The sequence below is a fragment of the Pongo pygmaeus genome, chromosome 1 (genome assembly GCF_028885625.2).
Source record: "Pongo pygmaeus isolate AG05252 chromosome 1, NHGRI_mPonPyg2-v2.0_pri, whole genome shotgun sequence".
NCBI classification, from domain to species: Eukaryota; Metazoa; Chordata; class Mammalia; order Primates; family Hominidae; genus Pongo; species Pongo pygmaeus.
This window is the reverse complement of record NC_072373.2, coordinates 147121625-147193713: the sequence shown is the minus strand read 5'-3', so window position 1 is coordinate 147193713 and position 72089 is coordinate 147121625. Positions and strand designations below refer to the sequence as shown.

The window sequence follows — 72089 nt, the reverse complement described above, 5'->3', positions numbered from 1 at the left end:
CTCTGTCACTATAAAAGCTTTAGACTCTTTTATTTATATGCGGTGTTCTGAAAGTTCAAAATGCCTAAGTGGATCATGTGTCATTAATTCAGTAGGACATTTTTCAACATAAATTTTTGGAACACTCATCAGTGTTCAGAAATTCACTTCTATTTGCTTCTTGCTCTTTAGAAATCATATTTGTCAGTGTTGATTTTTCTGAATCAATCCTCTATGTCTATTATATTTTTCAGCAGTAATATTATTTCTAAAATTTAAAAACTTGGTTTTTTCACAGATAATATCCCTTACTATTCTATGATTTTCCTTTTTTAAAAAAAATTAGACTGTTTATTTGTTTAGGTTTTTTGAGAAAGAGATGCCAGAGTAGATATGGACATGCAAGAGATTTGTTGGGGAAGCACTTATGAAGGAGAAAGTAGAGGGAGGCACATGAGGTGGGGGGGTGTTTAGACAGTGAGGCAGGTCTGTGTCTGTGATGGAGAACGGGAAGGAAGTTGAACAGGGGAGACAGCCTTAAATTCTGTAGAGTTATAAGAAAGTTTTGACCAGACCAATGAGGAATCTCTGAGACAAAAGTACACCTTAAAGGAGAACTGCATCTCATGGGATTGGGCCTGCATTGGAACCCCCATATGCTCCTTCACTAGGTGGGAGTAGCCTATGGATAGTGTGACATTGCTGCAAATCCAATAGTGGATCCACAAGGGCAGGAGCTGATGTGCCCAAACCTTTAGGCTTCCTGCAGCAGGAAATCTGAGCAGTGCTTTTTCATTGCCACCAGAGTCAGTCCCCTGTGCCTCACAGATTCACAGGTGAGGAAGAAGCTGTTCCTGTGGGTCTCTTTTGTGGTTCCCGTGGGTCTTTCTTCCTGAGTGGGAATGGAAGATGGAGGTTGGCAGGATGAACAGTAGCCTCCATTGTGCAGGTAGTCTCAGGGCCACAACCTGTATTCACCTTTTTTCCTTTCCACTGTCCATCTGAAATTGTCCTCACTTTCATCTGTCATCTCAAGACATCTTGCAGGCTTACCTTGTGGGTCAGTCCAAGCCTAAAACCGTGAAAGGTATGAACCCGAGATTGGCAATCACACTCTTTGGGCTGGGGTGGCTGTGTGTGTCCATTATAGTTACAATGGTGCAAGGGAGTACAAGGAAGCATTCTCCCTGCACTTATTGTGTATATGGAGCCCTACCTTTGCCTGCTGTTCACAGTTGATTCTTCCTGTAAGGGTGATGACTCTTATTTTCAGCTGTTGGTTTCCAGATACAGAGAAGTCCATAGTCTTCTGGCAGCAGCCATAGCTTTTAGTTCAGTTGGGACCTCGACTCTGTCCCTTTGCAAGTGTGCAGAGCCCAGCATTGTGAGGAGGAGAAGCTCAAAATTACCCAGTGGGTCAATTGGAGTGATGATTAATGGCGCTATTACTGCTTCCACTCCTGGCTCCCAGGCACATTTATTCTTCCTGCTGAGAAGACTGTGTCATATAGAGGTCTCTGATTTAATGTATATACTGTATCCTGAAGGATGGCACCCCATTATTTCAGAGTGATGCCTCTAAGCTGGTGCTAGCTATCTTTTTTCCTAGTTATAGATATTAAGTGGCACCTTATTTTTTCAGTATGGTGATCATGCTCTATGGACCATCTCCATAACTTTCTGTGAGCCAAGCCCTTTCCTCTTTCCTTCCAAACTTATGAATTATTATGGTAGCACCCATTAGCTTCTGTTGGTTAAGCCACCATCTGCCTTTTTTATTTCTGGGCCTCACCAATCCATGGATGTTAACAAGCCCTAGTCTGTGACCCCCTTTCACTGTCAGACATGGCCTGGAGGGGATAGCCACCACTGAATGTATTAATTCTAGGGCTCCTCTCTGTAGTGTGGTCCTGGTGTCCTGGTGGTTGTGGACAGTGGTATGTCTTTTGCACTATCTCATTAATCCTTGAAAGGGTTTTCTGGCATCACCTAATGTGTTTATTCTAGCATGCCCACTTCTTTCAGCCTTTTTATTTGTTTTACCATCTTCCAGGGAAACTCAGGCATTTCCACTTTATCAAGGACTGCTCATCACTTTTTCAGGTGTCTAAAAGGCACCCTGACAAACTGGTTCCAGCTTCTGAGTCCTTTAATTTTCATCTATCTGGTTATATTTTAGCCCTTTTGATTTAGCACTATCAAAATTCAATTCCAAGGGATGAATATATACTTCCATGGTATATTAGTCTATTTGGGCTGCCATAATGGAATACCATATATTGGGTGATTTAAACAACAGAAATTTATTTCTCACTGTTCAACAGGTTGGGAATTTTAAGATCAGAATACCAGCATGGTTGGGTTCTGTTGAGGAGCCTCTTCCTGCCTTATAATAGCCGCCTTCTTGCTGTATGTATTTACATGGTCTGCATAAGCATGGAGAGGCATCTCTCTCTGTTCGTCTTCTTATAAGCAATTTATCTCTCTTCCTCTTCTTATAAGGCCATCAATCCTATTACATTAGGACTTCACTCTTATGATCTCACTGAACCTTTATTGCTTCCTAAAAGCTCTATCCCCAAATACAATCAAACTGTGGGTTAGGGCTTCAACATATTAATTTGGGGGTGGGAAGGGAACAGTTTAGTCCATAGTACCTTTCTCTTCTGAAACATGCAAATTCTTGCAGCTCTATTGGTGTATAATCTCCTTTCTCACTTTTCAGGCCCAGCACATCCTCAACCTAGATTTAACTCTAGCTATTGACCTAGTGGCCGGGAGAGAAGGCGAGGGCAGCTCTTGAGGGTGCTTCTGCTGCCTTGCAGGGAAGCATCCTCTACATCTCTCAATACAGGAGAAGTACTAGTTCTTACTCAGGAAAAGACGGACCACCTCTAAAAACTAAGAGTTAAGGGGATCTTCATAGCCAACATCCTCATAGGCATCCATATTCCTGTTCCCATTTCACATTTCAGGGCCCCAGATTTTACTCACCGGAGTCCTAGAATTATCGTAACACACCTGCCTTGCCAGCTCATTTAAATACTTCTGGAGCTATATTAATCAAACTATCAAAGCTTCATTCTGCTGCTCAGCTCTATGTATCTATAAAGGAGGCCCTCTGGCTCTTCCACTTGGCCTTTAACTGCCTGTTTACAGTCCTCAATTTCTAATTATACCTCTGCAGGACATAAATAAAACTTAGCAATAAGTATCCCTCTCCAGTGTCTTTGTAGGCAATGCCTCTACATCCCTTATATTTTTCAAATTGCAGAATCATGGAACTTGCAAGGATGTTTCCTTCGAATAGAAAGTTTTCCCTGGTCATCCTGGTAAAATCTTTAGCCACGAATATATTCCAGGGACTATTCTTGCTCTGTATACCACTCAGAATGCAGACTTTGCCTCCAGGAAGGAGAGGGAGCCTGTCCTAATACCTGCCTCCTGTGTTCTCAGAACATTCCCAGAACCATGTGAGGGCTTCTTCAAGAAGCAAACAGCAAGATTATATGTGCAAATGATTTACTGTGGGACATGCTTATAAAGGGTAAAAGGAATGGGACCACAGAAAGCAGGAAGAGACTTCAGACCATGATGCAGCTTTGATGCCTGTGAAAGGAGAGCAAAGAAAGAAGGATCAGATAGAGTTTTAGACTGCAGTGTACTTCTCAGAAAATTTTAGGCAGCGTGATGGGAATTCTTAAGCCAAAGACTTGTGTTAAGGAAGCCCCATGTCTTGCATCAATTGGTCTGCGTTAATATACCTACTACACTCAATCACTGGTAGCAGTCCCTGGGACGTGTGACTACAGTGTGTGCTCGATGGTGAATCCAGAAGTTACCTGGGGCCATCACTCAGTTATGCTTCTTGCAGCAGGTTATCTGAATGGCACATTTTCATGGACACCATAGGGCAAGTTTGTAAAATTATCTTTCTAAGTTCAGTTTTTTTTCCATCATTATCTCATTTTTTCCCTTTAATATAATTTTCCCCATTTCTTTATCTCAGTCTCTTTATTTTTATATCAAGTTTTCCAATATGTAGTGACCGTTGGTTTCCCTCACAATGTGTTGAATTCATTGATGGCTGGAACAGTTGAATAGGTATTGATCAACCTGGTAACTAACCTGAGATTATTTGAAACTCTATTTTCCAGAAGAGGAAATCTTTGCTTTGGAGCATCAGTGCCCACAGATTGCTTTAGTTCTTCTTGTACACATAGTTCAATGTTTAAGAAAACTATAAATTTTTACCTGGCATGAGTCACCAGCTCTTCTACATGTAAGGCTATAGTGGAACATTAGCCTACTGTCTTAAATGATCAATTTTCAGTTAATCCCTGGGTTTTTAGTCCTATGGCTCTTTTCCAACTCTCCTTTGAATCTGTTATTTCCAATTTTTAAGCCTATAAGCTTATTTATACTTTAGAAAACTATTTTATTACATCATTGTTTCATAGATGTGACCTGAGAATCTCCTGTTTTTAAAAAAATTGTTACTTGATTAATTTTAGTGGCCCAGTATAGAGAATTTCAATTTTGGAGCAAAGTAATATGAAAAACTTTTCTAATTAAGAAATTTATACTAATTAAAATTCCTAACAGTTTGTGAGAATGCTTGTTTCAACATATGTCAGCCCACACTGATTAATACAACTAAAACAAAACTAAAGCAAACGAAAATATTAAAGAACAAAAACCAAATTTTACCATATTTACATGTGAAAAATAACATCCTGTTTATAGGTAAATCAATATCATCTTGTCATTTAAACTGGTTTCTGGCCATTCAGATTTCTCTGTGTATGTGTGTGTTGTTTATATTCCTTATCTATTTCTAAATTTAGTTCTAAGTGTTTGGCTTTTATCCCTTAAGGAAATAACCTTTACTTGAATTATTGTTACAATTTATTTTTCAGTTTGATAGTCTGCTGCTTTTAATTTATATTTCAGTGTTTTTGACAATGAAACAACTTAATATATGCCATCAAATATCTTTTCAATCTGAATTTATAATCTCAAATACTTGTTTTTGCTGTCTTTTTTCTCCTTAATGGTTTCTTTCTTTTTAAAGCTACTTGGGATTAATCAGTAAAGTAATTATACTTCAAAGATGTCAAAGGTCACTACCCTCTAAAGGACAATATATGAGTTTTGGTATAATGTATCAGGGAAAGGTAAAGCATGTTAAAAATGCTACACTATCTCAAGAAGTTTTGACTTGATTGTATAGTCTAAGAGGAGTCATTGAAGACTGTTTTACAGATGCTTAATGTTATTAGTTGCATACATGTTGAAGCAGAGGTTCAACATAACAAATGGTGTTTTAGGAAGCCTATATGCTAGTAACAAAAAGATCTGCCTAAAAATCATAGGCATCTTTTGATTCCCTATGCTAATATAAATGATGGAACATACTGCATCACTGAAGACAACAAAAATATTCTAAAGCTAGCCTGAAATCTATCATTCACTCATTCAATAAATATTTATTATGCCTTTACAAAATGGTCAATATATCTATAACATGTTCTTGTTATAAAAATGAAAAAAATTATGGTTCTTGCTTTTAAGGAGTTTAAATTCTGGCAGAACAGCCACTCTGTACACAAATAAATTATAATACATCAGGATAATTCTAATAAGAGAGTTATGAACAATTTGCAATGAGAACATAAAGGAGGAAGAAGTTAAATAAACCACAGGAATTAGACTCTGTTTTGAAGGAAAAAGTGATGTTTCAAATGGATCTCAAAAAATGGGCCATTAATGCAGATCTTTTCCTGGCCACGGACACCTTCCAGGTGGATTTTGGAATGAACAATTTCCATGTGTGAGTTTTTGGGAGCAAAAGAATAAGCCACTCTGAGAGTAAATGATTTAATGCTTTGAAGAGTAAGTAGGAGATAACGAGGCAGAGAAAGTGACAGCTGATCACCTTTTTAATGATTTTGTTTGGGCTGGACGGGGTGGCTCATACTTGTAATCCCAGCACTTGGGAGGCTGAGGTGGGTGGATGGCTTGAGCTCAGGAGTTTGAGACCAGTCTGGGCAACATGGCCAAACCCTGCCTCTATAAAAATACAAAAAATTAGCTGGACATGGTGGCACGTGCCAGTAGTCCCAGGTACTTGAGAGGCTGAGGTGGGAAGATCACTTGAGCCTAGGAGGCAGAGGTTGCAGTGAGCCTAAATCTCACCACTCACCTCACTGCAACCTGGGTGACAGAGTGAGACTCAGTTTCAGAAAAAAACAAACAAAAACAGTTTTGTTTGTCCTGTACAAGGAGAAGGGTGATAGCCACGTGCCTCTTAGCCCTTCTCACATTCAGGAGCAAAGCCTGCTGTTCTGCTGCTCTTCTCATGGTCACATACCCTGTAGGGTTGGTACCAGAGTGTAAATCCTGTTAGGCTAACTTCTGTGGTTTGGACAAGAATGCAACTCCTTTCCCCTACACGAGCAGAAATATAGGTCGCTATTTTTTTCAAAAACATGAAATACCTTGAGACCTTTTAATATTCAATTTCAGATATGACATGTTAGTTGAACACTACTACGTGTCAAAAACTTTCCTGGAATCTTCCTCATGTAGTTTATATTGATCAAAATAGTATCATGCATTTTTACATACTTTTCAGCCAAAAAAAAAATCTCTCAAACATGCGATTTTCCTTTAGTATATATACTACTACATAGTATCTATGTAGTAATAGCACCAACTACATAGAAATATATAATATACTAAGATGTATGACGCACTAAGGCAATTTGACCTCCACATGTTTTGTTCTAAAGCTGATGTGGCAGAAGGCTGAACGTTGCAGATCTTGTCGAACAGTTGGTTTGCAAAGCAAAGACTATGGGGAATCTCCCTTTCTCTCTCTCTCTCTCTCTCTCACACACACACACACACACACACACATGCACACACACACTCCAAACCGAAAACCATTTACTTCAAAATAAATAATAGGAACATCAATTACTGACTCTCAGAGGAAATACTAGGTCTTCTTTCAATACCTGAGAAGATTTTCTCAGAAACTGTGTACGGTTGGATTGCCAGCCAACTAAATGCAACTGAAAAACTGGAGAAGAAATGGGGAAACAGCTAGCAGAAAACATTCACTGGCTCCTCAAAGCTGGAACCACTTTATATCAATTTTAAATTAAATGTGAAAAAAAAAAAGAAAATGGTGCAATATATTTTCTTCTGCTTCATTTCTTTTGCATTGCATTCTCCTGGGCATTTTGCTATGTAGAAGGGTAATGTGTTTATATGTTTTGGAACTAAGCAGTCATAAAACTGTATAGGCACAGCTTGGAACCACCATCCACAAATTAAAAAGTTCCCCTAGCCTTGCCCATTTTATAAACACTATATGAAGAGAGAGAAAGAAAAACAAACAAAACTGGAGGAAGGTGGTTTAGGTTTAGTTTTTTTTCTCCCACTCTTCCCCTATATAATTCCTAAATAGTTTATTTGATAATTATGCACATAGAAATATGATGCAAAATAATATAAATATGATTTTCATCATAAAGTGGAAAACTTAAAAAAATTGCCTTTAGCAGTGTCAGCTGGAATTCAATAGACTTCATGCATTTTTGGAATAAAAAACAAATTGTACTCTATTCTTCATTCTAAAAAGCAAAGACTAATTGAAAGAAGCATCAGTAAACATATTTTTGTTTTGTTTTAAAATACATTTTCTTTTCAGTCAACTAAAGATTTCAGAAGTTATTAGTGGTCAGAAGTAAAATGATTTTTTTCAAACTTTCTTTGATGATATTCTGTATTTTCTAAACAATCTTCTTGCTTTTTGACCCATATAATTCAATAAAATATGCTGAGCATTGGTTGTTTGGACAAAGATTCTAATGCTCTGCTTCTGATGTACTCCCAGATTAAGATAGCACGTAATTTGCATCCAAAAATGTAAAATAAACAAAGCATAAGGCACTGCATGTTGGAAGTGTAACTCCTTCAATAAAACTATGAATAACTTATTTACTTGCATCAGCAGTAATTTCCTCTAGATTGCTGCCTCACCACTGTAGGCACTGAAATTATGTTAAATACAACTGTATTAACTGCTGCTTTTGTTTTACATCAGATGAAAACTAAAAAGCACAAAAACTTGAAATAAATATACAAGTAAAAAAATAAGTACATATTCACTTGCTGTTCTTGCAGGCTATGTTGAATAGGTTTAAAGGCCTAATAGTCTACTAGTACATGTGCTTCGAGTAGAGATATTCCATATATTGTATTTAGCCAAATTTTGTCATCTAGCCCATCTATCAACAAATGACAAATTAAATTATGGTAAAAAAGAGGAAATGATTGTGAATACTGGTAAAAGAATAGATGTTAGTAACTAAGATTGATTTTAATACAATCTATTGAAGATTTAAACATGTTCCAGAATCAGACTATGGCTGATGCTTGGCACATTGCAGCTACTTAAGAAATATCTGTTGAATGAATAGATAAATTTTATTCATTGCAGAAAATGTCAAAATGCTCCCCAAGGAAAAGAAAGTACTGCTGAGTATGTTTCTGACCTCAAGCTTCATTTCATAGGGTACTGAGCATGCTTTTAACAGAAAGTAAATGTTCTATAGAAGTTTGGGGTGTAGGTAGATTGATAACCACCTTTGATGCTCAGCAGGGAACTCATAAATAGTTAAGCATATGCAAATTACTTGAGAGATGTTGGTCTTCATTTGTGCTTTTAGGTCAGACTAATGATTTTCTTTTTTAAACAGAACCAAATGGATGTGTCAAAGAGGTAAAATTCTTAATGGGAGTGGACATAAATAGTTTCTAACCTGCTGCTAAGGTTACAAATGTCACTGGTAGTTGTCATTATAGTAGAGCAGAGGGTCCTTCATCATTTCAAACACATTTCCATATCCACAGGTAGTCAAATAAGTCACCATTACCACATGTAGCAAAAGGACAAACAGATGGTGTTTAGATCATTCATTTTTTCTGTGTCTTACAGGATTCCAGCATTTTAGAAGTCATTAGGAGTCATGTGTTTTATATCAACTTATGTAGAAACATTTATGTGTATTGAACCCATGCCCTCTCACTCATGCCTTTGTTTCCTCCATCTCCCCTTTCCTATGTCCCAAGTGTGCAAGTGTGAAAGGGAAGTATAGATCTCTCTCACTATAGAGTGATTGAGAAATCTTCCATTAGGATTCCAAATGAGCATGTACTATTAATCTTCTGGTCTCCCAGCAACCTCCACACATAATAAATAGCACAATCTGTATCACTTGCCAAGGGCCTCTCCCCCCCTACTTGAGTGTTCCACATTTAACAGTTTTGCCACAGAATTTGAAGGAGGGTGGTGGCCATATTGACAGAACACAACCAGATTACCCTGGCATCGCCGATTCAGAACTTCCCTATAGTTTTCCCCCAGCAGAGTTTCAAATAGATTGTAGCCACAATCTAAACAGGCTGTGGATATGGCCAAGAAAATAAGCCGGCTGTGCTAGAGTCGATTTTAGGGCTGTTTTGTTGTTGCCTGGTCATATAGACAAAGCCAGTGAGTGTCATTATACACTGTCCCTTCCCAGTCTGTTGTAATTACCTCACTGCAGCTCACCATAGAAGCAAGTGGTAAGCTGTTCAGCCCAATCAAACCCCACTAATACAACCTGTGATTTTGAATCATTCCAGATATTGCTTGAGAATTGTAGGTTTAACAGCTGTGCATGGTAACTCTAGTGAAGGGGGCCATAGGTTTTTAGAATTAATATAACATTTTTATTTGCAACTTTCTCCCACTCAGCCCTCCAGCACACACCGAAATGACGTTGCTTACAACGCCCTGAATTGACCTCTTAAGCAGAGTGACACTAAACCACAAGATTTTCTGGCCCAAATAAAATGTCTCATCTTTTTTCCTAACCATATTCCTGTCTCAACCTATGTCTTACTCTATTCTTCTCTTTAATTTGGGCTTTCTGGTTAGATTGCTTCACTAAGAATTTAATGAATTTAGCACCTGTGAGTGAAATTACCCACAACTAAGTTCAATTTTTCAGCATTCAACTACATCAAAGCCCACTCCCATTTGGCCTTACCTAGCTAAGAAAGGTCTGCTAGGATCAGCCATAGAGATAAACAGCTCACTTCACATTTAGGTCCCAGAGAAATTAAGCTACACGAATAACATGTTCACAGGCACTGAGCTAACCATAGCTAAGTGTAGAACTTATTTTTCTCATTTCCATGTTTTTCCAATATACAACAAAATTCAGCAAAAAAAAAAAAAGGCTATATGGAAGTTTACTCACATCAATAATATGCATTTCAGTAATCTGGGATGTTTGAACTAATGCACCATCTGAAAAGCATGACAGAAGCCCACAGCTGTGAGCAAATCAGAGCATGTGAAATCTCCTTACACAGTTTGTTGCCACAGGATTTTGTTTTAGTTTGTCAGAAGTTTTGTAGTAATTACTATTTTTTGATGTTCTATCTCTGCTTTATGTGGAAGTACAATACTGTTACATTGGAAATGAGTACCCTAAAGCTTGGTTGAATCATCAGTGCATTTATTGTTCCAAACCTCCTTGGTCAAAAGTCTGTATTTAGGCATTATCAATTTACTGAGGCTTCGAAATGTGTTCTTCAATGCAAAGATCTTAGACACTTAAATTTCTTTCAGTCATGACTAAAAGGCTGTGGTGTGATATAGACAGTAGCTTTCCTTACACAAATTTGTCATGTGAACAAATTCTGTAGTCTTGCCTCAAAGAAAGTATTCTGAGATTTACATGATGCATGCATTTTTTAATTAACAGCATTTGTTTCTTATAAGTTACAAGCAACTTTAAGCCAATAGTAGTTTGAAATCCCCCTAATCATCAACTAGCATATTTCTCTTACCTCGTATTTTGTTTGAAAGGACTCAATAGGGGAATAACAGGTAGAAACATCAACGACCTCATCAGTTTAACTGAATAATGATTTTTTTGTCTTGTTCAAGATGTGTCCTCTCCCACCAGATGCAGCTCTAAATTATGAGTTACTTGTCTTAGTTGGAGAAGTAACCGCTAATTCATATTCACTGAGATTCATAGTGAAGATCTTAACATTAGACCTTAATGCATCTGTGTGAATTATTAGGAGGTAAACACACTTGCCCTGTGGGTTAAATATAGATACTGAGTCCATTTATTTCATTTATTTGCACTAATTCCTCATTCATTCATTTAACAATATTTATTAGTACTCTCTATGTGCTAGTCCTTCTACTGGTTATTAAAGATGAATACCAAAACAAGAAGTGATCTCTTCCTTCAAGTTACACGTTTTCCATTTTTATTATTTGATAACAACTCATAGATCAATTCAGGCTGTATCTGTGTCTTCTTCATTAGTTTCAGTTCTCACTTTGCCTACGCTTCCATTTTTTTCTATTTTCTTTTAAAACTTTTCTTTTTATCCAAGAAAGACAAACACAAAATAATAAAAATCAAAACAAAAAATCATAATCTCCAATTGTCAGTTTGGAATCATTTATTTTGCCAAAGAAGTTAATGCATTTTTTTCTCAATCTTATGATTTCCTGAAACATTGCCAATTGCACATTGGATGTACAAGTTTTACTTAGGAAATGACCAACTCTTCCTAGTTTTCATTCCACACAATATTAATTATTACAGTACCTGGTATCATGTTTAAATTCACAGACGGCAATGAAATTTAACTCTTTTAAAAAATATATATTCTCATAAGTATTAAATTGGTTAAAATTTATTTTATATTACTCAAGAGGATCTAGCCAATGTACTAAGACTAAAATAAGAAGTAAATAAATAATACTCATGATTTAAAGGCAGAACCTAAATGATTATTATTTGAACATAATATCAATGGTTACCTAGAAAATTTGTTAATCATCTGACAAGCCAAAAGAACAATTAGATAAGTCATTAAAGTGGTTCAATATTTGATCAATGCATAAGTTTGGTACTGTAAGGTATTTTTGATAGTGTAAAAAAGTGCCAGCTTTCTTACATAACAGCAATAGCAACAGAGGAAATGCAATAAGAAACTATAATGAGATAAACTTTTATTGCAGAATAAAACAATGTATAAAATACTCTATAAAAACAGTATTATAAAAGAACATTTATATAAATGTAAAATAAAAATTATAATTTTTTTGCCAGGAAAGTTAAATATTATAAAAATTTATATTTTCCCCAAATTAATCTATAAAATTATCTCAATAAGAAGCTATAACTCTGTATGACACATTTATAAACATGTGTTTTCTAAGTGTCATTTACAGGAATGGATCTGCAGGAATACCCAGAATTGACAATAACACAGAAACATTTGCCCAGATATTAAAACATACTCTAAAGCTAGAAAAGTTAAAGAACTTGGTATTTGTGATGGAAGAGACAAGTCAGCTGTGGTCCAGTACAAAGTATGGTAAATTTGATTTTCCATGTTTGTTGAGAAAGGATGCACTGTTAAACAGATGAGAGTGGATCAGCTGGCTATCTACCCAAGAAAAATAAAATCTCCATTATAGCATTCAAAAAGATAAATTCCAGGTACATTGAATATTTACATAAAACATGAAGCAGCAAAATACTAAAAAAAAGGCAAATATTTGAGAATATTAAGGAGTATAAAATAAAACCCAGAAGTCACAAAAGAAAAATATCAGATTTTACTTCAAACATTTTAATCACTTTTGTATGGGAAAAATACATTATAAAAAAATTGAAAGGGAATTTATTTATGAATATTATTAACTATAGTTGTCAAACACTTTATATCTTTATTATATCCTACTGCCTACATATATAACAGAAAACAAAAAATAAAATATTCCAATACAAATTAAAACATGATATGAAGAGACAATTCAAAGAAGAAACTACAAATGATCATTAAACATATAAAATATGCTCAAGCTCACTAATATTCAAAGAAAGACAAATTAAAATAATAGTGATAAATTTCACTATAAGAATGGAAATGGAAAGAAGATAGTAATAGAAAAGTGTTAATCTTCTAAGTTGGTCCTGACATTTGTTGGTTTATCCATTTGTACTAATATTTATATGAACTTATATTTTAATTAGCAATTCCCCTCATACAGTTCATCCAACAGAGACTCAAATAAGTCTGCAAAGGATGTTAATTACAGCAATGTTGGCAAAAGTAAAATAAATCAGAAACAATCTAAATACCCATCAGTGGGGGACTAGTTAAGTAGAGGGATGCATTCATAAAAAAATAGGCAATAAAGATATCATAAAGAAAGTACTCTTTATGTTCTAATATTGAAAGATCACTATTAAATGAGTGACCCCAATGAAGCCATGTGAAGCTGAAAAACATCCCAATTGAATCCTGCCTGAATTCTTAATTCACAGTCTTGAGGAAAAAAATAAAAGCATTACTTGACACCCCAAATTAATCTGTAAAATTATCTCAATAAAAAGCTATGACCATGTTTCGGGGTGGTTTTTTATATAGCAACAGAAACCCAAATTAGAGACTAAAATAGAAATAGAACAATCTGCTGTTGGACATACAGATGGAGTAAGGAGATTAGCCTGACTACATTGCAGAGAAGAATAAAGTTGGGATATATAATGTCGGGCAAAACATTAGGATCTTGAAAACTAGGCAAAAGATACTCTGTGTTCTGAAGAACAGAGAGATACTTGTTATATAGCTAACTCTAAACATCATCATAGTTTTAGAGACAGAAAGAGATAATTATATTCCCCATCTAGCTGCCTCAACTACAGATCCTTTGTTCCTGGAGAGAGAAGGAACAAAGGATCTCATGAGAAGGGCTCATTTCAGCAGACAGTGAAAACTTCCATGTTGTTGCATCTCCCAGAGAATGTGAAAGCTCCCCAAATCAAGCAGATGATCAAGAGTCCTTCCGATTCTTTGATTTTTTTTTTAGGAGAACAGCTTCCTTTTCCTAAATTATTTCTCAAATGGCATGACTAGAGCCCTCAGTATTCTGTTAATTCTTTGTAGTTGCTTTTAGCTTGTCAATGGCCCTTTTAAGTGGGACATCTGGAACTGGACACCATACTCCTACTGTAATGTGGCCTGCATAGGGTGGAGGGTACTGTTACTCCCACAATCCTAGTTATTTAGCATGCCAGGTTTCCAAAAATATCTAAATATTGAAGGACAATATTAATGGGATATCTGAATATTAACTAAATAGCTAAATGCTGATAATAATAGGGAATACAGAATATCAGAAAGCAATATATTCTGTACATATTTTAAAAATTGGTCTCATTATAAAGGTAGCTTAGTCTGCTTCATATAAGCCTGTTGATAATCATTTTATTCTTCAGTAGTGTTCAAACAGCATTCTTCCTAGCATGGTTATCCTCTCACAGCAGATTAATTTACTTCTTCCTCTTTTGGAGAAAAGTTACTTAATGCACAGCCCCTACATCATTTTCCTTCACTCCACCAAGAAATGTCTTTGAGTTGTTGTCAGGGTCTTTCCTAGTTTTCTCCTCCACCAATCCCTTAAATTTCACCTGGACTCTGCCCCATTATGTACTGAGACAATCTAACAATCACACTCTTGCTTTTTCCATTTTGCTTTCTATATTGTCATTCTCTACCACACCCACCAACACATTCTCTAACTCACTCATGGACCTTATTTCATCAGATGACCATGCCTTTTGTCTTCATTTCTCCTTCACTGAAACCTTTTCCTTAGTTTAAAAGTATGTATTTCAGACCCAACTAAGCAATTCTTCAAAACACTAAATATCTGTCATCTTTGCCTAGAAATCTACACTTAGAGAAATTAAAAACATTTTTACTTGCTAGACCAAAAAGAATAAACAAAACCACACTGGAATTGTGTTAATGTTAGAGAGAGCATTCAGATAAATGGACTGTTTTTTGTAGAGTCCTTTTCAATCAGAACATTAGTTAAGTAAGCTTTCTATCTAGAAAAAAAATGAGGTTTTTAAGCACTCTTTTTTTTATAGCATTGTATTTATAAAGGGTTATTATTATTTATTTATTTAGTGTCCAACCACAAACTCTTATTGAAAAGTGCCATTATGGCCATTTTAAACATAAATACATGGAAGATAAGAGAAATGACACTAAGGTCCAACTTTAGTCACAGGATGAGTCAATGAAAAAGTGAAGAATAAACTCATTTTCTATTTAAGTTATCTCAATCCCACCAACACAGGCGTGCTGGTATCAAACCATATTGCAGGAGGAGAGGGGTAATCTCTTTCTAATTTGCTGATACTCAGTTCATTAAAAAAATACATTTTCAGCTATCCTTCCAATATTTCTATGCTGTAGAATTCATCGTAGTTAATATGATGGTTAAGGCAATATAATCAAAGAATCTGAAAATCTAATATAATCCTTATTATCACTATCAAAATACTTTGCATTTATTTACATGAAAGATGATATTACTCTACAAAATCATTTATATATGTGTTATTTCACTTACAGAAATGTATCATGTGTAAACATTTGGGACATGCTTTAAACAAATACAATATTTAAATAAATTAGTTACAATATTTAAATAAATTGGTTAAAATTTTGAATAAGTTAAGGGCTATCCATTTAAGTATTTTTCTAACACAGGTCACAAATGAAGATTCTGAAAGAGAAGACAGAATCACTGAGAGAAACTGGGAAGAGGTAAATATGTGTTACAGAGGATACTTTACTAGAAAATGGATAAAGAAAAGAAATAACATGGTCCTTGAGAAGTTGTAAACATAAAGAACCACATCCTTTGGATATAATTGGTAGGAAATTTATTTATTTTATTTTATTTTTCCATAAGTTATTGGGGTACAGGTGGTATTTGGTTACGTGAGTAAGTTATTTAGTGGTGATTTGTGAGATTTTGGTGCACTCATCATCTGAGGGGTATACACTGCACCATATTTGTAATCTTGTATTGCTCGCCCCTCTCCCACTATTCCCCCGAAGTCCCCAAAGTCCATTGTATCATTCTTATGCCTTTGCGTCCTCATAAGCTTAACTCCCACATATCAGTGAGAACATATGATATTTGGTTTTCCATTACTGAGTTATATCACTTAGAATAATAATTTCCAATCTCATCCAGGTCACTGCAAATGTTGTTAACTCATTCTTTTTTATGGCTGCATAGTATTCCATCATATATATATGTTTATATATATATCACAGTTTCTTTATCCACTTGTTGATTGATGGGCATTTGGGCTGATTCCACAATTTTGCAATTGTGAATTGTGCTGCAATAAGTATGCAAGTATATTTTTCAAATAATAACTTTTTGCCCTCTGGGTAGATACCCAGTAGTGGGATTGCTGGATCAAATGGTGGTCCTACTTTTAGTTCTTTAAGGAATCTCCACACTGTTCCATGGTGGCTGTACTAGTTTACATTTGTGGTGGGAAATTTAGAATCACTACAGTGAAGAAGTTTCAAACACTGTTGCTGCGAATGCCATTCTTTCAAGTAAATAGCTTAAACTCAACAGAAGTCAACACTCCCCTTTAAATAAATATCTACCGGGCAGTTTATTTCATGTGAACATGAGAGCATATAATGGTTTAAAAGTGGTTGAAATGTTGAATACCTAAAGTATTGAAAAGAAGCTATTGTAAGAAATGGCATCTCCTTTTACCGTTTGGGTTTATTACGTTAGCCATCCATTCAGTATTTTTTAGTGAAGGGGATTGTGCAGTACTTAATCTTGTTTATTCATTCATTTATTTGCATTCACTCTAAGGTTTTCTTTCTGTTCATAATTTCGCATCTGTACCAATCAACCCAGTGTTTAGGTGAGAATCAGGGGTCAGCTTAGAAAGCTGAAATATTCTGCAATCTAGCTGGTTAGGCTCTAAGCATAGAACTGTCTAAGCACAGAACAACTCTTGAATAAAACACAGGTGAAATATAAATAATATATAAGATTCACTAAGCATAGAACAACTCTTGAAGAAAATGCAGGTGAAATATAAATAACATATAAGAACTTGCACTCATATAGAATAGATGTAAGAAAAAAGGTACAACAGCAGAGTTGAAGTATGCTTTTCAGTAAAGAGTCAGTATGATGTTAGTCATTTTTTATCATAGACAATTCCTCATCATCTCTTTGAATTCATATTTCTTTGAATTTTTCCACATTACATGTATATGTGCACATGCATGCATGCAAACACCAAGCTAGTTATTATAAAGGTATGCTAAAATATACAAGGACTCAAACACCTTGTGTCCTCAATTTGAATATATCAGGAGAGACGAAAAGGGATGTTGATGAGGGCTCAAACCATGGAGAGTGTCCAACGTGGACCTGTGATGAGCAGGAGAACCTAGAGCTTGTAGCATCAGGGGTCTGAGCTGGCTGGAAGTAAGTCAGTAACCTCTGAAATTTTGAATTAGACTATAAGCAGTAAGTTCGTTCTAGTGAGAATAGCCTTCATCAGAAAGCAGAAATCTTGTATTCTCCCATTCTGTTGCTGATCACTGTGTAACTCTGAGTAAGTCACTCAACTAGATTTCTGTCCTATCTAACTCATAAGGTTTTGACTCCTATGTATCACTGTACATTCCCCACATCCAACAGGTCACTCAGTACTGTCATTTATTCCTACATTTTATATTTGATGAGGGCAAGGCCTCCATATTGCAAATGAAGTGGCTGTAATGGTTGGCAATTAAATTTAAAAGGATAAAATGAGACAAGGATGTCTTAATTCACATTCAAAAATTGTTCTAAGAGCCAAGAAAAAAAGCATTAATTGTAGCCACAGAAATAATTCACAGCACATACATAGGGCTCAGCTGTGGCAGAGATGGGACATGCCATTTTAAATAATTCAGAGCATCACTTTATTCATTCATTCATTCATACATTCAACATATAACTTATTTAGTGTCTTCTATGTGGCATGCTTTGTTTATTCTTGGGAACACTTTATTGAACAGAGCAAAGATTTCTGACCACACTGCTTTTACATTCAAGAAGAGGGAGACAGAAAACAAACAATAAACATAATAAATAAGTTATTTAGTGTGTTCATAGATAATAAGTGTTAGAGGGAAAAAGGAAATAAAGTAGGATAGGGAAAAGTGAATCAGAAGTGCCAGGGTTTGCAGGAGGCAGTTAGATTGCCATATTAAATATTGAGGTTAAGGCAGCATCATTGAGGTGACATTTGAGCAGAAATTCAAAGAAAGTTAAGGAATTAGCAATGAATATGTCAGGCCTCTGAGCCCAAGCTAAGCCATCATATCCCCTGTGACCTGCATGTACACATCCAGATGGCCAGTTCCTGCCTTAACTGATGATATTCCACCACAAAAGAAATGAAAATGGCCTGTTCCTGCCTTATCTGATGACATTATCTTGTGAAACTCCTTCTCCTGGCTCAAAAGCTCCCCTACTGAGCACTTTGTGAACCCCACTCCTGCCCGCCAGAGAATAACCTGCCTTGGACTGTAATTTTCCTTTACCTACCCAAATCTTATAAAACGGCCCCACCCCATCTCCCTTCACTGACTCTCTTTTCGGACTCAGCCCACCTGCACCCAGGTGAAATAAGCAGCCTTGTTGCTCACACAAAGCCTGTTTGGTGGTCTCTTCACATGGACGCGCATGAAATTTGGTGCTGTGACTTGGATTGGGGGACCTCCCTTGGGAGATTAATCCCCTGTCCTCCTGCTCTTTGCTCTGCGAAAAAGATCCACCTACGACCTCGGGTCCTCAGACCCACCAGCCCAAGGAACATTTCACCAATTTTAAATCGGGTAAGCGGCCTCTTCTTACTCTCTTCTCCAACCTCTCTCACTATCCCTCAACCACTTTCTCCTTTCAATCTTGGTGCCACCCTTCAATCTCTCCCTTCTCTTAATTTCAATTCCTTTCATTTTCTGGTAGAGACAAAGGAGACACGTTTTATCTGTGGACCCAAAACTCTGGTGCCAGTCATGAACTCAGGAAGGCAGCCTTCCCTTGGTGTTTAATCTTTGCAGGGATGCCTCTCTGATTATCACCCACATTTCAGAGGTGTCTGACCACGCAGGGACACCTGCCTTGGTCCTTCACCCTTAGCGGCAAGTCCCGCTTTTCTGGGGGAGGGGCAAGAACCCTGACCCTTTCTCTCCCTGTCTCTACCCCTTCTCTGCTTTTCTGGGGGGCAAGAACCCCCCGATCCCTTATTTCCACACCCCAACCTCTTATCTCTGTGCCCCAATCCCTTATTTCCACGCCCCGACCTCTTATCTCTGCACCCCAATCCCTTATTTCTGTGCCCTGACCTCTTATCTCTGCACCCCAATCCCTTATTTCTGTGCCCTGACCTCTTATCTCTGCACCCTGATCCCTTATTTCCACACCCTAACCCCTTATTTCCGTGCCCCAACCCCTTTCCTGCTTTTCTGGAGGGTAAGAACCCCCGAACCCCTTCCCTCCATGTCTCTACTCTCTCTTTTCTCTGGGCTTGCCTCCTTCACTATGGGCAACCTTCCACCCTCCATTCCTCCTTCTCCCTTAGCCTGTGTTCTCAAGAACTTAAAACCTCTTCAACTCACACCTGACCTAAAACCTAAATGCCTTATTTTCTTCTGCAACACCGTTTGGCCCCAATACAAACTTGACAATGGCTCTAAATGGCCAGAAAACGGCACTTTTGATTTCTCCATCCTACAAGACCCAAATAATTTTTGTGGAAAAATGGGCAAATGGTCTGAGGTGCCTTACATCCAGGCATTTTTCACACTTTGTTCCCTCCCTAGTCTCTGTTCCCAATGTGATTCCTCCCAAATACTTCTTCTTTCCCTCCTGCCTGTCCCCTCAGTCCCAACCCCAAGTGTCGCTGAGTATTTCTAATCTTCCTTTTCTACAGACCCATCTGACCTCTCCCCTCCTCCCCAGGCTGAGCTAGGTCCCAATTCTTCCTCAGCCTCCACTCCTCCACCCTATAATCCTTTTATCACCTCCCCTCCTCACACTCATTCCAGCTTACAGTTTCATTCCTCAACTAGCCCTCCCCCACCTGCCCAGCAATTTCCTCTTAAAAAGCTGGAGCTAAAGGCATAGCCAAGGTTAATGCTCCTTTTTCTTTATCTGACCTCTCCCAAATCAGTTAGCGTTTAGGCTCTTTTTCATCAAATATGAAAAACCCAGCCCAGTTCATGGCTCGTTTGGCAACAACCCTGAGACGCTTTACAGCCCTAGACCCTAAAAGGTCAAAAGGCCGTCTTATTCTCAATATACATTTTATTACCCAATCTGCTCCTGACTTTAAATAAAGCTCCAAAAATTAAATTCTGGCCCTCAAACCCCACAACAGGACTTAATTAACCTTGCCTTCAAGGTGCACAATAACAGAAAAAAGTTGCAATTCCTTGCCTCCACTGTGAGACAAACCCCAGCCACATCTCCGCACACAAGAACTTCCAAACACCTGAACCGCAGCAGCCAGGTGTTCCTCCAGAACCTCCTCCCCCAGGAGCTTGCTACAAGTGCCGGAAATCTGGCCACCAGGCCAAGGAATGCCCTCAGCCCAGGATTCCTCCTAAGCCACGTCCCATCTGCGTGCGACCCCACTGAAAATCGGACTGTTCAACTCACCTGGCAGCCACCCCCAGAGCCCCTGGAACTCTGGCCCAAGGCTCTCTGACTGACTCCTTCCCCACTAAGCCAGGCTTAGCGGCTGAAGACTGACACTGCCTGATTGCCTCAGAAGCCCCTAAACCATCACGGACGCCGAGCTTTGGGTAACTCTCACAGTGGAAGGTAAGCCCGTCCACTTCTTAATCAATACAGAAGCTACCCACTCCACATTACCTTCTTTTCAAGGGCCTGTTTCCCTTGCCTCCATAACTGTTGTGGGTATTGATGGCCAAGCTTCTAAACCTCTTAAAACTCCCCAACTCTGGTGCCAACTTAGACAATACTCTTTTAAGCACTCCTTTTTAGTTATCCCCACCTGCCCAGTTCCCTTATTAGGCCCAGACACTTTAACTAAATTATCTGCTTCCCTGATTATTCCTGGGCTACAGCCACACCTCATTGCCACCTTTTCCTCCAGTTCAAAGCCTCCTTCACATCTTCCACTTGTATCTCCCCACCTTAACCCACAAGTATAAGACACCCCTACTCCCTCCTTAGTGACCAATCATGCACCCCTTACCATCCCATTAAAACCTAATCACCCTTACCTCGCTCAATGCCAATATGCTATCCCACAGCACACTTTAAAAGGATTAAAGTCTGTTATCACTTGCCTGTTACAGCATGGCCTTTTAAAGCCTATAAACTCTCCTTACAATTCCCCCATTTTACCTATCCTAAAACCAGACAAGCCTTACAGGTTAGTTCAGGATCTGCTCCTTATCAACCAAATTGTTTTGCCTATCCACCCCATGGTGCCAAACCCATATACTCTCCTATCCTTAATACCTCCCTCTACAACCCATTATTCTGTTCTGGATCTCAAACATGCTTTCTTTACTATTCCTTTGCACCCTTCATCCCAGCCTCTCTTCGCTTTCACTTGGACTGACCCTGACACCCATTAGGCTCAGCATATTACCTGGGCTGTACTGCCGCAAGGCTTCACAGACAGCCCCCATTACTTCAGTCAAGCCCAAATTTCATCCTCATCTGTTACCTATCTTGGCCTAATTCTCATAAAAACACACGTGCTCTCCCTGCTGATCGTGTCTGACTAATCTCCCAAACCTCAATCCCTTACAAAACAACAACTCCTTTCCTTCCTAGGCATGGTTAATGCAGTCAGAATTCTTACACAAGAGCCGGGACCACACCCTGTAGCCTTTCTGTCCAAACAACTTGATCTTACTGTTTTAGCCTAGCCCTCATGTCTGCGTGCAGCGGCCGCCACTGCTTTAATACTTTTAGAGGCCCTAAAAATCACAAACTATGCTCAACTCACTCTACATTTCTCATAACTTCCAAAATCTATTTTCTTCCTCATACCTGACACATATACTTTCTGCTCCCCTGCTCCTTCAGCTATATGCACTCTTTGTTGAGTCTCCCACAATTACCATTGTTCCTGGCAGGGACTTCAATCTGGCCTCCCACATTATTCTGGATACCACACCTGACCCTCATGACTGTATCTCTCTGATCCACCTGACATTCACCCTGTTTCCCCATATTTCCTTCATTCCTGTTCCTCACCCTGATCACATTTAGTTTATTGATGGAAGTTCTGCCAGGCCTAATCGCCACTCACCAGCAAAGGCAGGCTATGCTATAGTATCTTCCACATCTGCCATTGAGGTTACCACTCTGCCCCCACTCCACTACCTCTCAGCAAGCCAAACTAGTTGCCTTAACTCAAGCCCTCACTCTTGCAAAAGGACTACGCATCAATATTTATAGTGACTCTAAATATGCCTTTCATATTCTGCACCACCATGCTGTTATATAGGCTGAAAGAGGTTTCCTCACTACGCAAGGGTCCTCCATCATTAATGCCTCTTTAATAAAAACTCGGCTCAAGGCCGCTTTACTTCCAAAGGATGCTGGAGTCATTCACTGCAAAGGCCATCAAAAGGCATCAGATCCCATTGCTCTAGACAACGCTTATGCTGATAAGGTGGCTAGACAAGCAGCTAGCTTTCCAACTTCTGTCCCTCACACTGGTTTTTCTCCTTCACATCAGTCACTCCCACCTACTCCCCTGCTGAAACTTCCACCTATCAATCTCTTCCCACACAAGGCAAATGGTTCTTAGACCAAGGAAAATATCTCCTTCCAGCCTTATAGGCCCATTCTATTCTGTCATCATTTCATAACCTCTTCCATGTAGGTTACAAGCTGCTAGCCCATCTCTTAGAACCTCTCATTTCCTTTCCATCCTGGAAATCTATCCTCAAGGAAATCACTTCTCAGTGTTCCATCTGCTATTCTACTACCCCTCAGGGATTGTTCAGGCCTCCTCCCTTTCCTACATGTCAAGCTCGGGGATTTGCCCCTGCCCAGGACTGGCAAATTGACTTTACTCACATGCCCCGAGTCAGAAAACTAAAATACCTCTTAGTCTGGGTAGACACTTTCACTGGATGGGTAGAGGCCTTGCCTACAGTCTAGGAAGGCCACCGCAGTCATTTCTTCCCTTCTGTCAGACATAATTCCTCGGTTTGGCCTTCCCACCTCTATACAATCTGATAGCAGACCGGCCTTTATTAGTCAAATCAGTCAAGCATTTTTTCAAGGTTTTGGGAATTCAGTGAAACCTTTATATCCCTTACGGTCCTCAGTCTTCAGGAAAGGTAGAATGGACTAATGGTCTTTTAAAAACACACCTCACCAAGCTCAGCCACCAACTTAAAAAGGACTGGACAATACTTTTACCACTTTCCCTTCTCAAAATTCAGGCCTGTCTCGGAATGCTACAGGGTACAGTCCATTTGAGCTCCTGTATGGATGCTCCTTTTTACTAAGCCCCAGTCTCATTCCAGACACCAGACCAACTTGGACTGTGCCCCAAAAAACTTGTCATCCCTACTATCTTCTGTCTAGTCATACTCCTATTCATCATTCTCAACTACTCATACATGCCCTGCGCTTGTTTACACTGCCGGTTTACACTGTTTCTCCAAGCCATCACAGCTGATATCTCCTGGTGCTATCCCCAAACTGCCACTCTTAACTCTTGAAGTAAATAAATAATCTTTGCTGGCAGGACTATGCTGAATCTCCTTAGGCACTCTCTAATTGGATGTCCTGGGTCCTCCCAATTCTTAGACCTTTAATATCTGTTTTTCTCCTTCTCTTATTCCGTTTAGTTTTTCAATTCATATAAAACTGTATCCAGGCCATCACCAATAATTCTAAATGACAAATGTTTCTTCTAACAGTCCCACAATATCACCCGTTACCACAAAATCTTCCTTCAGCTTAATCTCTCCCACTCTAGGTTCCCACACCACCCCTAATCCCACTCAAAGCAGACCTGAGAAACATTGCCCATTATCTCTCCATACCAGCCCCCAAAAATTTTCGCTGTCCCAACACTTTACCACTATTTTGTTTTATTTTTCTTATTAATATAAGAAGACAGGAATGTCAGGCCTCTGAGCCCAAGCTAAGCCATCATATCCCCTGTGACCTGCACATACACATCCAGATGGCCAGTTCCTGCCTTAACTGATGATATTCCACCACAAAAGAAATGAAAATGGCCTGTTCCTGCCTTAACTGATGACATTATCTTGTGAAATTCCTTCTCCTGGCTCATCTTGGCTCAAAAGCTCCCCTACTGAGCACCTTGTGACCCCCACTGCTGCCCGCCAGAGAACAACCCCCCTTGGACTGTAATTTTCCTTTACCTACCCAAATCTTATAAAACAGCCCCACCCCTGCCTCCCTTCACTGACTCTTTTTGGACTCAGCCCGCCTGCCCCCAGGTGAAATAAACAGCCTTGTTGCTCACACAAAGCCTGTTTGGTGGTCTCTTCACAGGGATGCACATGAGAGAATATATATGGAAAAAGAGTATTCCAAGCAGAAAAACATAATGAGAGCAAATCTTCTGAGGTGATAGTCTGGTCATCAAATTTAAGGAAAAGTAATGAGAGCTTATAGCTGTAGTAGAAAATAAGCAAGGAGAGCATATTACGAGCTGAGGGCAGGAGGTAACTGGATTCAGGTACAGGGGAAGGGGCAATTTAATACTTTTAAAGAAATTTGATTTTTAGTCTGGAGGAAAATGAAAATGGAAGCCATTGTGATGGTTTTGAGCAGAGAAATGATATGATCCATCTTAAACACTAAAAGCAGCACTCTGTCTACTGTATTGAGAATAGAATGTCAGAAGACAAGGGTGAATCCAATTAGAAGGATATGCTGGATGTATGCAAATTATGAGAGAAAAGTAAGAGTCAAGGGTTAGTAATAATCGTGATAATAATTGGATATAATAATAATATAATAATAATAATTTTTTATGCTAAGCAATTGGATGGAGTTTTCATCAATTGAGATGTGGAAGGTTGCAGGTGAAACCACCTGGTGTTTACTTTGGGGCATACTGATTTTGAGATGTCCATTAGACATTCAAGTAGGTAGTTAACTAGAGACGGGTACAAATATGATATTTAGGATAGAAGCTGGGGCTGGAGATATAAATTTGTGAGTTGTTGTCGTATGGGTTATATTTAAATTCATGTGATTGGACAAGATCACTAAAGACATGAATAGAGAGAGTGAAGAGACCAAAAACAATGTGGGAGTCTTCCCAACTTTAAGAGACTGGGGAGAAGAATAGAACACTTAAGCAAGATTGAGAAAGAGAAACCAGTGAGAAAGAATGAACATCAAGGCATTGGGTGGTATGAAATGAAAATGAGAAAAGATCTATCAAGGAGGTAGGATTGCTGCTGAGAGTGGCTGTTGATCGGTGGTAAACATGAAGAGAGTAGTGTTGATGGCGTGAGGGAAGCAAAGGCTTGACTTGAGTGGATTTAAAAGACAATGGGAAGAGAGAATTAGAAACTACAAGAATAGGTCATTCCCTCAGAGTTTTTCAACAAATACAACTAAGTAATAAATGGATAAGAGACAGGGAAAGTGGAGCAAGTAAACTTCTTTAAGAACTTAGACATATCTATATATTTATGTACATCTATTTCAACGGAAAGGAGAAAGAGAGAAAAATATTAACGTAAGAGGAAGAGGGAAGAATTGCTGGAGTGATATTCAAAGATTTCAAGGAGTTCCTGGAATGACATCCTTAAACAAGCAAGAGGAAATGATATCTTTGTAAAAGTGGAGGGATTGGCTTTAGATGGAGATAAGATTAAAGCCCATTGTTTACTGCCCTATACAGTTCCTATTTTATAACATACCCATGAATACCATTGGGTGATTAAACACTTACGGAGGAAACAGAATGTGTTTGTATATATTATGGATATGGTTTTTATTATGATTATAAGGATGGAATTGAGAACATTTTGGAAAGTCAGAAAGGGGTAACCTGTTGCCAGCAATGGCAAAGTGGGCATTGAAACCGATTCTATATCCATTGAATTGTTTATATCTTCATATTAATTTCTTGTTCACATGACCACTAAATGCAAAAGGGTCTTGAAGCTAATTTAACATTGCCTTAATCCATGGATTATATTCCATTCTCAAGTCATCACTAATTGAGGTTGGACTGTCAAAAGGGCATTGAATTAAGCTACAAACATCTAGAATTAGCATCTTTTTAAGAATGAGAATATGTTATTGAATATAGGCCTCAGAATGGTTTCATTGAATGAGGATGTTCAATTAGATATCATGTGGTAGAAACATTCTCTTGGCATTTAATCATTTTTCTTTCTTCCAATTTTTTTTCGTTCTAGTATTCTGTCCCTCAACTCTCCTACTGTAATCCATTCATGAAAACATGGTCAATTTAATTTTCCTAAATTAGCAGAAGCTCTTTCATGTCACATTTGTTTGTTTAAGGCATTTAAAACTTCACCATTTCTTAGAGAATTAAATTCCAATTGCCTTGATTTGGTAGCCTTTGTCATCTTCACTATCACTTAATCCAAGCTGCCAGTTTATCTTGTTGCGATAGCCTGAAAATCATTCCATCTCGTGCACATCATATACCACTGTACAATCCATTTTTACATTTACCACTGTATCCATTATCTATAGTTATATTTATGCTGCCTAACATAACCACAAATCCTAGTGGCTTAAAATATTAAATATTTATTTAGTTCACAAATCTGTGGATTAATAGGGCAGTCTTTTGGGGCTAACCTGAGGAATTCTGCTGATGTGAAGAGAGGGCTTAGCAGGATTTACTTACAATTTATAAATGAGCTAGACTGCTTGGCTGATCTTGGCTGGGCTCTCCCAGGTGTCTGGCTGGTGGCTGGGTGAACTGGAAGGGGCTGAGTTGATACAAATGCTCTGCTCCACATTTTCTCATTCAGCAGGGTAGCCCATGCAGATTCTCCTGGTGGAGGAAAAGAAAGTAGCAGCCTGTATGTGCTTTTCTGAGTCTCTGCCTGGGTCCAGTTTGTTACTGCCCTACTGGCCAAAGAAAGTCACATGGCAAGTGGAGTCATTATGGTAAAGCACCAGAAAAAGGGCATGGATTTATAAAGGTGTGATAAATTGGGGTCATTAATACAATGAAACTACTAAAAAGACCTTTTTTTTTTTGAGATAAGGTCTCACTCTGTCACCCAGGCTGGAGTGCAGTGGTGCAGTCATGGCTCACTGCACTCTTGACCTCTCCTGAGGCTTAGTCTGTCCTTCAGCCTCAGCCCCTGAGTAGCTGGGACCACAGGCAAGCACCACCATGCCTGACTGATTTTTATATTTTTTGTAGAGATGGGCTTTCTCCATGTTGCTTAGGCAGGTCTTAAACTCCTGGGCTTAAGCCATCCACTCACCTTGGCCTCCCAAAGTGTTGGGACTACAGGTGTGAGCCACTGTACCTGGCCCTAACTTCTTAATATGTGCTAATATAGTCTCTGGCTCAAAGCCCCATCTCACACAGTTTTTCCCCCTAGCTGTTGAGACATCATTTTCTTTGGCCCATTTATTTAGCCTGATTCCTATTTGTCCTTTATTTCAGCTCAAATATCAGTTTGTATAGGAAACTCTGATTTCCCAGGCTAGGTCAGAAGCTTTTCTCATAACCCTTCATAGAATCATGTTCTTGTCACAGAGCACTTGACTTGGGTTTAATTATAGTATAATTATTTGATTAATTTCTGTGTTCCCACTACACTAATACCTCTCTAAGAACAAGAACTTTGACATCTCTTTGTAGCACCTAGGATCCAGTATTATGCATGGCCCATAAGAAATGTTTAATAAATGTTTATTGAATGATATTACTTACTCCGAATTTTCCTGGTTATTCTTTCTTTTTTCATTTCCTTTTCTTGAGAAATCTTATCTATTCTGTGAAATTTATTAACAAATTTTTAACGGGAAACTGCCATCTATCATTCCATGTACCTAATACATTCACTATTTTCCTTTCTTGTTTGCCTTTTCTCTTAGACCTTCGGTTAGACGTTTTTTCCTAAGTCCCTGGTCTTTCAGCAGTGGTTTCCTTTGTTAAATAGCAAAATTGAAATAGGAAATTATTAATAGTTGTCATTTCTCTGGCCACACCCTCCTCATTCTATTGTGGTCTTTGAAAAGGGAGCAATAACATACCAATTAATCCTGTGAATTAGAGATATGCTACCATGTCTTCCCTAGAGAGGTGTTTACTCTAGTAATGGAGCATTAGACTTGGAATCTGGAGATGTGGTGTAAATGACCTGTTGGTCCCTGCCTGGGTCATTTTACCTCTTTAGGTTCAGTCCTATTATAACATTTAGAGAAGACATAATGTCAGATGAAGTCTAATACTCTCACTAACTTTAAGAAAAGTTTTCAAGCAGTGTTTTGGTGATCTCATATCACATTTCCTCTGTGTTTTTCCTTAAATGGCTGCATATTTCTCTGATTAAACTTACTCTGCTATGTTGCATAAAATGCCTGGCTTCCAGATTCAATCATGATTTCTTTTTATCATTAAGAACCCTGTCTTCTTCCTGGTGCTTGGCACAATTAATTGCTGAAAATTTTTAAGCTCAGTGAAGACTTCCATCCAATTCTCATTTGTGCTTGTACATTTCAGGGCACATATTTTCAGAGAACTCCCTTGTGCAGAGGCTATTGCCTTAGGTATAAGTTAGACACATTGGAGACTGCAACTGGGAGCTGTTAACTCTCATTCATTAGTCCTTCCTTGAACGTGATAAAGTTATATTGAATAGGTGTCTTGACATGCTAATTTGAGAAAGGAATGCAAATGTAAAATGCAAAAATATAAAGAGCATTTTGAATTTATAAATTTGTCTTTTGGAATCACATACACCTTGGAAAGAATGCACTGAAAATCAAATTTCCTAATATTTAGCATATACTAAAGCGATGGGGAGAATGTTAATATCAGATTGTGAGAGTTCCAATTATTGAAGCCATCCACCAATAACTCTACTGAAGTAATGTCAAGGAATCCCAAGGGTGTGCCAGTGAAAAAAGAGTTTGTTATGGAAAAACTAATGGGCCATTTTCTGTAGCTGCTCCTGCTGTTGCTACTATGATGGGTAACATACACCAAGTAAAATATCCTTCTCATATGTTTAACCACACATTTTCACCCCAGGGAAATAGAATGGGCTTCATCTCTGTTAAATGTGTTGGTTGCTTTGGGATATTCTCTCTCCTTGTCTGTTTTTTTCTATCGATGTTTTATTTTTAATAAAAATATTTTATAGCATTCATGCAAAAAACAATTCAATGGTATCTTTTTTTTTCATAAATAACTTATGTTAGGAATAGAGTTAAATGGCTCTCCTGTGACCTCCATCTTGTTATGATCCATAGGTCCTTACAATTTTGCCTTCAGGGTGTTATGTTAGGATAATGCATCCAATGCTTACCCCGGTTAGATGGCCAGTTCTGGTGGTGCAAGCTGAGTGTGCACTATCTTTTAACTTGTTCCCAAAAAAAGGTGTTTGATGATGGCCAGTCTTTGCTGCATGCATGGGAAGTTATGTTGGTTTGGAAAAGCTTAAACTTTTGCATATGTTCTCCGTTAGCCATACTTTTATGTTAAGAAAATAATTTCTTCAGGAGTCCATCTTAGCCTTGATTTTTCAAGGATAATAAAGAGTTAAGAAATCTGAATCTCTTAGACCCTGAAAATGAATATTATTTTTCTAAACATATTGCACAGATTTTTGCAGATATGTGTGGTGAGGGGAATGTATCACAATGGAAAGTACTGGCATTTGTAATTCTGCAGAGAATGAATTAGAACATCGAATCTCTACTGAAGCTATTTCTGTTCCATTCTGTGCCTGCTTCAGACTGTCCCAATTCTTTAAAGAACAATCAATGAGTCTACTTTAACATATAAAATTATGAAACCTGGGTCCCATTTTGTAAAAGAAAAAAACAACTTTATAAAGATCCATGTTTTCTTTGGAGAAAAAGGACAAATGCATCATTTCCACTTCCAAGTTACTTCATCTTGACAAATGTAATTCCAGTCCTTGCCCCTGCAGGGTTAGCAGCTGATTAGACTAATATAACACATAAAACCCATAAAATTTATTGCAGATAAATTTTAAACCAAGTTTCCAGTAGAGAACTTTGACAATTGTCCCAAATGCATTAGAACTCAGATATTCTGGAATATCATTTGAAATCAAGATTGATAGGTATGTTATTTATAACTCATTCTCCATAAGAATTTTAATTTGTGTAAATTATTTCACTCTCAAGTTCAGCCAATACAGAATTCAGGAGTCATTTGGCTTTGCAGTGTTGATTTCATTTTTTTTTTTTTCCTACAGTTCTTTCATAGTTGCTTCTATGTTCAATTCCATAAAGTTTTTACTTATGGTATATTTCCCTGGCTTAATTCCCCTTTCTGTCTCCATGGATCACAGTGTTTGACAGAATTGCAGAAGAGAAAAAGACTCACCACCAGATTTTCCACTCAAACTAAAAGATTAAGTCAAGTTCCAATAGAAAATTCCTTAATCAAAGTTGTCAGCTTTCATATGGTCACTAACTTTAATACAGTCAAGCGGATATATATATATGAAATGTTGTCAAGAGCAAATTTAGGGTCCTGTTACATAGAAAAACACTATGGATCACAGATTATTCTCATTTCTTCCATAGAAGTAAAAATAATATAAATAATAAGAGCTATGTACCATTTATTATGTGCTAATTATAGCATCATTGTGTTGAGTGCTTCACTCAAGGTGATACTTGAGATTGCTCAGTTATTTACATTTCATGGTAATTCTAAGATATCCTATCCCAGGTCATATAGCCTTTAAGTTGTTTAATGTGGAAATTAATGCCAAATCCATTTCCGTTTTCCATCAAGGCCAGTATTCCTAACCATTCTGCAATACTACTCATCTATATCATGATGATGCTTTTATCTAATGATAAATGACTTTGGAACTCAGGAGCTTCAAACTTATGATTTCATATGAATCTGTGACGAATCCCCTCTAAGGGTTTCTCTGAATGTAGTCTCTGCCAGGATAGAGGATCAAACAAAGTTGTCTGTACAATATGACAAGTCGATTTGGCCCAGACACTATTGTTAGTGTTCTGAGTATTGAAACAACTTACTCTTCAGGATTGTCCCCGAGTAAAACACAATAGAATAAAATTTAGAATTGGTTTTTTGAAACTCCTATTTTCTGAACTTCTGGTAGATTCATGCCCTAAATCATCAGACAGCTTTATAGTCTAGTCTTCTAGGAGAACTGTGTACCTTTGAAACTGTACCCTCCTGGGGCCCCAAGCCAAAGTAAAAAAGACAGGACTCAGTCTAATACCATCATGATAGTAAATTATGCAACACCTCAATCCCGACACAAAGTTTATAAATATAAATTTTTTGTTCACCTTCCTATGTCTTCTTCAAAGCCTCCAAATTCAGTTCTCTTTACTCACCTAAATAAGCCACATCCAATAAACGGTAGCTGAGTAATTTTCAGGGTAAATGAAAACAATAAAGCTTCAAATGCATGGAATAATTCTTTATACCTAGGTCTTATCATGCTCTAGCAAGTTCTAGTCCAGTCATAGTTTTAAGAATTATCTCTCAGGTGAGGTACATGTATGTAATCCAAGGTGGATGCAAAATGATCCTCTGAATAATAGTAAGAAAATTTTAGGACTTCTTATTATATTAATTTTACCTCAATCTTTAAAGATTTTATTTTAGGGAAAGTTTCAAAAAGTAAATGATATAAAAGTATAGTGGTACATTTATGTTACATATAAATACACAAGTAATAGGCTTAACATATCTGGAGACTCCTGGTCTATACAACAATAATTAAGCTAAAGGAATTCTAGGTGGAAAGTATGCAGCCACTTATTATGATACTACAAATTTATAAATATTGATGCATCAAGTATCCAAAATTATGAAAATACTATACTCTAAAGAGGGGGCTACAACTCCTGATTTTACACACTAATTTTCAATTGGGAAGTAAAAATAATACCTCTAAAGGTCAAGCCTCTACTTTTTTTTTGTTTTTTTTTTGAGATAAGAAAAAATGCAGAATGAGATTTTCCATCTACGTAGCTTTAATTAGAAGGAAAAAGACAAGGGAGTGGAACAGACTTGTTATACCTTAAAACAGTATTTCCCAGGAAGTACTCTTCAATGCTATTAGGCTTTCTAGAGGAAGAGGGGAGTTTGTTAAACAGGTTTCTTTCCTAGAAGAATTATTAGAGCTCCTAATGGAAGACTCTAACAGGCACTATCTAAGAGGCAGACAAACTTATTTGACCATGGCATCATGTTTTTGAGAAGCACTTCCTCGAATGAACCTGTTTTTGAATGTACTTGGAAAATGCTGACTAAAGTAAATTGCAGTTTTCTGCTTAGGGCCCAAACCTCTACCCATTAAATTAGTGTCCATCCCTCTTCAAGTTAATTCCACTTTAATTTATGGCTTACCAAGAGTCAGGGTATTCTCTCTCTTTTCCCTTCTACCTTACTCCTCTTATATTCAATATATATGTTTTGAGTTCTTTCCATTTATCCAGTAGTGTGCTAAGTATAAAGAGAAAATTATAAACCTACATAATCTTTATTCTAGACATTATACACATATTTATTCACAATTATTATAAATCAGAAGTTATAAATAGGTTTCAGAGGGAAACTGTGCTTGGTTTGGTGCATTAGGGAAGCATCCATGAGATGATATTTCTGCTGAGATATGAACGATGAGTTGGAAATGGACATTTGAAAAGTAAGGGAGCTCCTAAAATAAAGGAAATAAATATACAAATGCTCTGAGTGTAGGAGAGATTTGTTCATCACCACCATTAGATTAGCAGGGTAGTGTGACTGGAGCAGAGTGGATGGGATAGAAAGCTATATGCATGGGGTGGCAGAGTCAAGGAGAAAGCAGATTACACAGGGCCTTAAGAGCCATGTCAGGGCTTTGGGATTTTAATCGAGAGCAACTGAAAATTATGAAAAGGTTTTAAGTAGCGAGTGACAAGATCAGAATTCTCCTTGAAATGATCACTCTGGATGTTTTGTAGATGATGAATTGGAAAGAGACAAAAAAAAAGAAAAAAGACATTTCCATATCCTTCTAGATAAACCCTGCAAGGACAAGTATATGTTCCCTTCACAAAGATACCCTAAACATTTATGACAGTGCTTGGTACTTGGTAGAAGCCCCACAAATATTTGCTAAATAAAGGAATTAAGATATGCATCCAGTTAAGATCCTACTTTAGCAATTCAGGTGAAAGGCGTTGGTACATTGGACTTGAAAGTGACAGTGTAGGAATACAATTTTGGTGATTAACCATTGGCTTCACCTCCCATTACTTTCAATATATATATTTTCATGTGAGGGACTCTTTTGATGGAATATTAGATATTAGCCAGAAATTGACAATATACAGATTTTGGAGACATGAGGAATTACTAGCAGGTCCTGCACATCATAGGCAGCTGTCTACTTTGCCCATGAACTTATATAGCAATGTTTAGGTAACTTTTCAATTCCTCATTTTTAATATATAGTCATATCATGATTCTAAGCTCATTTAAACTTTACATATGTCAAGATTAAAACAAACAACCATAGAGCCTGTTAGGAATTTCATTTATTATTTTAAATATATACAGTTTTGAAGACCCAGCTTAATTATTGTTCCGAATAGGTATTTATGTTACCCATAGAATTTACACAAAAAAATAAAATTTTAAATTATGCTCCAAATGAAAATGAGAAAAGTGCTTGTTATAGGTTGAATTGTGACCTTCCAGTTCATATGTTGAAGTCTTAACCCCTCTACTTACAAATGTGATCTTGTATAGAAATATAATCTTTATAGAGTTAATCAAGCTAAAATAAGGGCATTAAGATGGGTCCCAATCCAACATGACTGGTGTCCATGTAAAAAGGGGAAATTTAGGGACAGCCACATATACAGGGAGAATGACATGTAAGTATGAAAATCTACAAACCAGAATGACCTAGAACACATCCTTCCCTCACAGCCCTAAAAAGGAACCGATCCTACCAATCCTTTGATTTCAGACTTTTAGCCTCGAGAACTGAGAGTCATTAAATTTCCAACAGTTTCCAGTACTTTGTTTTGGCAGCCATAGCAAACTAATGTAATGCCTATAAACACCAGCAAACTTATTAAGATTCTATTAACTGTTCTTTACATTCTTTATTTTGGCTGAGTCTGCCAAATTTAGCAACACATGCTGGTTGCTACTCTGGATGGTGATTAGTTCTGTTGTTTATAAAGACAAACAAATTGTATTTAAATCTTTTAAAGTTGGAAAAAGGTGGAAAGCAGGAATAGCAACTGCAGTTTTAGTCAAGTCCTGTTTCTGTCTCTATTATTGTTGGAACTAGAAGGAGTATTTTTTTTATTGAGAAGCCATTTGTTTTTCTGTGTGATTATTTAGAATAAATAATATTGGCAAGGCCACTTCAGCTTTAGTTTGAGATGGTGCAAATGTCATATGAATTCTTAGCATTTTGCTTTTCTCAAACATGTTTTCTTTACTTTAATGATGAATACACCTGCTTCATTTTATTTAGAAAGAAGTCATTCTCTTCACTCTGACTGAGCCACCACTTTTAAATACACAGTCAGTCCTCCATATGTGCTGCTTCTGCATTCTCAGATTCAACCATCAGAAGATGAAAGATATTTGGGAAAAAAACAATGAAAGATAATATAATTAAAAAATACAAATGAGGAAACAATACCATATAAGAATTATTTACATAGCATTTACCTTGTTTTAGGTATTATAAGTCATCTAGAGATGATTTAAAGTATATAATAGGATGTGCGTAGGTTACACGCAAATACTATGCCACTTTATTTCAGAGATTTGAGCATTCACGGATTTTGGTAACCTCAGGGGTTCAGGAGCCAATCTCCTGTGGATGTGAAGGGTCAACTGTATATTATAATTAATGGCTGAAATAATGTGAATAAACATTCAAATTTATTCATATTCTTTTTTGGAATTGAAGGATATAAAAATTAAATAATATTAATACACAAAGATTTAAAGGTATCTTGAATTTAATGTTATTAAATTCTCCAAAGTCTAATGCCATGCAAATCATATTTGTATTTATCCTCAATATTTTTTCTTGACCAGTAGGTTCAATATTTTTAATACTTTTTTCTAGATTTTACACTTTAATTTTAAAAATCATTGTCAATGCAGACATGACAAAAAACTAGTCCCAAAGTTATAGTTCCTCAGCTTCTGAAATATTTGCATATTGGTTTCTTTTTATCATTTTCAGGGCTTGGAGCTCAGATAAATTCTGCTATATCAACACATATTTATAGATTGTTCAGAATCACAGTACATGTGATAAAAATTACAAACAAAACTGAAGATGTAACTCTTACTCTAATAAACGGGGAATGTTTTATAGAATAAATTGAACTTGCATTAAAGTCAAAAGAAAGCATGTGTGAATGTGTGCCTGAGTGCGTGTGCACACATGCTAAAGGAACAGCGTGAGCCAAGGCACAGAGTCATAGTGAGTACATTTTAAGTGAAGGTAAGTAGACTTGATTGGAACACAGATTTGATGTTGATGACTTGAGTTACCTTAGATTATGTAGGTAAGGAGTGATTACTGGAGGCCTCAAATGCCAGTAATAGAGATGCTTTCATTATGGGTTGAATTGTGACCTCCCAGTTGTACCTGAGACTGATGAATAACAGGGGCTATTACAGAGGATCTAGAGCCTGGCTTCCCATCCTAGCTCAGCGTTTACTGCTCTTAGCACTCCAAGCTTTTACCCTGTTTTATTTTTATAATGATACAAGAGTGCCGGGAAGGGATGGGCGTGGTCCCTTTAAATGATATGGAAGGGGGGAAGGGAAGTGTTGGGTAGAGGAAGGCCCTGGCTAGGGCTGTACCCCCACGGACCTAGGTGAGGACAGGCAGAAATGTTGCATTTTCCAAGACCGCTCTGGCCCACCACAACCCCATCCTGGGCCTATAAAAACCTGAGACCCTAGCAAGGCAGAGACAGAAGCTGCTGGATGGCGAGAGGAACACATCGGAGGAAAAAGATAAGTGGCCGGACATTGAGAGTATGTTGAGGGAAGCACACCAATGGAAGAGCACACTGACTGACGCCAGCAGGAGGCCAGGCCGTCCTCTAGCAGGACTAGGTGGAGTTTGGCCTGGGGAAGTCTTAGGAGAGCCAGGGGCCACTAAGCAGCCCAACTCCAGGGGAAAACCATCTCCCTTCTGGCTCTCCCATCGGCTGAGAGCTACTTCCACTCAATAAAACTTTACATTCATTCTCCAAGCCCACGTGTGACCCGATTCTTCCAGTACACCAAGGCAAGAACCCAGGATACAGAAAGCCCTCTGTTCTTGGGATAAGGTAGACAGTCTAATCTAGCTGGTTAACACAAGCCGCCTATAGACAGCAAACTAAAAAGTACCCTGTAACACACACCCACTGGGGATTCAGCTGGAGACACTCACCTCTAGACACTGCCATGGGGTCAGAGCCCCACAGCCTGCCGGTCTGTATGCTCCCCTAGAGGTTTGAACAGTGAGGCACGGAAGAAGTGAGCCACACCCCCATCACCAGCCCTGTGAGGGGGAACAAGGGAACCTTTCCCGTTTCAACAGCATGTATCACCCTATCAGACACTATAACAAAATCATTTGTTTAAATGGTTTTATTAAAATGTTTAAGTTTTTAATGATCCTTCTCCCCAGGCAAAATGCCAGACTTCCAGGAAAGAATTATTCTGTTCAACTATTACTTCCTCATATCAGGCTGATGCAAAAGTAATTGCGGTTTCGGATCGTGAATTTTAAATCATTATAACTAGGCTCAAACACATCTTTATTAATCAAAATAGGAACCATTACAATCAACACATTTTTACCAATGAAAAATAAGTTTGTTTATTCCTGTAGCATAAAAATCCGTGCTTCAGGATTCAATGAACTCTTGGAAAGCACTTTTTGCATTCTATTGGTTGTGGAAGTGTTTTCCTTGCAAAAAGTTGTCGAGATGCTTGAAGAAGTGGTAGTCAGTTGGCGGGAGGTCAGGTGAATATGGTGGATGAGGCAAAACTTCGTAGCACAGTTAGTTCAACTTTTGAAGCTTTAGTTGTGTGATGTGCGGTCATGCATTGTCGTGGAGAATTGGGCCCTTTCTGTTGACCATTGCAGACTGCAGGGGTTGAAGTTTTCGGTTCATCTCTTTGAATTGCTGAACATACTTCTCAGATGTAATGGTTTCACCGGGAGTCAGAAAGCAATAGTGGATCAGATCAGCAGCAGACCACCAAACAGTGAACATGACCTTTTTTTGGTCCAAGTTTGGCTTTGGGAAGTGCTTTGGAGCTTCTTGGTCTAGCCACTGAGCTGGTCATCACCGGTTGTCGTATAAAATCCACATTTCATTGAACGTCACAAACTGATTGAGAAATGATTTGTTGTTGTTGCGTGGAATAAGAGAAGATGACACTTCAAAATGACAATTGTTTTTTTTTTTTTTAATTTTCACTCAGCTCATGAGGCATCCACTTATCCAGCTTTTTCACCTTCCCAATTTGCTTCAAATGCTGAAAGACTCTAGAATGGTCAACGCTGAGCTCCTTGGCAACTTCTCACGCAGTTGTAAGAGGATTAGCTTCCATGGTTGCTCTCAGTTGGTCATTGTCAACTTCCTATAGCCAGCCACTATGTTCCTCGTTTTCAAGGCTCTCCTCTCCTTTGCAAACTTCTTGAACCACCACTGCACTGTACGTCTGTTAGCAGTTCCTGAACCAAATGTGTTGTTGATTTTGCGAATTGTCTCCACTGCTTTACGACCCATTTTGACCTCAAATAAGAAAATCACTCGAATTTTCTTTTTGTTTAACATCATTTCCATCATCTAAAATAAACATAAAATAAACAACAAGTAATAAGTGATTAGCAAAAAAACATAAAGTGAGAAATGCCCATTAAAATGATGTTTAACATAACCACATTTATTTAAGAATGTATTCCAATATCAAATGGTAAATTCCAATAATGCAAAAAACCACAATTACTTTTGCACTCATACTTAGAACCATGCCTGGGGCATTATGAAAACTCAACAAAAATGTGTTGATTGGATGAATGAGTGACCTTGAACAATTATTTAATTTTTTTTTTTTTTTGAGAAAAAGTTTCACTCTTGTTGCCCAGGCTAGAGTGCAGCGGTGCGATCTTGGCTTACCACAACCTCCATCTCCTGGGTTCCAGTGATTCTCCTGCCTCAGCCTCCTGAGTAGCTGGGATTACAGGCATGTGCCACCACACCCGGCTAATTTTTGTATTTTTAGTAGAGATGGGGTTTCTCCATGTTGATCAGGCTGGTTTCAAACTTCTGATCTCAGGTGATCTGCCTGCCTTGGCCTCCCAAAGTGCCGGGATTACAGGTGTGAGCCACTGTGCCCAGCCTATTTAATGTATTTCTAACTCACTTTCCTTATATTGATATGGCAGTGGTGATGATGATATTAATAATAATCACAATAATACCACAGTGGTATGATAAGGCTTATACATAGATCCATCTAGCACAGTGTTTTTCACATAAGTGCTCAATAATTTTTATTTATTTAATTTTTTTTTTGAGACAGGATCTGGCTCTGTTGCACAGGTTGGAGTGCAATGGCATGATCTCAGCTCACTGTACCACCTGCCTCCTGGGCTCAAGCAATCCTCTCACCTCAGCCTCCCAAGGAGCTGGGACTACAGGTGCATGCCACCACACCTAGTTAATTTTTTAATTTTTTTGTAGAGACAAGGTTTCATCATGTTGCCCAGGCTGGTCTCTAACTCCTGAGCTCAAGCAATCTACCTGCCTCAGCCTCCCAAAGTGCTTGGATTACAGGCGTGAGCCCCTGTGCCTGGCCTACGCTCAACAAATTTAGACACCTTTTTTCTTTGTGCAGATTCTTGCATTGAGACCAACATAAAAAAAAATTCTAAAGGAAGTCTTGTAGATTGATTTTAGGATGTTGATTATTTTCAAAACAAGTGAGAAACCCAGGGGTGTAATGAACACTTAGTTCTAGGCTTCAATAAACAAAACATTTATTTGAAATTAGTCTAAAATAGAAAAGTAAAAAACGGAAAAAGATAATGCATGAATTGCAGGATCCAGCAAACATTAAAGAATTTTTTGAGGAAAAAATAGATAGATAGATGATAGATAGATAGATAGATAGATAGATAGATAGACAGATGATAGATGATAGATAGATAGAGATATATGTCAGTGAGAACAGGACAAGCTAATCAGAGAAGGCTCCATGGGAGAGGAATGCATTTGAATTTGGGATTGAAAAATGGGCCTGATCTGTCAAATGCCCCCAAGAGATCAAGGGAAATGAAGCTGAGAAATAATCAGAATAAAATTGCTAATTTTAGAGTGAGATTTCAGCAATTTGATTGGTAGAGAAGATGCGGAATTCAGGTAACAAAGGAAGTTGTTGAGTAGGAATCGGTATTTTTGGCTTTTAGTCATGTTTACAACTTCAAAAATGGGAAAAAGAGAATTGCTAAATATGAGTATCCTATCTATAGATTTTTTTTTTATATGATACTATTGCTTTTTAAAGATTGAGTTTTCAATTTCAAGTTCAGTTATAGAAAAAATAAAACATCTGGAGTTTGGGAACTCCCAGAATGAGATTTTATTCCCTCATTGGTCATGTCTGAAGACTCCAGAGCTTAGAATTCCCTTCATAAACCTTACTTTTCTTATGGATAGTTCTACCCACAGACACCTTTTCCTAAGTATAATCTCTAAAAGAGTTAGAATTTGTGAGTGAGTTATGCAGAAGTGTTGAGAGCAGCATTTCCCAAGATATGTTCAATAGAGCACTAGTACATAGTCTGTTAATAGCTGTTATATGAAAAAAAAAATTACCCTAGTCAAACATATTTTTGAAATGCAAGTTAAAACAAACTCAGACACTTTCTTTACTGCAGGATTCCTCAGAATCTCTTATTAGTGTGCAACTGTGAATATGAAAGAAGTATTTAGGGCAGCAGTTGTTTTCAAAACACTTTTGACCAAGATATCATTTTTGTCATGAAACTCACATTTGGACTTGTTGAGGGGATGTATTTTATTTAATATTTTCCAGCTCCTTTTATCTCAAAGTAAATGTTCCATGATATTTATGTTATATAATGAGCATGAAAAAAATCACTTAATAATAATGATGTATACATACAGGAATTGCAAGTCTTTTTTTTCTCTCCTTCCTTCCTTCCTTCCTTCCTCCTTCCCTCTCTCCCTCCCTGCCTTCTTTCCCTCCTTCCTTCCTTCCTCCTTCCACAAGAAAGAATTTGAGGCAAGTCCAGAGTAGAGTGAAAGCAAGTTTATTAGAAAAGTAAAGAAAAGAATGGCTACTCCATAGACAGAGCAGCAGTATGGGCTGATTGACTGAGTATATTTGTAGTTATTTCTTGATTATATGCTAAAAAGGGGGTGGATTATTAATGAATTTTCTGGGAAAGAGACAGGCAATTTCCGAAACTGAGGGTTCCTCTTGCTTTTAGACCGTACAGGGTAACTTCTAGATGTTGGCATGTAGACTGTCATGGTCTGGTGGGAGTGTCTTTTTGCATGCTAATGCATTATAATTAGCATAAAATGAGCAGTGATGATGACCAGAGGTCACTTTCGTTGACATCTTGGTTTTGGGTTTCGGTGGGATTTGGCCAGCTTCTTTACCACATCCTCTTTATCAACAGGGTCTTTGTAACCTGTATCTTGAGCTAACTTCCTATCTCATCCTGTGATTAAGAATGCCTGACCCCCTGGGAGTGCAGCCCAGTAGGTCTCAGCCTTATGTTACCCAGCCACTATTCAAGAGGAAGTCACTCTGGTTTGGACACCTATCTCCCTCCCACCCTTCCTTCCTTCCTTCCTTCCTTCCTTCCTTCCTTATCTTTCCTTCCTTCCTTCCATATTCTGTCTAATTAGGAGACTGTTTCAATGGACTCTTTAATTTTCATTTAAAATAAAGAACTTGTACCAGTGAATTAGATTTCAACTGTAACTATATACTGAAAAAATTATAAAGTAACTCTCAGGAAACATCATTAACAAAATCTGTGGGACTGGGATATCTAAATTTCTTCATTTCCACTTTGTAAGCTCTAGTATTTTGGGGCTCTAAATTTCTTTGAAAACATGTGAGGGTTTGAGGTACTGGCATGCATAAAATTCTTTAGTAAAACAGGAATATTGAATATGCTTTTAACTTTAACACTAAGCATTTCTATGATTGCCTCACACTTTTTTTATCGGTATTGACTGCAGTGGATTCATGAGGAGGACATATGTTCTTAGCAAAGACATATAGGACGATTCTGCGTTACATCACCACCACCCACCTTCATTTAAGCTCTGGAAAGAGACAAGCTCTTCCAAATGTTTCCAATTTTTATTCTGCTTTACTCTCATACAGATACTTCTCTGGAATGTTCTTATCTCATCCACCATGATTTCTTTGTCTCTCAGCTTTGTTCCTCTGCCCTTCACAGAAGTTATGCGATCAGCACATCTCACTGCAGCCTCTGGATACATGTTCCCCGCATTGTGCCCCTCACTCCTTCTCCCGTTTTTGAGGCAGTTTCCCCAGTGCCCAGAAGCTGTCACCTTGTTTCATATCAAAGTCACTTATGTTTTCCCTGTTTCTGATTCACAGCTTTTACCTACCTTGCAGTGCTTTTCTGGAACATGTTTGGCCTCCCCAGGTTTGTTAAAGCCACAAACAAACACCAACATTATCTATCTGAATTATTCTGATTGTTTTTTAAAGAGCCATTCGCTTTGTGAAACCTACCTTTTCAAATTCCAAGGTAAATTGGCGCCTTGGAATCCTGCATTCCTGTGGTCTGAAATGCTTCTTGATATGCAAGTACAGCAGGAAGACGTGGGCACAGAAATGCCTGGGCAGAGCTGTGACCAGCTGCTCTGTTCTGTGAGGGAACTTCAACCATAGTTCAGGCGACAAGAAGCCCTTACATGAAATAAGCCCCTCTGCCCTTCCTTTGCTCCTACTGCCTTCCCTAGAACAAAAATAAAGGACACCTCCTTCCGTAAATAGACAACTACTTCAGATGGAGTTAGTCAGATGAAAGTCACAAGATGACTCAAAATGCCTATTTCACAGGCATAAAATATTCTTGGTGATTGAGATATAAAAGAGTCAGCTTTAAGTGTTTCATTAAAATCACTGCAAATACTATGCATAACAATTTACCAAGAACTCATGAAGCTGCTTGTTTAATAAATGAAGCTCATCTATAGTAAACGGCTTGGTGCAACCAAAGTGGCTCTAATCAAATTGGGGACAGATGAGTTCTGTACATGCAGCTTATTTCATTAGTTTACTACTGTTTAGGGTTCATAGGCAATGGCCAATTGATATTATTTGTGACAACACTAAATAAAATAAGTAAAGGAAAATAAGTTGCATGATGTATTGCAGAGATAAATCACACCCTGGCAAGTGGGGAGCTGAAACCCTCCAGCAGAAGCACTTAGCACACTTCATTTGATTCCCACTCGTCAGTCTCAGTGCCAGTGGCTCAAAAAGAATGCAAAGGTAAATGAACACCAAAATATGATTTACAGTACTGGAAAACAGTCCTACCCAAATAAATCAAGGTTCCACTTCATTGCAGGCATTGGTTTATTCATAATACAGGGCTTTTACAATCAACTCCTGCCAATTGTAAACAAACTGCAACAAAACATACACCTGCACAAAGAGATAGGCATGATACTGTGTGTGCATAGAGAACTAAAGAGGTTTAGAAACAACTGCAGCTATTCGGTGGATTGAAAAATGAAACGGGCAGCACATTTTAAAAGACCTCGTTGGTTTGAGCAGTAATGTTGTTGCAGTCTGCTTACATGATTAGGACAGGAGAAGCCATATCCACTTTCAGAATATATAGATTAAAAAATGTTCAACCAGACTGTTTCTATACATAGCTTTGTTAAAACTCCTGGGAAGACTATCGTGAAGTTCTGTTCTTATTCAAGATTTTAAGAATTGTGCTGGGTTAGAGATAAAAGACGAGAGAGAGGAATAAGTGAATAGAAGAATCTATTAAATGAGGTGTCTTCTAAAATAACTTAATTTCATTTTCATTTTAGGCTCCATAGATTGTAACTGCCACCTTGCTACTGGGGAGCTTTTTATCTGATGTAAACCAAAGATAACAAATGAGGAAACTGAAGGGTTTGTGTCATAAACATCTCTCTTCAGCTAAACATAGGTGATTGCATATTGCAAACATAATTCTGTGTTGATTTTTTATTAATAATAAACCTAAAGGAAAAAAAGAAATAGTTGAAAACAAACAAACAAACAAAAAAGGAAAACCTTAAAATTACAGTATTTTTAAACTGGAAAGAACTTCCTTATAGATCATTTAGAAGTGTAATTACCAAATTCTGCAAAAATAATCTTAGCATTTAAGAAATATGAGTAAGCCAAGGTCACAACATTAGTTAACGACAGAGCCAAACTCCAGCTCAACGACTTCAAAATCTTTAAAAAGTTTGTGCACAAATATGTTGAAATCTTTATATCCTACAGTTCTTTGTGATATGCAAAATACACAGATAAATGTTTTATGTTCTTACATACCCTGTATATGTGCATGAGTGTGTGCACACATATGTGTATCATGGATTTTTTTATACATATACGTATGTCATGGATTTTTTTAAATTTTAGATTTTCTGCTTTTCTTATAGACTTACAGCAATATTTTATTTGGTTTCATTATAATCAAGCAATTTTTCTAAGAAGCGTTTAGTGTGGTTTCCAACATGGAAGTGTCCTCCCTGAGGTTATTGTTGCACTTAAATGGCTTTTGTTTTCCTGCCTTCTTATTTGTGTCCTGAGAAAGACATACTGGACTGACTGGTTGTCTACTTAGTGCCATGTTTCCAAAGGTTGTACATACACTGTGTTTCCTCTAACAAGCCTGCAAAGCAACTGCCTAGAGAAGCATTTAAAAACAAGTGCAGAGTCTGTTTTATAAAATATCTTTCCTGAGATATAATGTAGCACTTTTAGTAGTTGTACTGCAGATACTGCTTATATTATTGAAAGTTAATATTTTATCCCTAGTTGCAGAGGTATTACAAATTACCAAACCTATACAACCATGCTACCTGAAGTTAAGATTATACATTGCTGAGGTTTAAATAGGTGTTTGCCTAAGAGCAGCATTCTCCATAGAAAACAAGTTTTCAGAAGGAAAGCAGAAACAGTTGGGTTTTCATTCTATTACCATTGAAATTGCACTTCTTTTTGTTAATGATTGAATAAATCAGAATTTCAGTGGTGTATTCTCAGCATTTGCTTCCATTTATTCCATCTGTTAGGGGAAAGCACCAGCATCTTGAGAAATAACCCACTTTATAGTCAAAAAGTATAGTCTGCAAATTTAAGCTGTTTATTGTGGGATAAAAATACCCACAAAACAAACAAGCTCTCCTTGAATATTTGTGCCCCTGGTTGGAGAGCTCTTCCATTCCCTTGAAGGCTTTTGGCTATAAAACACCCTGAAAAACAATTTCTCACAGTCCTAGCTCGTATGTAGGAAACTGTTTCTCTCATTCTGATTAACTTGACTGCAGGTTTGCCTGGGGATTAAATAAACTAGCTAACTTCCAAAACGCTTCCCAAGGGGGGAAGTTCTCTTCTGCCTTTTGTCTATTTCAGTGTCAGCCCTTGACACCCAGGCAGGAAGACGGGGATGGGGTCGGGCAGCGGTGTAACTTGGTGGGAATTGAACACAGAAATAAAACCCAAAAGAACATGGAGGCTTTCTGTAGCACTGCTGGGAAATACGATTGCAGCCTGCCCCTCCTGGTTCATGTTTTCTCTACCTGTTACAAGTCATTTATTTTTATCACACCTTTAATGAAAGTGACCTATAGAAAGGACTTTTACCTGGGCTGTGGTAAACTAAGAAAATAAAAAAGAACTTAGAATTATAGTGGTTTAGTTAGCCATCAAGGAAATAAGAGAAGTTAAGTTTTCATAAGAGAAGTTACTTTTTAAATGAATGTTCTAAACAAAATAGTATAATGTACGGGAGGAAGAAAATCTAGTTTATTGTCTCCAACTATAATTGATTCACCAAATATGCATTCAACCTTGAGCCATGTGTAAGCTTCACTTTGTCTTTTCAGAGTTCAAATGCTACCATTACTATAAATATTTATACTTCAAGGTTTACAAGTTAGTAACAATATTTTCTATTGACTAAGGTTAAATATTCTCCCCAAATTTACAATGTTTAGACCATATCAGTATTTTGAATGACAGAGAGGCTGGCATAACAATTTTGTTTTCTTTCTTCTATTCATCTGATACTAAAGCTTCAGGGGGATTGCTAAGTTTTTCTTCCAAACATGCTTGTAGCTTATTTCCTTGTTTGGCAAGGGAATGAAATTTACCATCACTTGGGAAAATTCTGAAGTCAAGCTGTGAAACTGAACAAAATTTTCATCAGCAAAAATTGAGTTTGAAAAACATGTGTTTCCCCTTTGGTAACAGGAGGATGCGAGGTAGATAAGAAGCAGAATCGCAGAGTTTAAGCCTTCATTATTCTTTCCTGTGTAACCGTTCGGCAGCAAGGAAGAGAAAGAAAAGAATGCCAGCTGTAATGCCCAAAGCAAAATCTTTATGAGAGTGAGCGATAGAACTCGGAGAAGCAAACCAGGTGTCCACTCCTTGATCTTAACACACAGCATTTGTATACACAGCAGAAAAGGACAGACAAGCCAAGAAGGACAGATCCCTGGGGAACATGGAGAAAGAAAGTGGAGTGAGAAATCTTAAGAGGCTGTGGGTCCTCGTAGTGTGTTCACACAGGCATGCTGAACAATAAGTCCAAGATTATATTTTCATAAAGGAAATAGTATAATTGGCTATTTCCTAAAGTCACCTAAGCCCAGCCCAAAGGATACGTTTTCAGGGATAACAATAGCTTAATATAATAACTTTATATTATCTTGTTTGATCTTATCTGATCTGCAACAAGTCTATAAGATAGGTTACAATTATTCAAGAAGAACTTAATACTAGAGAGGTTAAACCACTTTCCCGTGAGCCAGAATCAGTCTGGCAGTCTGTTGCTATAATTTCTTGTATGATATTTTACTGAACCAAGCAGATTTACACTAAAAAGTAAAATTCACAGCCCCATTATTCTCAGAATAAATATGAAAGAGTTATCTACCTTGCAATGAAGGAAACATCTTTTATAAGAATTGATATTACGAACTTAAAGTAAAATATAGAAAATCAGAGTAAGTGCTCTTTCTGGTGACCACACCCTTAGGGTGAGTTTAGTCTATCCTTGTTACATAAATATAATGTAACTTTCACTTTCCATTGCTCAAATGTATCATTCATGACTATCTTTTTACTCCTGGTTGCTGACATTAGACTGTAGGCCTTACTCTTAATGTGAGAGAGAAAATCAACAATACCGCCATCATTACCATAGAAAATATTTAGTGAGGCCTCAATCTGTGCACCTGTTGTTGTTTTGCAAAGTGGGTTATTAGACGTGGTTCTTGTCCACTGGGATCTTAAAGACAAAGGAAAGGACATACAGACAACTAAACAAGCAATGAGACTTGTACACAGGCACATATGTGCCAGCTCCTATTTGCATATGGAAATGTCGACTTTGTAGATTTAAGTTAATGATGTTTTGCTTTTGTCAATCCATTATGAATTGTCAGCTATTAAAATCTGGCCCCAAGTGATATCTCAGCACAGTGACTTGCCTGATCCTGCTGTTCTGTTGTGTAGGTTAAGATCTCAATGTTCCTATCAAGCTTCAGGGAATTCTTAGCTTGTAAAGACCTTGCATTCAGGGTCACTGATGTTTCAAGAAACAGCTTAGCCAAACAGCAATTTTTTTTTCTTAAAATTTTAAAAAGTTAGTTTAACAATTAGGAAACCAAATCATCTGCTGGCTTCTCTCAGAAAACAGAATTTAGAGGAACATTATGAATTGAAAATGAAGCTTAAAACACTTTCTATTTTGAACTCTGATAAACTTGAGACAAAATATAGCTTTCCTTTTTTCAGTTCTCAGCACTATGAGAAGGCTTATTTCTATCTTAGGAATCCTCATATCATTAAAAATATGTTATGCTTCATAGCATCATTTGATGCATAAATATGGATGGGAGTAAGAAAATAGAAAGATTGCCGATCTTCACCTCTAGAAATTTGTTTTTGATATGGTACCTATACACAACAATGGACTAGGTGCTATACATAATCTCATTTAATATTCACAATTGTTGCATGGAATAGAAACTATTTTACCATACCCCACTCTCCCTTTTACCGATGAGAAAATGCTAAATGAGTTGATCTAGGCTGCACAAAGAGCAAGAATTACCAAGAATGTTCAAACCACAATTTATCTGACTCCAAAGCTCATCTATTTAATCTGTGCCTATCTACTTTATAGAATAATTCTAAAAGGATGCAAGTCTTTAACTTCTTTCTTTCAGAGAAGGTATGCCTTTGTAGTATGCATTGAATATTGAGTACCCTAAGGGAAGAGTGTACCATAAGCCTTTCGTGTCTTCTCAGCCTCATCTCTTCCACCAGTCGGCTGCACCATATAGTCCGTCGTAGGTTCTGGCCAAGCTCACACAGGTGAACCTGACAGCGTCCTTCTTAGGTTCCACAGGGACTCCCTGATGCTGCTGCATGGCACGTCTCTGCCAGTCTCACAACTTGGTAGTGTGGGGAAGTTCACGTCCATTAGGTCACGCTTGACTATTGGAGAGCTGGCGCCCACGGAAAAAAAAAAAATCATTTCCATTTTGTCTTCCAGGTGAACAATTCTGAAATACATTTCATAAGCCTCCTTAGAAAGTCTGGCAGGATGGAACACCATTTGCCTATAGTGGTGGCCGATGCATTCATTTTTGGTTTGGCTTTCCCTCCTGCGTTTCATTCTCTCTCTCATTCCTGTGCCTTGGGTTCCTGTCCCTAATAAATGGTCTGCATACAAGCTCTTTTTCTAGGTTATGCATTCAGAGTACTTCAAGCTAAGACACATGTAATTTGTTTTATTAATTATTATATGCCCATCTTCTAGTAATGTATCTGACAGGGTATATATATAATCAATGATGATAAAACTGAAATTTTTTCTTATATTTTTACATTGCCTAAAATGTGCTTGGGATAAAGGGAGTTAAGAAATTGTTATTTTTTTCACATTTGAGAAACTGTAATGATGCTTAGTTGTTGCCATGGATGTGTTGCCTTGGAAGCTGAGGAATTGGACAAGGTTGAATCCATTCTGGTCATTTCTAGGGGTGTTAAATGGGCACACACATCCAGAAAAAGTAACTTCTAATTCCCTTGATGCCAAGACCAATGTAATCAGTGCTATTATTTTCTAATTGTAAAAGCCATATTCCTATTACTGAAATTTGTAATACAATTTTTATCACCCATTCCTTTTTCCCCCTAGTGCGAAGTGAATACTGTAGTAAATTCCTTGCTTTTTCAGATATGGGTAATTATTTTTAAGCAACAGGATAGCTCATACTCTAAATTGAAATAAGCCCATCTTATTGATTCATATCCAGTTTGTCATCAGATAGATATCAGCCTTTAAAAATAGAATCATAACTAGGATTAATTAAAACAATTTAAGAAGGTCTTGTAAGGGAAGCCAAACAGTGAAAAACGGTTGAAAATGAACCCCTTCTCTCTGTTACTTTCTGATCAATGTTTTCAATGCCTGTGGGCTTTCTGGCAATAAAGTGTTCTGGTGTCAAGGATTACAACTGGGCTCCCTTCAAGAGCAATAAATTCACTTAAAAATATGTAAATGTGTTTCACTTACCACTGACCTGGAGGTGAAAAGTTCTATATCAAATTACTCACAGCCTGAGATACCCATTCTCCTATTCTGATTCTAATTAAAAAGGGCTGAGAAGCAAGCTATGTAAGAATGTTCATTTATAGTACAGTAAAAAAGTAAGGAAGATTTACTAAGTGTTACTTGCCACACAAAGCTGCAACTACAGCGAACCAGGAGGAAAGGAGACTTCAATGTTTCTTCCAAATAGAACATGCTTTTCCAATTAAAAAAAAAATAATTCACCACCATAATCCAAGAACTTGTCACTTCATGTCGATCTTTTGTGAAAGCTTTCTAATTGGATTCCTTGAGTCTTGGAGTTTCCTTCATGGGTTTTCACACTGCTGGAGTAACCATTATGATCATTGTGATGCAAGTGATATTCCTATGCCCTCAAATTGGCAGGGATCCACCATTGCCCAGGTTAGATCATTCAAAGTTTTTCATCCAAGCATTCTAGCTATCTTCCAAACTTCCATCTCACAACTGATATGGCTGCCAGGAGAGGCAAAAACAAATTCTTCACTGGCAGTGAAATGCCTTCTAAGTGCATTGTGGCATGATGGTCAATCTCATTTCATTTATTTTCCTGGTCTACTGGCAACTGTGAGGCCAGGAAACATCTTTCATACTGTCTTTTTTACAGACACCAAACAATCTTTTATTAATTGAATGAGAATTGTATCCCATTCAATTGGGTATTGTTTAGATGCTGTCCTACATATTTTACCTTTAATGTACAGTAGGTTTGATGAACAAACTAACATATTTCAAACTTAATTACCCTGAGAAACTACAATAATTAGGTACAAGTGGAGAAACTGAGGGCTGAATCCTCTCTCAGTTATGGTTTTGCGGGTGATACACTTCAAAACTCTAGAAGCCTCAGCTACATTATAGTGGATGTGAATAATGCCCCCTGCCCTCAGAAGAGTTTCAGGCAACGCTTGCTGAGCCATACCTGGCAGCCATGCTGAACTTTACTAGCCTTGTAGATTTGGAATAGCTGTTTAACCTCCTAATTTATGAATAGGGGACAGTGTACTTCCTTAAAGGATTGTTGAGGATAAAATTACATATTATTTCTTCCTGGCATCGTTTACAATTATGAATTTGGTTAGTGTCTAACACTGGAATATGTACCTTTCATGAATGTGGGGAGCATGTCTATTTTTGCTTATCACAAGAGTGCACTTTTTTGTAATGTGCCAGCTGTTGAAAAATATTTGTTAAGGAATGAATAAATGTCAATTAAATTACAGAGTACCTGGCACATAACTGGAGCTAAGTAAATGTTGGTGCCTTCTTATCCCCTTTCTATTGTAATTAAAGATAAAAAATTTCTAGGGAGATATCAACAGCATTAAAATTGTTTACCACTTAAATCTATCTATATGCTTCTTTAGCATTCTAAGAAAATAAGAATATAGGATTAAATATCTCAATGATCAAAACAAGAAGTGCTAAACCTTCAAAGCATTGTCTCTGGAATTGATTAGATCTGATTTTGCGACCATGCTTCTAGCGAAGTAACTGAACAAGTCTGAATTCTTTTGTAATTAATAACACCTGTAGCCATTAGCTACCTTACAAGTTGATGTAAGAATAAATACAACATTTTGCCACTGTGGCAGAGGTTTCCAAATGTGGCTTCATAGAACTCCAAGGACTTGAAGCCGAGTAATATAAGCAAGTATATCACCAATATTTTATTTTATTTACTTTTTTTAATATTTATTTATTTATTTATTTATTTATTTGAGACAGAGTCTCTCGTGTGGCCCAGGCTGGAGTGCAGTGGTGCGATCTTGGCTCACTGCAAGCTCTGCCTCTTGGGTTCACGCCATTCTCCTGCCTCAGCCTCCCCAGTAGCTGGGACTACAGGCTCCCACCACCACGCCTGGCTAGTTTTTTGTTTTTTTTTTAGTAGAGTCGGGGTTTCACCGTGTTAGCCAGAATGGTAGGATGGTCTCTATCTCCTGACCTCGTAATCCGCCTGCCTCGGCCTCCCAAAGTGCTGGGATTACAGGCGTGAGCCACTGTGCCCGGCCACCAATATTTTTAAAAGGCTTTTATGTTTCCCCACTTTATTAAAAAACAAAGCAAGACAAAAATACAACAGAAAAAAACCATGAATAACATGCATTCATATAATTTTTGTATATTTCCTCTTAAAAGTTTTTTTCTCCTTCAATCTTTGTTGCTTTTTATTACTCATCTACAATATCTAAATTCTGGGATAGTAACTAATGTATGGTAAGATAATATATCTAGTTACATAAAATCAGACATATTGATGTCTCCTTTTACAGCATGATGACCTTAATGCTTTTCCATCACCTGAACAGGTTGAGAAGCATTGCTCTACCAAAATGAACCACGTGTTTATAATTGCAATTACAAATGCCCTTTATTTTGAATATACGACTAGCCAGGTTATTCAGAGAGTAAGCTCATGAAGATTATGATCAGGTTAAAGAGACAAACCATGTAATACACAAGATAAATACCCAACAGTAAAATCAGTGATATTAAATATGCCTGAGCTGCAGGGAATTCTATCAGAATTTAGCAAAACAAAGATAGCGTGGTAGGGCAGGGTAACCAGGAAAGCTTTGAAGTTTGCTAAGAAGTTAGAAGAGCAAGGGAAGGTAGTTCAGCTGAGGGGAACAGCAAGACCCACCATTTTGAATTATCAAGGATCTTTTCAGCTTCTTAATGTTTGAAGGGCTTTTTCTTTCCCGGGTGTGTATTCCATTTATGTGAGGTATTAAAGTTTTTGGTGTATGTAGATTTTTCCCTTCATTACTGTATAGTGCAAGTTTTGTGAAGGCAGTATCTTTTTTAAAATGTAGATTTTTCCCTTAATTACTCTATAGTGCAAGTTTTGTGAAGGCAGTATCTTTTTTAAAATCTATTTTTTTCTCCTACAAGCTAACCTCATGTCTCAAAATAGTGACCAACTGATGATAAATCTAGAATTATATGAAAGTTAAATCTCAGGCTTAAAAATGAAGATTATTGTTTGCAGTTCTGCTTTAAATATTTACCTGTGTAAGTTTAGACAAATTATCTAACTTCTATGAGCCTCAGTTTTTTAAATCTCTACAATAAGGATAATAGAACCAACCTCATAAAATTATTGATGTACGTAAAGTGCTTAGCAGTTTGGTACAAGGTAGATATTTTTTCATGATTTAAATGAAATTTTAAATGAGTGCATTAACAAATAGATGCATAAAATATATAGAAATTAATAATAAAAAGAATGACTACTTTATCCATTAAATGATAAAAATGACAAAACCTGGTAAAAATACTCAGTATATCTCCTAAAAAAGAAATCAGATGGCAAGAACTTCAACAATTACTCATATAAACAAGGCAGAGAAAAAGATATCAAAATAACCAATGTTAAATACATTTATTATGATTTTGTAAAATAATTTTACAAGACAAAAATATCATAGGAAAATAGCATTGACCTAGGGGATGGGGAGAAAAGCAGATCAGAAAATGTTAAGTAAGATAATAGAATAGGCAAAATGGTAGAATAATACTCAAGAGGGTTTTCAATTTCCCTTAGACAGGAGTGATAATGGAATTGCAAAGGCAAAGCATATGATGCTGGAGGTGGTAGAGAGCTGTCTTTTTCTTGCATTTATGGAGCAGCCAGTAAGTTTAGAGGCTATTTTGGAGTAAGCCCTAAGACTTAGACCAACTGTGATGAATGAGACTGAATTGAGCAAACAACTAGGGCTTAATGCTTACCATATCAATTCCTGGCTGGCAAAGCCAGGCTTTTAAAGATTTTAGATTTTTTTTTTTAAACTAGACTTTTGAAGAGATATATAAGACCAAATGTGATTGAAATAAGTGTCTGTCGACAAAATTCAACACTGGAAATGTGTGAAGTTTTTAAGGATCACTGGAAAGGGTTATATCAGAGAACTCTCCTACCAACCCTTTCCCCTTCTTGCATTTTGGTTTAAATTAAATGGAAGTTACACAATGGGAAATCAATATTTTATTGTTCCAAACACTGCATTCACCTTGGGGGCACAACATTCATGTAATTCTAGTGGGAAATACTTTTGAAGGGGAGTTGAGAATAGCTAGAAAAATGTAGAGACTGATCAAAAAGAGTAACCTCCTAGTACAGTGTTGTCTTTCTAAGTGAAAGTCAAAAAATTTGAAAAACAGAGGCTCTTATTGAAACTGACACTATATGGCTTTAATTTATGTCTTAAGCCTGAGAGAATTTCTTCCTTAAAGCCATAAATGCACACAAGACTTATAAGAATGAAACATTTTAATAGGAAGCTGTATTCCAGTCTGCAGGTCAAATTCCAGGTGTTACCCAAAGTCACTGACTAATTCCCCTTCACCATCCCAGTGTGTGTTACACTTCCAGAGCTTCCCCAGGCATTGCTGAAAAACAAAGATATGTATAAAATAGGTTAGAGTATTTAGTTTCTAAAATAGCAATCAGGTCCAGGGATACCATCTTCAAATGGTTTAAATAATTCTGTTAAGGCATCCATTTCCAAAAAATTTTTTATTTATTTGTTCATATTTTCGTTTTTTCAATCAATCCACAGTTATTTCTTGAGTGATTTCTATACCTTTATTTCTATCATCAGACTATACCCAAAATTTCACATAGAAACACATTGCTTTGAATCCTGTTTAATTTTCAATAGTCCCCTCTGAAAATGAAATGTCTATGAAAGAACATATTATTAGTACATACTTGTCATTCATAATAGCTTGTCCTGAGTGAGTAGGCAAAGAAGCAAAGCCTTTCTTTAAGTATTTATGCTCAACTATGACTGCATAGGATGGATTTTTGGATAAGATATTATGATTAGATGGTTGGATACCAAGAAGAATGCCAAATGTTATTATTTGTTCACGGGTGCTGAGATTCGTGATTACTCCTAGGCTAGCTAAAGCCTCAATTTGCAAAGGTGAAACAAACAACTGAGAAACCCAACTCCTGTGGTTAGCTCTGTAAAACTACATAAAGAGAAGAGGAAACATCAAGAGAGAGGTAGATGATCAACTGCCAAATACAAAATTGTTCACTTTAACATTTTACTTGGAGTTTGCTCCTATCAAGATCTTTAAGAATGAAAACTTGTAGGAAAAAATAAGCAAAATCCTTCCTACATGTTATTTCATTTAGATCCTGTAATATTTCTGTGAGGTTGGTACCAGTACTAGATCCATGGAAATTTAATGATGAAGGCCTGAACTCCAAGTACTTAAAACTTGATCAAACTTCCAACTTTCTATGTATCACTGGATTCCAAAGGCTCTATGGGCAAAGTACACTACAAACCAAGGCACACATTTTATTTATGGCTCAAGTATCTGCCCCATATCTATGCCTAGCATACTGTGTGGGGGCTGAGCTGAGTCATATAATGTTCTTGAAGACCCATCTCCCTTTTACAAGGACTGGTCTTAATGCTGCCTTGAAAATTCTGCCCCATATGTTATTTACTTGACTTCATCTAGCTTCTATTTTTGATACATGGGTGGGAAGTGATTCCAAATCCTAACATCTGACCTGGTCACATAAGCCATGACAAATATAGAAGTGGAAAACAAAAGAGGTTATAAGGACCTATTATAATTACCTCATCTCATAAAATTCTTCCTACATCAGCATAGCAGTGTTTATTTTAAGAATTCTAATTTGTCTTTGTTTTCTTATCAGGGCTCCTTCTTCATAGGCTGGGGGTGTTTACAAAGAGGATAATGGCATTAAACCAGCAAGGAAGTGTTGCTCTCCAGGATAGAATGTACAATTAGTAGATGAGAAACTGAGATGCATGGAGGTAAAAATAGCTTGGCTACAGTTACACAACTAACCAGTTATTGGTACCATAGACCCTGGTTTGACTGAGCCCAAAGCCTCACTCTTTGCACTATAAAACTTTATAGAAAGGGCTTAGTGGCTACTCTTTGCTAATTTTAAGGGTGAATTTCTAAAGTCTCTTGAGGATAGCATAATGAGATTATTCCATAGCATGTGTTAATCTATAGCATTGCTCCACATTCTAGAATTTAGATAATCATAATAGTAATCTGTATAACCTCCAATGTTCAGTACTCATATAATGTGCCAGTTATTCAAGTAACAGCATTACCTGAACTATTTCATTTTAATCCTGGAGGTGAAATATTATTACCTCCCACCATGTCTTAAAGAACACTGAAGTTCAGAGAAAAGAAATAACATATTTAAAGTCCTTTAAGTGTTAGACCCTGGACTGATTCCTGTTCAGGAGCTCTCCTGCATTAATTAGGCACTTTTTAGCCAGTTTGACACACCCCTCTAGTTGATCAGCAGTTTATATGACATTAAAAGGCTTTCAAAAATTCCAAAAAGACCAAAGATCTAAATTACCAAAGACCAAAAAGATCTAAATTATCAAAATTTCTACAAAATTTAGTAAAAGCAAGAGGAGGCAATCTAATAATCAGACTTCCAATTATATACACAAAGCTCATTTCAAGAAAAATAGAAGAGCAAACTTCAAATAGTATTCTACTAATATGGTGTGACTGTGTGTCCCCACCCATATCTCATGTCGAATTGTAATTCCAAGTTGTGGGGGAGGGACCTGGTGAGAGGTGATTGGAGCATGGGGCCAGATTTCCCCCTTGCTGTTTTTGTGATAGTGAGTTCTCATGAAATCTGGTTGTTTAATAGTGTGTAGCACTTCCCCCTTCTCTTTCTCTCTCTCTTCTGTCACCATGTGAAGATGTGCTTGCTTCCCCTTTGCCTTTCTGTCATGACTGTAAGTTTTCTGAAGGCTCCTTAGCCATGCTTCCTGTATAGCCTGTGAAATTGTTAGTCAATTAAACCTCCTTTCTTCATAAATTACCCAGTCTCAGGTAGCTCTTTACAGCAGTGTGAGAATGGACTGATATATCTGCTATTTGTCACTAGAATATTGGGCACTGTACTATATGGTGGGAGAAACAGTGGTGAACAAAGTAAATAATTTCATGAAGTTTTCTGTCAGTGAGATTCAGTGTACACATGTGAAAGACATAAGAATTATGTAACATACCATAGTAATTAAGAAGAATGAAATATATCTATAAATATCAACATGCATAATTTCAAAAATATGTTGTTTACAACAGAAATGGTATAATATTTCTGTAAATGAAAAACATACACAGTGCAATACTACATTATTATTAATGTAGTTTGTATGTGTGTGTGTGTTTAAGTATTAAGACTGAATTTTAAGTATGTAAATCAAACTCATGATAGTGTTTCTCTTACATCAGGGCTGCAAGCCAATAGGACTAGGAATAGAGATCAAAGTAGCCTCCGCACAGAAGAAAACACTGGAAGGAAATGAAATTAAATGTTAATTAATTCTAGGTTGTGGGTCATTTTGTTATAGTCTTTGTGATGGTTAATTTTAGGTAGCAAGGTGACTGGATTAAGCGATACCTAGATAGCCAGTAAAGCATTATCTCTGGGTGTGTCTCTAAAGGTGTTTCCAGAAGACATTGACATTTGAATCAGTGGACTGATGAAGGAAGATCCACCTGTACCTAAAGTGAACAGACACCTGCCAATCAGCTGAGGGCCTAGATAGAACAAAAAGTCAGAGAAAAGGTGGATTTGTACTCTTTCGCTTTTCTTCTTCTGCTCTTGGATATCAGAAATTCAGGTTCTCTGACCTTTGGACTACAGGACTTAAAACAGTGGCCTTCTGCAGTTCCCAGGCCTTTGGTCTCTGACTGAGAATTGTACCATTGCCTTTCCCTGGTTCTGAGGCCTTTGGACTCGGACTGAGCCAGACTACCCGCCTATGGTGGGACTTGTCAGCCTCCAAAATTGCATGAGTCAATTCTCCTATCAACAGTCATCCCTTGGTATATGCAGAAGTTTCAGGGTCAGCACTGCATAACTCATATACATATATATATAAAAAACATTGGCCCTTTCTATACATTTCTATACGTGGGTTTTATATCCTGTGAACACTGCATTTTCTTATCTATTTATTTATTTATGTATTGATAGTCTTGCTCTGTTGCCCAGGCAGGAGTACAGTGGCATGACCATAATTCACTGCAGCCTTGAACTCCTGGGCTCAAATGATCCTCCTGCCTCAGCCTCCAGATTAGCTGGGACTACACATCTGTAGTCCCAGCTAAAAATAAAATAATTTCATGTTTTTATTTTTTTGGTGGGGGTATCTTGCTATATTTCTCAGGCCGGTCTTGAACTCCTGGCCTCAAGTGATCCTCCTGCCTCAGCCTCCCAAGTACCTGAGATTACAGGCATGAACAGATACTGTATTTTTGTCCTGCTTTTGATTGGAAAAAAAATTGTGTATATGGACCAGTGCAGTTCAAACCTATGTTGTTCAAGGGTCTATTACGTGTGTGTGTGTGTGTATGTATCTCTTTCTGACTCATTCTGTCTGTTTCTCATCTATCCTTGGATAATGCTAACACCATCTTCTTTATCCTTCTGTGTATGAGTAAATTTTTCTTATTAAATAAATTAGAAAAACGCAGAGTGGAAACACATAAAAGTCAGTTTAGGGAAATCTCTTTGGAAAAAGTGATGTTTAATTTAGAACTTACAGGAAGATAGTAATTTTCTGAGTATAGAAAAAGGAAGTGTATTACAGATAAATGACTAGCATGTTCAAAAACCTGGAATGAGAATGATCTTGGTTTGTTTAGAGAATTTCCGCTTCTCTGGATTGCTCTTATACCCCAGATTAGGCTCCAAAATTGACGTAATGGTAGAAGAGAGGCAGCAGTAACTTGGCTTGGGAATTCAAGCAGGGAATTGGCTGGAATTCCTAGGAAGATGTCTACTGGGGGCTTAAGAAGCCTGGGAGTGCTTGCCACATGGCCCTGTACTTGGCCACATTCACTACTGAACACCAGTTGAACACAGGGACCTCTCTGCTGGATGTTACAGGCAAAAACAGCAACTGCGAGTAAGAGGGAAGATTTGGGCTATATTCCAGCTGATGTTAACACTACAGTATTTTCTCGACTGTCAGATTTAGGCTGGCAGTATTTCAAGGAATGCTTCTTTCTATACCTAAATACAATTTTGCTGATTCACAGGCAAAAGAATGTGTACTTTAAGGTAATTGTTTTATCTTTTCTATTTCTTTTTGGAATCTTTCCTTCCATTCACAAATGATGATAAAGAATGTAACTCCCCACAGGACCCTGATTCTTCTTTGCAAAATAATGAATCTGCATTGATAGCTTCCTGGGATCAAGGATGTAGTTTTTGACCTTGAGACAGATCCAGATTGTTGGGTTCACACTCTAGTGCTAACACCCCCCTGTTATAATTCCATTTTTTCAAACTGATTCATATAACTTGAGTGGAGAATGCTTGCTAAGATTTTGAGAAGTGGTTTATAAAAGGGATGGGTATTCAATGTCTTGTAAAATTACTGATTTAAAGAAAAGTCTAATTGCTACAGAGATATTATTGAGACTTAGGGAATCAGTTTTATAGATTTGATATGACCAGCCAGAATCACTTTCCAAAAAAGCAAATTGATAGATTCATTGGTTATTTTTTCCTGGTCTAAGCCAGTAAATATTTTTCTGAGATTTAAAGGTTCACTCCCACTCTTTTATATCATAAGGTATTATATGAATATCAATGGAACTTTGGATTGAGTTCAAAGGCAGGTTCCCAGGAATGAGCCAAATTTACACTAAAAGCAAGGATTTATGCACTTTTTAAATGCCTTAGCAGTACTCAAGAACATTTGAGCGTGGTCATTGTTCCTAGAATGTCCTGTCATGTAGTGAAGTTTAAAGGACAGTAAGCTCTTTGAACACATAGTATTGTGTAAATGGCACGATGAAAGACAGAAGTTAGCCCAAAAATCTGAACTCTGCCACTTCTGGACTTTTTGTCTGCAATGACTGAAAAGTTCCTAAAACTGAGTCAGCAGAGCATCTTCACTTAATAGCTGACCATTTCTTAAATATCTCACCAGAAAGTATGTTGTATGGTTGTTGCTGCCAAGAGATCGGAAGTTCCTATCATTCTTGGTATTATAGCTCCAAAAAAGGGACAAAAGATAAGTGTTATTAAATCCTTCAGAGCTCTACATATTTTCCTAGGTTAAAATTTGTCACTGTAATTTCACTCATTTCTGGTTAAAACATTGAAATATTATACATACCTAAATCATCTTATATTTCTCTTGAGCTCTAGAAAAACATGGTCATCCAGATACTGTAGGACGGCAGGGAAGAGTGGCTTAACTAAGGGATACGGAGCTAGACTACTTGGATTTTAATCCTGCTGACATCTTTTAATAGCTATGTGACTTTGGGAAAGTTACTAAAGCTCTCAAGAGTCTTAGTTCTTTACCTATAAAGTAAGGATAATAATAATAATATGTCCTCTTTATTGTGTTGTTATGATGACTAAATTATAGTTGAGCTTTAAATGCTGTGGGTTTGAACTGTGTGGGTCCAGTTATATGTGGATTTTCTTCTACCTTGAGACAGTAAGCCCAACCCCTCCTCTCTTCCTCCTCCTCCTCAGCCTCAACATGAAGATGATGAAAATGGAGACCTTTATCGTGATCCACTTCTAATTAATGAATATTAAGTATATTTTCTCTTCATTGACATTTTTTCTCTTCATTGTAAGAATACAATATACAACACATATTGCCATGCAAAATATGTGTTAATTGACTATTTATATTATATTATTGATAGGACTTCTTGAGAACAGTGAGCTATCAATGGTTAAGTTTTGAGGGAGTCAAAAGTTATATGTGGGTTTTTCGGCTGCACAGGGGTCAGTTCTCTTAACCCTGTAGTGTTCAAGGGTCAGCTATAGTTACTATTTGCAAAGTACTTAGAACACTGAGCAGGTAGTAATACAAGTGTTTGATTTATAACCTTACCTTGGATATCTCATTGATATCTGTATATATCTTTACATCTATATATCCAAAATTTACCACATTGTGTTCCCCTCAAATTGGTCTTTCTCCTGTGTTATTTATGCCTCTAAATGACACCTTCACTCCTTAACCTGGTTGCTTAAGTAACACTTTTGATGCCTCGTTTCCTCTCAACTTTTCACCCTTGTGTTCTTTTAAAATGTGACTTCGTTTTTCCTCTATCAAAAGGTAGAGTCTATTTCCCTTTCCCTAAATCTTGGCAGGCTCTGTAACTCGCTTGATATAGAGACTAAGGCAGAAGTGGCATTGTATGACTTCTCAGCTTAGACTTTAAAAGGCCTGAAATTGTGCATTTTTATTCTCTTTGAAACATGTCACCATGTAGAGAGGCTTGGGCCAAGCTGGGTGATCAGACATCATACACAGAGAAGAAGCAAGAGAGAGGAGGAACAAGGTGTGCAGTGGACAGCCAGTGCCAAGACCTCAGACATGTGAGTAGTGGAGTCATGTTGCATTTTCTGGCCTTGGTCAAACTGCCCCAGCTGACACCAAGGAAGCACAAATGGGAGGATTCCTTTCAACCATGGATGAATTCTTGATCCACAAACTTGTGAGTGATAAAAATAAATTTTATTGTTGGATTAAGCCACTAAGTTTTTGATAGCGTTTATAAGTAACTAAAATTCAGTATCTCTTAAAATTATCTACCTGTTTTCATCTCTGCCATCCCCAAGATTATACCATCTCTCTCTCATAGGTTATTGCAACATAGCTCAACTAGTATTCTGATTTCTTGTTTTGTCCTTCATTAATCTATTCCTATTACACAATGAGGTGATTTAAAAAAGATTAAAAAACAACTATGTTACTTTTCCTATTAAAATACTTATTAAAATACCTATACTTAAAATTAAAAAACAATTATGCTACTTTTCCTATTAAAATACTTATGAGGTACCCATACTCCCAAGTATGCCTCATAAAAGCCTTCATAATCTGGCTCCTTATTATATCTTCAGGGTTTTTTGTTTGCTTGTTTGTTTTTACCTTTTTCTTTGTACTCTATGCTTTAACCAGGAAGAAGTTCTTAAAAATGTTAGAACCTGTTCTGTAAATGAAATCTTGCTCATCATTCAGTTCTCAGCTCAGAAGTTGCTTTCTCCAGGAAAACACTCCTCATTAGGGAAGACTGACTAGAAGTCCCTTCTGTTTCAGCCCGTACCTCTGCGAGATTACACTTATTAGGATATCCTTCCCCTTCCATATGGAACTTTGTTTATTTGCCACTTTCTTACTTGATCCTGATAAATTTGAGAGCAACTCTTTTATTCATGGTTGTAGCCAGTGACTACTAGTGAATGGACAGCTAGAAAAGTTCAGTAAACATTTGTTGAATGAATCAGTGAATAATATTGTGCCACTTTTCAGATGATGTAATGATTTTTCCACAATACTAGAAAAAAATAGCCATCAATTCTTTTTTAAAACTTGATGGTATGTGTTTGCAAAGAGAGGAAGAGGAGGGCGACAACAGGACCAATCTAAGTTTTCCAGTCTCAGTTCACCCCTGACCTTTGACATGGGAGATGAACCAGTCTAAGCATGCCCTGTCTTCTCACTGTTACGTTGGCTGTAATAAGCCAGTAATCTCCTGTGTACTGCAGAACATGTGGATATTGCAGCAAGTTAAAATCAAGATGTCAGCAGGACTGTGTTCCTTTCTGTGGTGTCCATGGGAGAATCCATTTCCTTGCCTTTTTCAGTTTCTACAGGGTACACACTTTGTTTGCCTTGCAGCCTGTTTCTTCCATCTTCTCATTCAATAATGTTGCAACTCATTAACTATTCTTCTATATCACATCTACCTCCTTGATTGCAACCAAGAAATGTTCTCTGTTTTAAGGATTCATGGACTAGATGGGCACACCTAGATAATCCAGAATAATTTCCCCACCCCTGAATCCCCCATATTTACTAAACAGTTTACATTCATTTTCTATTGCTGCCATAACAAATTACCACAACTTTAGTGGTTTAAAGCTACAAATTTGATATCTTATATTTTCATAGGTCAGAAGTCTGACATGGATCTCATGAGGCTAACCTCAAAGGCTAACAGGGCTGCATTTCTTTCTGGAGGCTCTAAGGGAGAATCTGTTTCCTTACCTTTCCCAGCAGATAGAGGTCTCCCAAGTTTCTTGGCTCATGACCCCTTTCCTCCATCTTCAAAGCCAGCAACATCACATCTCCCTGACCTCACTTACACAGTCATTGCAGGCGTTTACCATTCCCAGATGGGAAAGGTTTCTCTGATCTTCAAGACTCATGTGATTAGATTGGGCTCATCTGGATAACCTAGGCTAATCTTATCTTGATGTCTTGTGGGCATAGTAACATCTGCAAAATCCCTTTTGCCATGTAGGGTGACATGTTCACAGATTCCCCAGATTAGGATGTAAACATTTTGGGGAGTCCATTATTCTGCCTACTAGAGGTATTCTTTCTATTTTCTATGTTACTGCAGGCAGTAGTTTTTCTGTTTGTCTAGTATACAGCTCATGTTCCCCTTTGCATAGCTTCCAATACCAATTGCCTTGTTGTCCTTTCAGACTCCACTAAAAATCTTCTCAAGGTCCTTTGGGCTTCTACCAGTCACCTGTTGCCAAAGTCATTGTCACCAAATGATTTAGGTTTCTATTACAGCATCTACTGGCTATAAACCAACGATGCACACAGGCACACACACACACACACACACACACACACACACACAATCTACCAAATGGATTTAAGTGCTTAAATAAAACAAAATGATTTAAAGAAAATACAGAAGAGTTTATAATCTTTTGATCTAGCAACCATAAGGGAAATGCTTAATCATTTAAGTGAATAATATTTCAAAAGTCTATAGAGCAAAGGCAATTAGAAAACAGAAGAGCGTCCAGGAGAAAATGTTTGCTTGATGGATCCCAAATAATAAATTAAGAATTATATATTGCATTTTATAAATTATCATGTGAGGACAGAGGTCAGAGAAAAATAAAAATGTTTAAGAAAGTTACAAAAGTTGGTCAACGTTAATACTTGTTAGTAAAATGCTAATTAAAGCAGCATTTTAATTGGGACCCATCAGGTTAGGAACATTTTTTTAAAAAATCAATAAACATCCAATTTTGAGGAGACCTGGGAGAAATGGATACCTTCCATTACTAGTGGTAAGAAAGTATATTGCTACAACTTTTTGGAATTAATTAGAAAATGTTAGAATAGTAATATTCTTTGACCAAGAGTTTCACCAAAGACATATAACACAGCGTTGCATAGTTGCATTAAGCATGCACACAAATGTAAGTGATTGCTCACACAAGAATGCTCACTGGCAGTGACAACTTCCTCTCTATAACACAGAAATGATTGGAACAGCTTCAATGTCTAACAATCTGAAAATTGTTATATTCATTACAATAAATCCACACAATAGTATAGTCTGTAGCAATAGAAATTTGGGTGGACGTAGATGTAATGACTGAATGTTTCTATGACATTATTGAATGAAAAAGCTAGTTGCATATTATTACTACTACTAACACTATTCCCACTACTATATCCACTAGCTAAAATTTAGTGAGGATTATTTGTTTGGCACTTCCCTACATATGTGTCAACTTTGCTTAATCCTTATAACCACCCAGGTGATAGATGTTATTACTATCTTTATGCTACTGAAGAGGAAACCAAACACCAAAGAATTTAAATAAGTTGTCAGGATCACATGACTAGTAGATTTGGAGCTGGGATTGAATCCAGGTAATCTGACTACAAAACACACACTTTTTAGTCACCATAGTATTTATTCATTAACACATCAACTATTTCCACGTGTCAGGCACTCTTCTCAGTGATAGAACATAGTAGTAAATAAACCAGACAAAAAAATATCTGCCTAGATGAATCTCATACTCTAGTGAGAACATGACAACAAAAACATAAAATATATGTTATTTATAAGGTGATAAAAACTCTGAAAACAGATAAGCCATAAGCAAGGATAGGCAGGAAATAGGTTTAGGAGAGGAAGTTTCAGTTTTAATAGAGTAATTAGGAAATGTCTTAATAAAAGGAGATTTTTGGATAAGGCCTAAGAGAGGTAAGGAACTAAGCCTCAGAAATATTTTGAGGAAAAACATTCCAGAAAGAGAGTAAACAGCAAATGCGAAGTATAGACATGTATAGGTATGAACTCACCGAAGGTCAAAACAAAGCAAACAAAAATATATTTGGCATTAGTTATATATGTGTATTTAAATACATACAAATATTCTAGAAGAAAGCATATTAAAGCACAAAAAGGAACTGTATTTGCAAAAGAAGCGGGATATGGCAGTTGGGTGTGGTTCGTGTGTGTGTGTGTGTGTGTGTGTGTGTGTGAGAGAGAAAGAGAGTAAAAGAGATGAGGGGACCTGGCACGGTGGCTCACGCCTGTAATCCCGGCACTTTGGGAGGCCAAGGCGGGCGGATCACGAGGTCAGGAGATTGAGACCATCCTGGCTAACATGGTGAAACCCCGTCTCTACTAAAAATACAAAAAAATTAGCCGGGCGTGGTGGCGGGCGCTTGTAATCCCAGCTACTCCGGAGGTTGAGGCAGGAGAATGGCGTGAACCTGGGAGGTGGAGCTTACAGTGAGCCGAGATCGCGCCACTGCACTCCAGCCTGGGCGACAGAGCAAGACTCCGTCTCAAAAAAAAAAAAAAAAGAAATGAGGGATAGTGAATAAAGGTGGACTTTTTTACCTTTGTCTTATACACTCTATTTTGTTTTAATGTAGGAATGTGATTGTGTGTTATTGATTTGGGAAAAACTGTTTTGAGAACATCAACGCACATCATATATGAGCCAGCATAAGCATTATACTAATTGTGTCATATATATGTACACCAGTACATTTTAAGGTTCATACAGAAACATAATAGTCTTCTTTAACATGTTCTGTAACACTTTTATAAACAGAAAAATCAAATGTATTTACAAATATGAAGATATAGTGCATGCCTTCAAAAAACAATTGAAATAAGCAGCAAAGGAATCAACTGGAATTGCCCTGAAGAGATTCACGGTTTGCCTTCAGTGAAAATGTAGTATTTTCCCCAGATCATATATCAAACTTTTAGTTCAATAATTCACCCTGACATAAGCTACTGTACTTAACAGATACTATACATTATGCAGGGCAAAAGGGCAGAAGACTAGGAAACTATACACATCTTGAATTATGTGTGAATATGGGCTGATAAGTTTTAAAAAACGCAACTGACAACATGAATCACATTTAGATCAATATGGCTTGCAAACCTGAAGGATAATGCTTAAAATCTAATTATCACTAAAAAACTGAATGGATCTAGGGAAAATTGAAATTAAAAAAGAAAAATCTATTAAATGACATATAAAGAATTGTTCATTCTGACATTTATATGTATATATCTTTTTAGATAGGGTAACAGGAAAAGTGTCTATGTAGATATTAGTAGAAAATGAGACATAACTAAAGGGAATTACTGTTTTTTACAAAATGAAGTTCCAGGCTAAATGCTAAAATGTCTTTTTTGTTGTTGTTTTAGGATGTGAGGACTTAAGGTGTGACACATACAAATAATATAATTAATTAATTATCTTCAAGATTAATTCTAGACATATATAAAACAGAACCTAGAAATAATTACAATAGTAAGAAATTAACAACCATTTCTACAAATTTATTTAATTTCAAAGAGATCCTGGAAACCGAGAAGGTTCTAACATAATAAAGATATGTTTGAAATTCTTAGAGACAGAAACAAACAAAGCCCCTTAAACTAGTTGCTTTCTTATAAAGCATGGAGAAACTTCTGAAATATTAAATATAGGAGGCACAAATATAATGGTAACACACAAGAAGAAGAGGGTAGGTGGGTGTGGATGGAGGGGATAAAAGGCCATGCCATTTAGGAATTCTTATAGAAGCTTTTTAACTACATAGGCCAGAGAAATGAAGTATTTTATTTTGTCGCATTTTGAGAGAGTTCCCAGACTTTAAAGACAATTAAAACCCTATTTAGTTCCTTGTTTGTTGTGTTTTGAGGATAACAAATTCTATACATGGGTTTACACAGGCAGTTCAAAATGGATGCTTTTAATTGAAATATATTGCTTTATTCCAGCTCAAATTAAAGGTGACAGGATTAATTCTTGTGAGGCCTAAAACAACATTTTATGATCAGATCTTGGAACAATGAAAAATTCCATGTTATCTTGGCATTAACTGGGAGTTTTTAGATATTATTTTATTTTTATTCAGATAAATCTCGCTTCACTTGACTTGAGGGCAAAGTAGTATGTTGGCTCTCCACTTATAAACAACACCCCTCCTTTGACAAGCAAAGTAATTCAGACCTCCCTACCCATGTGGTTACAGGACTCAGTTGACAGGAAATATAAAATTTGGGGAAATTATTATTGGGTTTCATGGGCTAAAAGAGCCAAACAGCAGCAATCTACTCTTGCTCCGAAATCATTTATTTCCTGCTGCAGTCTCCTCCTCATGCTCGTCTGCTCTCCAATCAACCCAAATTGCCCTATTCATGTCATCTCCCTCAGCTGCAGTTCTTAAAAACACATTCTGGCTGCAAGAAGCACAGTGAATTCACAAGGAGCCTAGTGCCTTCCCCCACAAGCTCTAGGTTGAGGAACAGGCTATTGCAAACTGAGGAGAGACATTTTCCTGGCTTTTTGGACAAGTGATACTGATCATATTGCTTTCATGGGTAATACAACTTGATGAGCGTGTTTGGTTGGGCTAGGACCAGAATGGGGACCAAGAGAACTTTTTTTCCCTAAAAAAGTGCATGGGGACAGCACTTTGGCAGCCACACTCCTGTAGCTTCTATTAAGGCACATGCAAGACCTGTTGTCAGTCAGCATTTTTCTGTCTGCAAATGATAGAAACTCACCTCAAAGTCACTTTAGAAAATGGGGTAACAGAAATACAAAATTAAATAAACTGTGGAGCAACCAAACCTGGAGGAAGAAGGAATTGGGGTGGCTTCTGAGACTTTAGGGACTCAGAATTCTCTTTGTCTTTCTGGTCTCTCTGCTTTTTGTTGTACGTTGGCCTTGTCCTCCCAAAACAGCTTTTCACTTAAGCCAGAACTACAGCCACTTAAAGCTCCAGACTTACTCACAATTGCCTAGCATGGCTTCCTGAGAGGGAAAGCTCCTCTTCTCTTATTTCTAATTTGGAAAATGTTATGGAAAGTCTCTGATTGACCCAGCCTGAGACCAATCACTGGCTGAGGAGAAGAGTATGTAACAGTTCCCATTCCCACAAGTGACAGTATACTGTGGAATCTGAAGATCAATTCAGATCTCATTAGAGAGGCTTGGCAGACAAAATAATAAATGCCCACTTCAGTCTCATAGGACCCAGCCAGCGAAAGAGCAAATGGGACTAGCACTATCACACCTCTATTCTCCATTTCTTGCAGAGTGCTTTACAATTTTCAAAGTATTATTTTTAAGTGCAGTGTCTCTTCAATTCTCAAATAACCCTGTTAGGTTATTATCGCTATTTTCCAAATGTGTAAACTTATATAAAGTGCAGTTGTACAAAGAGATTTTGTCATCTTCCCCAAGTAAATGGAAAGAAGTATTCAAATCTCAATCTTTCAAGCTCTGACCCCAAGCTCTTTGCATGAACAACATGAGCTAAGGAATGCATGTTGTTAGTAACCCACTATGTGCTAATGGGAGATCAAGGTGTTTTCATTGCTTGTAACTCTTCACAAATACAGAACAACCACTAAACACTAACAATATTTTTCACCAAATATCAAGTCAGGAGAAGGAGAAAGGGAAGGAAAAGGAAAAGTGGAAGAAAAAGAAGAGGAAGGAGAAGAAGAAAAACAAGCAAACATAAAATAACCAGCTTAGATTTGCTCAATAATAATAATGATAATAAGCTGTCTAGAGAGGTTACACAACTATTTCACATAAATTATTTCATTAAATGCCACACAGCATAGAAAAGAAAAAAAATTATTTCTATTTTGCAGATGAGCTTTAGGGAGGTTAAGAAACTTTCTATAAACAGTAAATGCCGGGGTTATTTCTAAATGTCAGGTCATCAACATTTTGCCACAGAGGATATAACCCTGGTTGCTGATCCTTCATTGCTCTTCGAATGTTTTTTTTTTTTTTTTTTTTTTTAATTTTACACTAGAATCTCTAGTGTGTGAAAAATCTCAATGGAGGTTGATGGCAGGACTTCAATGTTAGGTAGGTAACAGGACCTCTTGAGATTTAATACAAATATTTGTGTGTATATGTTTCTGGTGGGAGGGTCCTTAACTTTTACCTGATTACCTAAATTCTGCAACACATACCACAATAATAAACTTACAAACCAGTTTGTTTCCCTTGATGTAAATTCAGTTCAAGCCAGATGCAGTGGCTCGTGCCTGTAATCCCAACATTTTGGGAAATGAAGTTGGGAAAATCACTTGAAGCCAAGAGTTTGAGACCAGCCTGGGCAACATAGCAGGATCCTGTCTTCCCTCAAAATAAAATAATTAAAAATTACTCTGGTGTGGTGGTGCATGCCTGCAATCCTATTTACTGGAGATGCTGATTGAGATTGGTGGATGGCTTGAGCCCAGGGGTTTGAGGCTAGAGTGAGCCATGCTTGCACCACTGCACTCCAGCCCGAGTAACAAAGCGTGACTGTCTCAAAAACAAACCAAAAAATTCAGTTCAGTTAAACACACTTCAATTGAGCACCCACTGTGACCAGCATCATACTTGAGTGCCAAGGGTGCTAGGAGCTTTGGTCCTTGTCTTCAAAGATCACAGCTGACACTCACTGCACAATATCATTTCTTTTGTTTCTTTTATAAATCAGACTGTATCCTGCTGATGATATATATGTCTATGTGATTTTATTCTGCCCCCGACCAATCTTATTTTGAAATTCTCCAAACTGCAGCTAAAATACCACTATCTCAGTGCTCAGTGTTTACACAAGTGGGCTGACTCTTCAGTATGCTCCTGGAACACAAATAGCTTTCAACAGATTTTCTGCCTCCCAATAGCTCCTTCTGGCCATATCCACTTTAGATATAGTGTCCATGAAAAACCTGTACATGTGATACACTAGGATTTCAAGTGGGCATCAAGAGCAAGGGTGGGCAGAGACGCACAGTGAGAATAAAGGAGGCCACACGGTGCGTCTGTTGATTGCTACAGAGTGGCAGCAGCGGGCATTGCTGGAAAGAGGTTGGAAGAAAGCTGCCAGCTGCTCCTTACCATCTCAGGATATCAGGAGGGGTGCCCTCAGTGTTAAGAATGACAGGAGTCATTGAGATGTACAAAGGAGTCAGTGTCTGGGTGGTGGTGGGGTCTAGGAAGAGAGGAGGGCTGCTATCATAGCAGCTTGAAGTCTGATTAAAGTGCAAATGCCAAGTGAAGAATTTCTTCAAAAGAAAAGCACAGTAATAGCAATATATCGAAGTTGTTTGGGGCTATTCATTTTCAAAATACAGCCTATTACACAATGAAAAATAGGGCAACCTGATAGAATAGACAGAGGGCCTTTTGAGACAGAAAATATCAATAGATAAGATCATACCTGTAAGTGGAAAAGGGCAAAGGGATTCTGAGCAGCAAGTATTTGAAAAGTACTGTTCCAGCCCTTTCTTTTATAGTTCAATATTGCACCACCACATTCAATACAAAATTCAGTACAGTATTATATTTCAAAGTCTGGCCATATTGAAGTTACCTAAAAGGCAAGGAAGCAAAGTCTTTCATCACCCTCATTGTGAATGTGACAGACTTTCAAAGGAAAACTGCCTCTGTTTCTGATAGTTCATTCCCATTTCACAAAGATGTGTCGGGATCAGCCCGTGTCTCTGCCCTCGCATGCACTGCTTCCCCAACTGAATCTACTTTCCTGCTTTCACATGCAAGCCTGAGCCTGGACTTCCGCAGGGACTGGAAGTTGCTTCAGTAGAAAATATATTAAGATGCTTCTTTGTGAAGGCAGATGGTTTGCTTCCTGCTGAAGCTGTCTTACTTCTGCTGCCTCATGACTGTTTCTTCACTCCATAGTTAGGTTTCTTGGTCCTAAGATAGAGCAGAAAGTCAGTTTAAGCCAGACTTGGTGGTGTGCACCTATAGTCCCAGCTACTCAGGAAGCTAAGGCAAGAGGATCCCTTCATCCCAGGCATCTCAGTCTAGCCTAGGCAATATAGCAAGACCCTGTCTGTTTAAAAAATGAAGTATGTATAATAGAGTAGAAAGAGATGGAATTCAGAGTAAAGAAGACAAATTCTAAATCTGGCTACTAATTAGAAAGATGAGTTTGGCCAAGTTACTTAGCATCTCTGAGCCTAGGTCTCTTCTTCTTACATAGGGGTATTAGTTTGAGCACAGTGCCTGTTAGATCATGGTTCGTTCTTACTGTTGCTTTGGCATGTTTCGCACCGCCACTCCTTGATTTTCTGCTTTCCTTTCAGCTCCAGTGTATTGCCTCATTCACGTCTGCCTACTCGGCTGTTGTCTTACATGTGTTCTTCTGGTTTCATCCACCTGTCCCTTGTGTTGTTCAAACCTATATTTTGTCTACTAAGGAAAGTCAAACTTTGGACAGATCTTTTGATGCTGCCTTGATCACTGCTTTTGTGTGTGTGGTGGCCAAGAATAGAAGCTGCTCAGATCTGCTGCAGGGAGCAGAACTGACTGACAGCCCTAGCCGCTGCCCTGCTGCCTCCACTGCTGCATTCAGGCCAAGGCCTTACTTCCTGCAAGCTGCTCCCAACCAGCAATAGAGTATGATGACCACACTGTGAAAGCCAATTTTAGGAGTAAACTTAAACAGATATTTGGTCAAACATTAGTCTAGATACTTCTGTATTATTAATATGAGATTATCATTTAAATCAGTAGACTGTAAGTAAAGCAGATGATCCTTCATTTCCTCTAGTATTCTTCTAGCAGACGGCCTTCGGACTCAATCTGCAACTCATCCCTGGATCTCCACCTTGCCCTGAAGAGCACGTATACCAATTCCTTTACATCTCTCTCTCTATGTGTATAAACATACACACATCTTATTACAGATATGCATGTATATATGTATATGTTTGTGTGTATGTATCACAACCTATGGGTTCTGTTGCCCTGGAGAACCCTAGCTAATACGCATACAAACAGGCCAATTCTAGCAAGATGTGAACTCCTTCAACACACAATTTTAACTTCAGAACTCCACACTGGCCCTTGCTGAATCTTTCTGGAAATGTCATTGTTGCCTGTGACTCTTTATACGTGATATTCCTTCTTCCCTCTCTCCTTCCACATGTGTCAGGTCTGCATCATGATCAGAGTGCACCCCACGTAGGGTGCTCCTATGGCGCACCCCATACAGTGCACTCCTATTCCCTCCACAGATACATCTCCTGTAGTTCTAGTCTGTTTTAGTGTCCATTTCTTGGTAATTTTTTTTTTTTTTTGAGACGAAGTCTCACTCTTTCGCCTAGGCCGGACTGCAGTGGCGCTATCTCGGCTCACTGCGAGCTCTGCCTCCCAGGTTCACATCGTTCTCCCGCCTCAGCCTCCCGAGTAGCTGGGACTACAGGCGCCCGCCACGGTGCCCGGCTAATTTTTTGTATTTGTGGTGGAGACGGGGTTTCACCATGTTAGCCAGGATGGTCTCCATCTCCTGACCTCGTGATCCACCCGCCTCGGCCTCCCAAAGTGCTGGGATTACAGGTGTGAGCCACCGCGCCCAGCCTTCCTGGTAAATTTAAACTAATACAATGTGCTTGTTTCTCTGCTCTCAATCTCACTTTTTGTCTCCAGCTTTGTTTCCTGCTTCTCTTCTGCATGGTCCTGAATGAAACTTTTGAAGCACTAAAAAGTTGTTATTCATCTTGGGTCAAGTGCTTATCCTGCCTTTAATGTCAAAGCCAGGACTTGCTAACTTAACCACACT

At 37.6% G+C, this 72089-nt stretch overlaps 1 long non-coding RNA gene across 2 annotated transcripts; it reads right to left on the bottom strand.

Annotated features, from left to right (window-relative positions):
* Positions 1-36821: 36821 nt before the first annotated feature.
* LOC129012039 (uncharacterized) lies at positions 36822-49149 on the bottom strand. 2 transcript variants are annotated; one of them, XR_008493541.1, is made up of 3 exons: positions 49090-49149; positions 42009-42234; positions 36822-38047 (listed from the first exon to the last, which is right to left on the bottom strand). It is a non-coding gene; the product is annotated as an uncharacterized LOC129012039 (long non-coding RNA). The 2 variants fall into 2 exon arrangements; XR_008493545.1 differs by lacking the exon at positions 49090-49149 and adding an exon at positions 47793-47853.
* Between the last annotated feature and the right edge of the window lie 22940 nt (positions 49150-72089).